The 60,948-nt window shown below is 47.0% G+C and overlaps 2 protein-coding genes and 1 pseudogene across 2 annotated transcripts; 1 reads left to right on the forward strand and 2 right to left on the reverse strand.

Moving 5' to 3' along the window:
- The first annotated feature begins 31,281 nt into the window (after positions 1–31,281).
- LOC103628011 (uncharacterized) lies at positions 31,282–32,358 on the forward strand (annotated as a pseudogene).
- Positions 32,359–42,514: 10,156 nt separating this feature from the next.
- Positions 42,515–43,976, reverse strand: LOC109939633 (protein FAR1-RELATED SEQUENCE 5-like). Its single transcript, XM_020537932.1, has 6 exons — positions 43,943–43,976; positions 43,803–43,837; positions 43,374–43,511; positions 43,032–43,299; positions 42,608–42,942; positions 42,515–42,532 (listed from the first exon to the last, which is right to left on the reverse strand). The coding sequence occupies exons 1-6, from the start codon at positions 43,974–43,976 to the stop codon at positions 42,515–42,517; spliced, it is 828 nt and encodes a 275-aa protein (XP_020393521.1).
- A 9,227-nt stretch (positions 43,977–53,203) lies between these two features.
- Positions 53,204–55,480, reverse strand: LOC109939634 (uncharacterized). Its single transcript, XM_020537933.1, has 10 exons — positions 55,255–55,480; positions 55,054–55,139; positions 54,925–54,948; positions 54,720–54,833; positions 54,555–54,635; positions 54,042–54,166; positions 53,777–53,957; positions 53,563–53,688; positions 53,265–53,451; positions 53,204–53,211 (listed from the first exon to the last, which is right to left on the reverse strand). The coding sequence occupies exons 1-10, from the start codon at positions 55,478–55,480 to the stop codon at positions 53,204–53,206; spliced, it is 1,158 nt and encodes a 385-aa protein (XP_020393522.1).
- Positions 55,481–60,948: the final 5,468 nt, after the last annotated feature.

Consider the following 60,948-nt stretch of genomic DNA (forward strand, 5'->3'; position numbering starts at 1 on the left):
GCCCCCCGGAGGTGCCAACCTCTTCGACAAGATGCTCAAGGAGTCGTGCCCCTATCATCAGGGGCCCGTCAAGCACACCCTTGAGGAGTGCGTCATGCTTCGGCGTCACTTCCACAGGGCCGGGCCACCCGCGGAGGGTGGCAGGGCCCGCGACGACGACAAGAAGGAAGATCACCAAGCAGGAGAGTTCCCCGAGGTCCGCGACTGCTTCATGATCTACGGTGGGCATGCGGCAAATGCCTCAGCTCGGCATCGCAAGCAAGAGCGCCGGGAGGTATGCTCGGTGAAGGTGGCGGCGCCAGTCTACCTGGACTGGTCCGACAAGCCCATCACCTTCGACCAAGCTGACCACCCCGACCACGTGCCGAGCCCAGGGAAATACCCGCTCGTCGTCGACCCCGTCATCGGCGACGTCAGGCTCACCAAGGTCCTTATGGACGGGGGCAGCAGCCTCAACATCATCTACGCCGAGACCCTCAGGCTCCTGCGTGTCGATCCATCCTCCGTCCGGGCAGGCGCTGCGCCCTTCCACGGGATCATTCCCGGGAAGCGCGTCCAGCCTCTCGGACGACTTGACCTTCCCGTCTGCTTCAGAACGCCCTCCAACTTCCGAAGAGAGACTCTGACGTTCGAGGTGGTCGGGTTCCGAGGAACCTACCACGCGGTACTGGGGAGGCCATGCTACGCGAAGTTCATGGCCGTCCCCAACTACACCTACCTGAAGCTCAAGATGTCGGGCCCCAACGGGGTCATCACCGTCGGCCCCACGTACAAACTGAAAGGGAAATGTGCCCTTGGGCCATTTCTAAGTATTTTGGTGATTGAGTGCCAACACAAGTGCTTAAATGTGAATTCATGCTTATGGATGGACAAAGTGCAAAACAAGAGCAAAGGTATGTTTCTAAGTCTTAGTACATTGGTTTTGTGTACTAATATACTTGTCTAAGTATTAGAAACAGAAAGAAGAAGAAAAGAGAAGAGTTGGCTGTGTACAGCCAAAAGGCTGTTTCGGTCTGGGGCACCGGACTGTCCGGTGGTGCACCGGACAGTGTCCGGTGCGCCAGGCTGCCTCGAGCGAAGTGGCCGCTCTCGGGAATTCGCCGACGGCGTACGGCTATAATTCACCGGACTGTCCGGTGTGCACCGGACTGTCCGGTGAGCCAACGGTCGGCCGGGCCAACGGTCGGCCGCGCGATCTGCGCGGGACACGTGGCCGAGCCAACGGCTAGAAGGGGGCACCGGACTGTCCGGTGTGCACCGGACATGTCCGGTGCGCCAACGGCTCCAAGTCTGCCAACGGTCGGCTTCGCTATTTAAGGAAGGAAATCGGGCACCGGACAGTGTCCGGTGTGCACCGGACTGTCCGGTGCACCCGACGACAGAAGGCAAGGTTGGCCTTCCAGATTTGCTCTCAACGGCTCCTAGCTGCCTTGGGGCTATAAAAGGGACCCCTAGGCGCATGGAGGAGACCACCAAGCAACCTTAGAGCATTCTTGATCATCCACACTCAGTCTTTGCGCATTCGTTTGTCATTCCCAGTGATTCGAGCTCCGTTCTAGTGAGAACTTTGAGATAGTCTTTTGAGCTCGATTCTTGGCCGTGTGTGTGCGCATTTTGCTGTGGATTTGTGTGTGTTGCTTCCCTCCCTTACTCCGTATTTCTTTGTGAATCTCAAGTGTAAGGGCGAGAGACTCCAAGTTGTGGAGATTCCTCGCAAACGGGATATTGAAAGGAAAAGCAAAACACTATGGTATTCAAGTTGGTCTTTGGACTGCTTGAGAGGGGTTGATTGCAACCCTCGTCCGTTGGGACGCCACAACGTGGAGTAGGCAAGCGTTGGTCTTGGCCGAACCACGGGATAAACCACTGTGTCACCTCTGTGTTTGATCTCTTGTGGTATTGTGTTTTGTTGAGACTCCTCTCTAGCCACTTGGCGATTATTGTGCTAACACTTAACAAGTTTTTGTGGCTATAAGTTTAAGTTTTCCAGGATCACCTATTCACCCCCCTCTAGGTGCTCTCAATTGGTATCGGAGCCGTTCTCTTCAAGAAAGGGACTAACCGCCCGAAGAGATGGATCCTAAAGGCAAGGGGATGGTGATCAACGACAAGGAGAAGGAGTCCTTCGTCAACGAGCCCAATGATGACAAACCCACCGACTCAGGCTCGGGCCACAAAAGAAAAGACGGGAGGAAGAAGAAGACAAGGCGCATCAAGGAAATTGTCTACTACGACAGCGACAAATCTTCCTCCTCCCAAAAGGACGACGACGACTACGATAGACGAAAGACGGTTAACTCAAACTTTTCTTTCGATTATTCGCGCATCCCGCATAGTTCAAATGCTAAATTGCTCCCCATTCCACTTGGCAAGCCCCCTCACTTTGATGGAGAGGATTACGGATTTTGGAGCCACAAAATGCGTACTCACCTGTTTTCTCTTCATCCAAGCATTTGGGAGATTGTGGAAAGTGGAATGAAATTTGATAGCTCAGATAGCCCTGTGTTTATTAATGAACAGATTCATAAAAATGCACAAGCTACTACTGTGTTGCTAGCTTCTTTGTGCAGGGACGAGTATCACAAGGTGAGCGGCTTGGACAATGCCAAGCAGATCTGGGACACCCTCAAGATCTCTCATGAGGGAAACGACGTCACCTTGCTCACCAAAATGGAGTTGGTGGAGGGCGAGCTTGGACGGTTCGCGATGATAAGGGGCGAGGAGCCGACACAAACATACAACCGGCTCAAGACCCTTATCAACAAAATAAGGAGCTACGGGAGCACGCGATGGACGGACCACGACGTCGTCCGCCTAATGCTAAGGTCATTTACCGTTCTTGATCCTCATTTGGTGAACAATATTCGTGAAAATCCCAGGTACACCAAGATGTCGCCCGAAGAAGTTCTTGGGAAATTCGTTAGCGGGCGAATGATGATCAAGGAGGCGAGGTACGTGGACGACGCCTTGAATGGTCCGATCAACGAGCCGCAACCCCTTGCTCTCAAGGCAACACGAAGCAAGGAGGCGCTACCTAGCAAGGTGGCACAGTTTGAGGCGGCCGGACTTAATGATGAAGAGATGGCTCTCATCATCAAAAGATTCAAGACGGTGCTTAAAGGTCGCAAGGGACAACCAAGCAAGACCAAAGCCAAGGGGAAGCACTCATGCTTCAAATGCGGTAAGCTTGGTCATTTTATTGCTAACTGTCCCGACAATGATAGTGATCAGGATCAAGGGAACAAGAGGGAGAAAAAGAAGAACTATAAGAAGGCAAAGGGCGAGGCTCATCTTGGCAAGGAGTGGGATTCGGACTGCTCTTCGTCCGACTCCGACAATGAAGGACTCGCCGCCACCGCCTTCAACAAGTCATCCCTCTTCCCCAACGAGCGTCACACTTGCCTCATGGCAAGGGAGAAGAAAGTAAGCACTCATAACACTAGTACTTATGCTTCTTCAAGTGAGGATGAGTCTAGTGATGATGATGAGATAGATTACTCATGCTTATTCAAGGGATTAGATAGAACCAAGGTAGACAAAATTAATGAATTAATTGATGCCTTGAACGATAGGAATATACTCTTAGAAAAGCAAGAGGATTTGTTGTATGAAGAGCATGATAAATTTGTTGAAGCTCAGAAATCTCTTGCTCTAGAAATTAAGAGGAATGAAATGCTCTCCAGTGAATTATCTTCTTGTCATGAAACTATTGCTAAGTTAAAAGGTTTTAATGATGATTTAAATGCTAAACTAGAAGTAGCCTGTAAATCTAATTCTTGTGTAGAGACTGTTGAAACTTGCAATAGGTGTAAAGATTTTGACATTGATGCTTGTAGTGAACACCTAGTTTCAATTTCCAAACTTAATGATGAATTGGCTAGTCTTAATGCCCAACTTAAGACTAGCAAAAGCGAATTTGATAAATTAAAATTTGCAAGGGATGCCTACACAAGTGGTAGACACCCCTCAATTAAGGATGGACTTGGCTACAAGAGGGAAGCCAAGAACTTGACAAGCCATAAGGCTCCTATCTCTGCCAAGGAGAAAGGGAAGGCTCCTATGGTTAGTAGTGCTAAAAAGAACCATGCTTTTATGTACCATGATAGGAGACAAACTAGAAATGCTTATAGGAGTTATAATGCTTTTGATGATTTTGATTCTCATGCTATGTTTGCTTCTAGTACTTCCTATGTGCATGATAGAAATATTGGTAGGAGAAATGTTGTTCATAATATGTCTAGGAAAAATGTTGTCAATGTTCCTAGAAAAGTTATGAATGGTCCCTCTACAATTTATCGTGCCTTAAATGCTTCCTTTGCTATTTGTAGAAAGGATAGGAAAATAGTTGCTAGAAAATTAGGGGCAAGATGCAAGGGAGACAAAACTTGCATTTGGGTCCCTAAGGATATTTGTGCTAACCTTGTAGGACCCAACATGAGTTGGGTACCTAAGACCCAAGCCTAAATTTGCCTTGCAGGTTTATGCATCCGGGGGTTCAAGCTGGATTATCGACAGCGGATGCACAAACCATATGACGGGGGAGAAGAAGATGTTCACCTCCTATGTCAAGAATAAAGATTCCCAAGATTCAATTATATTCGGTGATGGGAATCAAGGCAAGGTAAAAGGGTTAGGTAAAATTGCAATTTCTAATGAGCACTCTATCTCTAATGTGTTTTTAGTTGAGTCTCTTGGCTACAATTTGCTATCTGTTAGCCAACTATGCAATATGGGATATAATTGTCTTTTTACAAATGTAGATGTGTCTGTCTTTAGAAGAAGTGATGGTTCACTAGCATTTAAAGGTGTATTAGACGACAAACTTTATTTAGTTGATTTTGCAAAAGAAGAGGCCGGTCTAGATGCATGCTTAATTGCTAAGACTAGCATGGGCTGGCTGTGGCATCGCCGCTTAGCACATGTGGGGATGAAGAACCTTCACAAGCTTCTAAAGGGAGAACACGTGATAGGTTTGACTAACGTACAATTCGAAAAAGATAGACCTTGTGCAGCTTGTCAGGCAGGTAAACAGGTGGGAGGAGCGCATCACAGCAAGAATGTGATGACCACATCAAGACCCCTGGAGCTGCTACATATGGACCTCTTCGGACCCGTCGCCTATCTAAGCATAGGAGGAAGTAAGTATGGTTTAGTTATTGTTGATGACTTTTCCCGCTTCACTTGGGTGTTCTTTTTGCAGGATAAGTCTGAAACCCAAGGGACCCTCAAGCGCTTCCTCAGGAGAGCTCAAAATGAGTTTGAGCTCAAGGTGAAGAAGATAAGGAGCGACAACGGGTCCGAGTTCAAGAATCTTCAAGTGGAGGAGTTCCTTGAGGAGGAAGGGATCAAGCACGAGTTCTCCGCTCCCTACACACCACAGCAAAATGGTGTGGTAGAGAGGAAGAACAGGACGCTAATCGATATGGCGAGGACGATGCTTGGAGAATTCAAGACCCCCGAGCGTTTTTGGCCGGAAGCCGTGAACACGGCTTGCCACGCCATCAATAGGGTCTACCTTCATCACCTCCTCAAGAAGACTTCGTATGAGCTACTAACCGGTAACAAACCCAATGTATCTTACTTTCGTGTATTTGGGAGCAGGTGCTACATTCTAGTGAAGAAGGGTAGAAATTCTAAATTTGCTCCTAAAGCTGTAGAAGGGTTTTTGTTAGGATATGACTCAAATACAAAGGCGTATAGAGTCTTCAACAAATCATCGGGTTTGGTTGAAGTCTCTAGCGACGTTGTATTTGATGAGACTAATGGCTCTCCAAGAGAGCAAGTTGTTGATTGTGATGATGTAGATGAAGAAGATGTTCCGACGGCCGCTATACGAACCATGGCGATTGGAGAAGTGCGGCCACATGAACAAGATGAACGAGATCAACCTTCTTCCTCAACAACGGTGCATCCCCCAACTCAAGACGATGAACAGGTTCATCAACAGGAGGCGTGTGATCAAGGGGGAGCACAAGATGATCATGTGATGGAGGAAGAAGCGCAACCGGCACCTCCAACCCAAGTTCGAGCGATGATTCAAAGGAATCATCCCGTCGATCAAATTCTGGGTGATATTAGCAAGGGAGTAACAACTCGATCTCGATTAGTTAATTTTTGTGAGCATTACTCCTTTGTCTCTTCTATTGAGCCTTTCAGGGTAGAGGAGGCCTTGCTAGATCCGGACTGGGTGGTGGCCATGCAGGAGGAGCTCAACAATTTCAAGCGCAATGAAGTTTGGACACTGGTGCCTCGTCCCAAGCAAAATGTTGTGGGAACCAAGTGGGTGTTCCGCAACAAACAAGACGAGCACGGGGTGGTGACAAGGAACAAGGCTAGACTTGTGGCAAAAGGTTATGCCCAAGTCGCAGGTTTGGACTTGGAGGAGACTTTTGCTCCTGTGGCTAGGCTAGAATCAATTCGTATCTTGCTAGCATATGCTGCTCACCATTCTTTCAGGTTGTACCAAATGGATGTGAAGAGCGCTTTCCTCAACGGGCCGATCAAAGAGGAGGTGTACGTAGAGCAACCCCCTGGCTTCGAGGATGAACGGTACCCCGACCATGTGTGTAAGCTCGCTAAGGCGCTCTATGGACTTAAGCAAGCCCCAAGAGCATGGTATGAATGCCTTAGAGATTTTTTAATTGCTAATGCTTTCAATGTTGGGAAAGCCGATCCAACTCTTTTTACTAAGACTTGCAATGGTGATCTTTTTGTGTGCCAAATTTATGTCGATGACATAATATTTGGTTCTACTAATCAAAAGTCTTGTGAAGAGTTTAGCAGGGTGATGACGCAGAAATTTGAGATGTCGATGATGGGCGAGTTGAACTACTTCCTTGGGTTCCAAGTGAAGCAACTCAAGGACGGCACCTTCATCTCCCAAACGAAGTACACACAAGATCTGCTAAAGCGGTTTGGGATGAAGGACGCCAAGCCCGCAAAGACGCCGATGGGAACCGACGGACACACCGACCTCAACAAAGGAGGTAAGTCCATTGATCAAAAAGCATACCGGTCAATGATAGGGTCTTTACTTTATTTATGTGCTAGTAGACCGGATATTATGCTTAGCGTATGCATGTGTGCTAGATTTCAATCCGATCCTAAGGAGTGTCACTTAGTGGCGGTGAAGCGAATTCTAAGATATTTGGTTGCTACGCCTTGCTTCGGGCTCTGGTATCCAAAAGGGTCTACCTTTGACTTGGTTGGATACTCAGATTCTGAATATGCTGGATGTAAGGTCGATAGGAAGAGTACATCAGGGACGTGCCAATTCTTAGGAAGGTCCCTGGTGTCGTGGAACTCTAAGAAACAAACCTCCGTTGCCCTATCCACCGCTGAGGCCGAGTACGTTGCCGCAGGACAGTGTTGCGCGCAACTACTTTGGATGAGGCAAACCCTCCGGGACTTTGGCTACAATCTGAGCAAAGTCCCACTCCTATGTGATAATGAGAGTGCTATCCGCATGGCGGAAAATCCTGTTGAACACAGCCGCACAAAGCACATAGACATCCGGCATCACTTTTTGAGAGACCACCAGCAAAAGGGAGATATCGAAGTGTTTCATGTTAGCACCGAGAACCAGCTAGCCGATATCTTTACCAAGCCTCTAGATGAGAAGACCTTTTGCAGGTTGCGTAGTGAGCTAAATGTCTTAGATTCGCGGAACTTGGATTGAATTGTAGCATACATGTGTTTATGCCTTTGATCATGTTCATTCTGCATTTTGTTGCTTATTGTGGTGCTCAAGTTGTACAAACACTCCCTGGACCTCACAAGTCCGTTGCAAAGTGATGCACAGTTTTAGGGGGAGATGTGTTACAACTTGACCCTTTGAGACTAACCATATGCTTGAGTTAGCTTGTTTTAGTCTCAAAGGAGAATTAAAAGGGAAAAGGTGGACTTGGACCATGAAAGACTTCCACTGCACTCCGATGAGAGGGTAACTTATTCCAAGTTCATCTCATGAACTCTTATTGCCATTTGCTCTTAATTGAAGATTTTGGTGAGGCAATGGGGTTATAGGGCCAAGATTGATCCCGTTTTGGTGCTTGATGCCAAAGGGGGAGAAAATAAAGGCCAAAGCGATAAATGGATCAGCTACCACTTGAGAAATTTTGAAAATAGTAGAATAGAGCTTTTGGTTTGTCAAAACTCTTGCATTGTCTCTTTTGTCAGAATAGAGCTTTTGCATTGTCTCTTTTGTCAAAAGTTGGCCTTTTGTGGGGAGAAGTGTTGATTATGGGAAATAGGGGGAGTTTTTGAAATCTTTGATCAATCTCTTTTGGAATGACTCTCTTTATGCTTCAACATGTGTGTTTGACTTAGAGATAGAGATTTGAGTTTGATTTGCAAAAACAAACCAAGTGGTGGCAAAGGATGATCCATATATGCCAAAAATGAATCAAAATAAATTTGAGTTTTATTCGAAGTGATTTTGCACTTATTCTAGTTGCTTTATGTTGTGTTGGCATAAATCACCAAAAAGGGGGAGATTGAAAGGGAAATGTGCCCTTGGGCCATTTCTAAGTATTTTGGTGATTGAGTGCCAACACAAGTGCTTAAATGTGAATTCATGCTTATGGATGGACAAAGTGCAAAACAAGAGCAAAGGTATGTTTCTAAGTCTTAGTACATTGGTTTTGTGTACTAATATACTTGTCTAAGTATTAGAAACAGAAAGAAGAAGAAAAGAGAAGAGTTGGCTGTGTACAGCCAAAAGGCTGTTTCGGTCTGGGGCACCGGACTGTCCGGTGCGCCAGGCTGCCTCGAGCGAAGTGGCCGCTCTCGGGAATTCGCCGACGGCGTACGGCTATAATTCACCGGACTGTCCGGTGTGCACCGGACTGTCCGGTGAGCCAACGGTCGGCCGGGCCAACGGTCGGCCGCGCGATCTGCGCGGGACACGTGGCCGAGCCAACGGCTAGAAGGGGGCACCGGACTGTCCGGTGTGCACCAGACATGTCCGGTGCGCCAACGGCTCCAAGTCTGCCAACGGTCGGCTTCGCTATTTAAGGAAGGAAATCGGGCACCGGACAGTGTCCGGTGTGCACCGGACTGTCCGGTGCACCCGACGACAGAAGGCAAGGTTGGCCTTCCAGATTTGCTCTCAACGGCTCCTAGCTGCCTTGGGGCTATAAAAGGGACCCCTAGGCGCATGGAGGAGACCACCAAGCAACCTTAGAGCATTCTTGATCATCCACACTCAGTCTTTGCGCATTCGTTTGTCATTCCCAGTGATTCGAGCTCCGTTCTAGTGAGAACTTTGAGATAGTCTTTTGAGCTCGATTCTTGGCCGTGTGTGTGCGCATTTTGCTGTGGATTTGTGTGTGTTGCTTCCCTCCCTTACTCCGTATTTCTTTGTGAATCTCAAGTGTAAGGGCGAGAGACTCCAAGTTGTGGAGATTCCTCGCAAACGGGATATTGAAAGGAAAAGCAAAACACTATGGTATCCATTGGGGTCGGTCAGAACCTGCATCCATTGGGGTCGGTCAGAACCTGGCGGCGGCAGCGATGCTTCTCCGCGCGATGCCGGAGCCATCAACCACCGAGGGTCGGCGAATCCAGGGAGAACTCAAGAATCTCCTGGAAGGCGCTGCGGTCCGACGGGCCGAGAGCTCTGCCTCCCGAAGGCAGGGATACCCCTCGGAACCTCATGCCGCGACTTCCCGATTCATGCGGGAAGCCTCGGTCTACACCGGGCGCACGCGCAACACCGCGCCTGCGGCCCCGGGCCGCCTCGGCAACGAGCACCATCATCGCGACCGTCGAGCCCACCTCGACGAGAGGGTGCGCCGAGGCTATCACCCCAGGCGTGGGGGACGCTACGACAGCGGGGAGGATCGGAGTCCCTCGCCCGAACCACCCGGTCCGCAAGCCTTCAGCCGGGCCATCCGACGGGCGCAGTTCCCGACCCGGTTCCGACCCCCGACTACTATCACAAAGTACTCGGGGGAAACGAGACCGGAACTGTGGCTCGCGGACTACCGCCTGGCCTACCAACTGGGTGGAACGGACGACGACAACCTCATCATCCGCAACCTCCCCCTGTTCCTCTCCGACACCGCTCGCGCCTGGTTGGAGCACCTGCCTCCGGGGCAGATCTCCAACTGGGACGACCTGGTCCAAGCCTTCGCCGGAAATTTCCAGGGCACATACGTGCGCCCTGGGAACTCCTGGGACCTCCGAAGCTGCCGGCAGCAGCCGGGAGAGTCTCTCCGGGACTACATCCGGCGATTCTCGAAGCAGCGCACCGAGCTGCCCAACATCACCGATTCGGATGTCATCGGCGCGTTCCTCGCCGGCACCACCTGCCGCGACCTGGTGAGCAAGTTGGGTCGCAAGACCCCCACCAGGGCGAGCGAGCTGATGGACATCGCCACCAAGTTCGCCTCTGGCCAGGAGGCGGTCGAGGCCATCTTCCGAAAGGACAAGCAGCCCTAGGGCCACCCATCGGAAGAGGCTCCCGAGGCGTCTACTCAGCGCGGCGCCAAGAAGAAAGGCAAAAAGAAGCCGCATGTGAAACGCGACGCCGCCGACGCGGACCTTGTCGCCGCCGCCGAGTACAAGAACCCTCGAAAGCCCCCCGGAGGTGCCAACCTCTTCGACAAGATGCTCAAGGAGTCGTGCCCCTATCATCAGGGGCCCGTCAAGCACACCCTTGAGGAGTGCGTCATGCTTCGGCGTCACTTCCACAGGGCCGGGCCACCCGCGGAGGGTGGCAGGGCCCGCGACGATGACAAGAAGGAAGATCACCAAGCAGGAGAGTTCCCCGAGGTCCGCGACTGCTTCATGATCTACGGTGGGCATGCGGCAAATGCCTCGGCTCGGCATCGCAAGCAAGAGCGCCGGGAGGTATGCTCGGTGAAGGTGGCGGCGCCAGTCTACCTGGACTGGTCCGACAAGCCCATCACCTTCGACCAAGCTGACCACCCCGACCACATGCCGAGCCCAGGGAAATACCCGCTCGTCGTCGACCCCGTCATCGGCGACGTCAGGCTCACCAAGGTCCTTATGGACGGGGGCAGCAGCCTCAACATCATCTACGCCGAGACCCTCAGGCTCCTGCGTGTCGATCCATCCTCCGTCCGGGCAGGCGCTGCGCCCTTCCACGGGATCATTCCCGGGAAGCGCGTCCAGCCCCTCGGACGACTCGACCTTCCCGTCTGCTTCAGAACGCCCTCCAACTTCCGAAGAGAGACTCTGACGTTCGAGGTGGTCGGGTTCCGAGGAACCTACCACGCGGTACTGGGGAGGCCATGCTACGCGAAGTTCATGGCCGTCCCCAACTACACCTACCTGAAGCTCAAGATGCCGGGCCCCAACGGGGTCATCACCGTCGGCCCCACGTACAAACTGAAAGGGAAATGTGCCCTTGGGCCATTTCTAAGTATTTTGGTGATTGAGTGCCAACACAAGTGCTTAAATGTGAATTCATGCTTATGGATGGACAAAGTGCAAAACAAGAGCAAAGGTATGTTTCTAAGTCTTAGTACATTGGTTTTGTGTACTAATATACTTGTCTAAGTATTAGAAACAGAAAGAAGAAGAAAAGAGAAGAGTTGGCTGTGTACAGCCAAAAGGCTGTTTCGGTCTGGGGCACCGGACTGTCCGGTGGTGCACCGGACAGTGTCCGGTGCGCCAGGCTGCCTCGAGCGAAGTGGCCGCTCTCGGGAATTCGCCGACGGCGTACGGCTATAATTCACCGGACTGTCCGGTGTGCACCGGACTGTCCGGTGAGCCAACGGTCGGCCGGGCCAACGATCGGCCGCGCGATCTGCGCGGGACACGTGGCCGAGCCAACGGCTAGAAGGGGGCACCGGACTGTCCGGTGTGCACCGGACATGTCCGGTGCGCCAACGGCTCCAAGTCTGCCAACGGTCGGCTTCGCTATTTAAGGAAGGAAATCGGGCACCGGACAGTGTTCGGTGTGCACCGGACTGTCCGGTGCACCCGACGACAGAAGGCAAGGTTGGCCTTCCAGATTTGCTCTCAACGGCTCCTAGCTGCCTTGGGGCTATAAAAGGGACCCCTAGGCGCATGGAGGAGACCACCAAGCAACCTTAGAGCATTCTTGATCATCCACACTCAGTCTTTGCGCATTCGTTTGTCATTCCCAGTGATTCGAGCTCCGTTCTAGTGAGAACTTTGAGATAGTCTTTTGAGCTCGATTCTTGGCCGTGTGTGTGCGCATTTTGCTGTGGATTTGTGTGTGTTGCTTCCCTCCCTTACTCCGTATTTCTTTGTGAATCTCAAGTGTAAGGGCGAGAGACTCCAAGTTGTGGAGATTCCTCGCAAACGGGATATTGAAAGGAAAAGCAAAACACTATGGTATTCAAGTTGGTCTTTGGACTGCTTGAGAGGGGTTGATTGCAACCCTCGTCCGTTGGGACGCCACAACGTGGAGTAGGCAAGCGTTGGTCTTGGCCGAACCACGGGATAAACCACTGTGTCACCTCTGTGTTTGATCTCTTGTGGTATTGTGTTTTGTTGAGACTCCTCTCTAGCCACTTGGCGATTATTGTGCTAACACTTAACAAGTTTTTGTGGCTATAAGTTTAAGTTTTCCAGGATCACCTATTCACCCCCCCCTCTAGGTGCTCTCACAAACACGCGTTCGAATGCGACGTGGAGTGCGTGGAGTACGCCGAGGCCCTCGCCGAGTCCGAGGCCCTCATCGCCGACCTGGAGAACCTCTCCAAAGAGGTGCCAGACGTGAAGCGTCACACCGGCAACTTCGAGCCAGCGGAGACAGTTAAGGCCGTCCCCCTCGACCCCAGTGGCGACGTCTCCAAGCAGATCCGGATAGGTTCTGGGCTCGACCCCAAATAAGAAGCAGTGCTCGTCGACTTTCTCCGCGCGAACGCCGACGTCTTCGCGTGGAGTCCCTCGGACATGCCCGGCATACCGAGGGATGTCGCCGAGCACTCGCTGGATATTCGGGCCGGAGCCCGACCCGTCAAGCAGCCTCTGCGCCGATTCGACGAGGAGAAGCACAGAGCGATAGGCGAGGAGATCCACAAGCTAATGGCGGCAGGGTTCATCAAAGAGGTATTCCATCCCGAATGGCTTGCCAACCCTGTGCTTGTGAGAAAGAAAGGGGGGAAATTGAAAGTCGCCTAGAGGGGGGGTGAATAGGGCGAAACTGAAATTTTCAAATATAAACACAACTACAAGCCGGGTTAGCGTTAGAAATATAATCGAGTCCGGGAGAGAGGGCGCAAAACAAATCGCAAGCAAATGAAGAGTGTGACACGCGGATTTGTTTTACCGAGGTTCGGTTCTCGCAAACCTACTCCCCGTTGAGGAGGCCACAAAGGCCGAGTCTCTTTCAACCCTTCCCTCTCTCAAACGGTCCCTCGGACCGAGTGAGTTTCTCTTCTCAAATCAAAGTCGGGAACAAAACTTCCCCGCAAGGGCCACCACACAATTGGTACCTCTTGCCTTGATTACAATGGAGTTTTGATCTCAAGAACAAGTGAGAAAGAAAAGAAGCAATCCAAGCGCAAGAGCTCAAAAGAACACGGCAAATCTCTCTCGCTAATCACTAAAGCCTTGTGTGGAATTGGAGAGGATTTGATCTCTTTGTATGTGTCTAGAATTGAATGCCTAGCTCTTGTAAGTGGTTGAGAAGTGGGAAAACTTGGATGCCATGAATGGTGGGGTGGTTGGGGTATTTATAGCCCCAACCACCAACTTGACCGTTGGTGGAGGCTGTCTGTTCGATGGCGCACCGGACAGTCCGGTGCACACCGGACATGTCCGGTGCCCCAGCCACGTCACCAGTTCCGTTGGATTCCGACCGTTGGAGCTTCTGACTTGTGGGCCCGCCTGGATGTCCGGTGCACACCGGACATGTACTGTTTACTGTCCGGTGTGCCAGTATGGGCACGCCTGACCTCTGCGCGCTTCTGGCGCGCATTGAATGCGCCTGCAGGTGACCATTGGCGCGAAGTATCCGTTGCTCTGGAGTTGCACCGGACAGTCCGGTGCACACCGGACATGTCCGGTGAATTATAGCGTACTAGCCGTTGGCGATTCCCGAAGCTGGCGAGTTCCTGAGGCCGCTCTTCCTTGGCGCACCGGACACTGTCCGGTGTACACCGGACAGTCCGGTGAATTATAGCGTGAGTGCCTCTGGAAATTCCCGAAGGTAGCGAGTTCGAGTTGGAGTCCTCTGGTGCACCGGACATGTCCGGTGGTGCACCGGACACTGTCCGGTGGCACACCGGACAGTCCGGTGTGCCAGACCAGAGGTGCCTTCGGTTGGCCCTTTGCTCTTTTGTTGAACCCAACACATGGTCTTTTTTATTGGCTAAGTGTGAACCTTTAGCACCTGTATAACTTATACACTAGAACAAACTAGTTAGTCCAATTATTTGTGTTGGGCAATTCAACCACCAAAATTATTTAGGAACTAGGTGTAAGCCTAATTCCCTTTCAATCTCCCCCTTTTTGGTAATTGATGCCAACACAAACCAAAGCAAGTATAGAGATGCATAATTGAACTAGTTTGCATAATGTAAGTGCAAAGTTTGCTTGGAATTGAGCCAATATAAATACTTACAAGATATGCATGGATTGTTTCTTTCATTTTTAACATTTTGGACCACGCTTGCACCACATGATTTGTTTTTACAAAAATCTTTTGTAAATCTTTTCAAGGTTCTTTTGCAAATAGTCAAAGGCAAATGAATACGTTTTTAAGAAGCATTTTCAAGATTTGAAATTTACTCCCCCTGTTTCAAATGCTTTTCCTTTGACTAAACAAAACTCCCCCTAAAGGAGATCCTCCTCTTAGTGTTCAAGAGGGTTTTGATATATCATTTTTGAAATACTACTTTCTCCCCCTTTTGAACACAATAGGATACCAATTGATAAATACTCTTGGAAAACACTAAGTTTTTGAAATTGGTGGTGGTGCGGTCCTTTTGCTTTGGGCTCATACTTTCTCCCCCTTTGGCATGAATCGCCAAAAACGGAATCATTAGAGCCCTCGAAGTAATTTCTTCCCCTTTGGTCATAAACAAATGAGTTAAGATTATACCAAAGATGAAGTCCTTTTGCTCTCTCCCCCAAAGATGGAGAGTGGCTTGGAGCGACAGCGAAGGATGAGTTACGGAGTGGAAGCCTTTGTCTTTGCCGAAGACTCCAATTCCCTTTCAATATATACATATGACTTGGTTTGAAATAGACTTGAAAACACATTAGTCATAGCATATAAAAGAGATATGATCAAAAGTATATAAATGAGCTATGTGTGCAATCTAGCAAAAGAAGTTGCGTGAATCAAGAATATTGAGCTCATGCCTAAGTTTGGTAAAAGTTTGTTCATCAAGAGGCTTGGTAAAGATATCGGCTAATTGATCTTTAGTGTTAATGTAAGAAATCTCGATATCCCCCTTTTGTTGGTGATCCCTAAGAAAATGATACCGGATGGCTATGTGTTTAGTGCGGCTATGCTCGACAGGATTGTCGGCCATTTTGATTGCACTCTCATTATCACATAGCAAAGGGACTTTGGTTAATTTGTAACCGTAGTCCCGCAGGGTTTGCCTCATCCAAAGCAATTGCGCGCAACAATGGCCTGCGGCAATGTACTCGGCTTCGGCGGTGGAAAGAGCGACCGAATTTTGCTTCTTTGAAGCCCAAGACACCAAGGATCTTCCCAAGAACTGGCAAGTCCCCGATGTGCTCTTCCTATTAATCTTACACCCCGCCCAATCGGCATCTGAATAACCAATTAAATCAAAAGTGGATCCCCGAGGGTACCAAAGCCCAAACTTAGGAGTATAAGCCAAATATCTCAAGATTCGTTTTACGGCCGTAAGGTGGGATTCCTTAGGGTCGGATTGGAATCTTGCACACATGCAAACGGAAAGCATAATGTCCGGTCGAGATGCACATAAATAAAGCAATGAACCAATCATCGACCGGTATACCTTTTGATCCACGGACTTACCTCCCGTGTCGAGGTCGAGATGCCCATTTGTTCCCATGGGAGTCTTGATAGGCTTGGCATCCTTCATTCCAAACTTGATTAGAATGTCTTGAGTGTACTTCGTTTGACAAATGAAGGTGCCCTCTTGGAGTTGCTTGACTTGAAATCCTAGAAAATACTTCAACTCCCCCATCATAGACATCTCGAATTTTTGTGTCATGATCCTACTAAATTCTTCACAAGTAGATTCGTTAGTAGACCCAAATATGATATCATCAACATAAATTTGGCATACAAACAAATCATTGTTAAGAGTTTTAGTAAATAAAGTAGGATCGGCCTTGCCAACTTTGAAACCATTAGCGATAAGGAAATCTCTAAGGCATTCATACCATGCTCTTGGGGCTTGCTTGAGCCCATAAAGCGCCTTAGAGAGCCTATAGACATGGTCAGGGTACTCACTATCTTCAAAGCCGGGAGGTTGCTCAACATAGACCTCTTCCTTGATTGGTCCATTGAGGAAAGCACTCTTCACGTCCATTTGATAAAGCTTGAAGCCATGGTAAGTAGCATAGGCTAATAATATGCGAATTGATTCAAGCCTAGCTATGGGTGCATAGGTTTCACCAAAATCCAAACCTTCGACTTGTGAATAACCCTTGGCCACGAGTCGAGCCTTGTTCCTTGTCACCACACCATGCTCATCTTGTTTGTTGCGGAAGACCCATTTGGTTCCTACAACATTTTGGTTAGGACGTGGAACTAAATGCCATACCTCATTCCTAGTGAAGTTGTTGAGCTCCTCTTGCATCGCCACCACCCAATCCGAATCTTGTAGTGCTTCCTCTACCCTGTGTGGCTCAATAGAGGAAACAAACGAGTAATGCTCACAAAAATGTGCAACACGAGATCTAGTAGTTACCCCCTTATGAATGTCGCCGAGGATGGTGTCGACGGGGTGATCTCGTTGTATTGCTTGGTGGACTCTTGGGTGTGGCGGTCTTGGTTCTTGCTCATCCTCCTTTTCTTGATCATTTGTATCTCCCCCTTGATCGTTGCCGTCATTTTGAGGTGGCTCATCTTCTTGATCTTCTTGTTCAACATCTTGAGCTTCATCCTCATTTTGAGTTGGTGGAGATGCTTGAGTGGAGGAGGATGGTTGATCTTGTGCATTTGGAGGCTCTTCGGATTCCTTAGGACACACATCCCCAATGGACATGTTTCTTAGCGCGATGCACGGAGCCTCTTCAATACCTATCTCATCAAGATCAACTTGCTCTACTTGAGAGCCGTTAGTTTCATCAAACACAACGTCACATGAGACTTCAACTAGTCCAGTGGACTTGTTAAAGACCCTATATGCCCTTGTGTTTGAGTCATAACCAAGTAAAAAGCCTTCTACAGTTTTAGGAGCAAATTTAGATTTTCTACCTCTTTTGACAAGAATAAAGCATTTGCTACCAAAAACTCTAAAATATGAAATGTTGGGCTTTTTACCGGTTAGGAGTTCATAGGATGTCTTCTTGAGGATTCGGTGAAGATATAACCGGTTGATGGCGTAGCAGGCGGTGTTGACTGCCTCGGCCCAAAACCGATCCGAAGTCTTGTACTCATCAAGCATGGTCCTTGCCATGTCCAATAGAGTTCGATTCTTCCTCTCCACTACACCATTTTGTTGTGGGGTGTAGGGAGAAGAGAACTCATGCTTGATGCCCTCCTCCTCAAGAAAGCCTTCGATTTGAGAGTTCTTGAACTCCGTTCCGTTGTCGCTTCTTATTTTCTTGATCCTTAAGCTGAACTCATTTTGAGCCCGTCTCAAGAATCCTTTTAAGGTCTCTTGGGTTTGAGATTTTTCCTGTAGAAAGAATACCCAAGTGAAGCGAGAATAATCATCCACTATTACAAGACAATACTTACTCCCGCCGATGCTTATGTAAGTAATCGGGCCGAATAGATCCATGTGGAGTAGCTCAAGCGGCCTGTCGGTCGTCATGATGTTCTTGTGTGGATGATGGGCTCCAACTTGCTTCCCTGCCTGGCATGCGCTACAAGTCCTGTCTTTCTCAAAATGAACATTCGTTAATCCTAAAATGTGTTCTCCCTTTAGAAGCTTATGAAGATTCTTCATCCCAACATGGGCTAGTCGGCGGTGCCAGAGCCAACCCATGTTAGTCTTAGCAATTAAGCAAGTGTCGAGTTCAGCTTTATCAAAATCTACCAAGTATAGCTGACCCTCTAACACTCCCTTAAATGCTATTGAATCATCATTTCTTCTAAAGACAGTGACACCTACATCAGTGAATAGACAGTTGTAGCCCATTTGACATAATTGTGAAACGGAAAGCAAGTTGTAATCTAAAGAATCTACAAGAAAAACATTGGAAATAGAATGGTCAGGAGATATAGCTATTTTACCAAGACCTTTGACCAAACCTTGATTTCCCTCCCCGAATGTGATCGCTCGTTGGGGATCTTGGTTTTTCTCATATGAGGAGAACATCTTCTTCTCCCCTGTCATGTGGTTTGTGCACCCGCTGTCGAGTATCCAGCTTGAGCCCCCGGATGCATAAACCTGCAAAACAATTTTAGTTCTTGACTTTAGGTACCCAAATGGTTTTGGGTCCTTTGGCATTAGATACAAGAACTTTGGGTACCCAAACACAAGTCTTTGACCCCTTGTGTTTGCCCCCAACATACTTGGCAACTACTTTGCCGGATTTGTTAGTCAAAACATAAGATGCATCAAAAGTTTTAAATGAAATGCTATGTTCATTTGATGCACTAGGGGTTTTCCTTTTAGGCAACTTAGCACGGGTTGGTTGCCTAGAGCTAGATGTCTCACCCTTATACATAAATGCATGATTAGGGCCAGAGTGAGACTTCTTAGAATGAATTTTCCTAATTTTGCTCTCGGGATAACCGGCAGGGTATAAAATGTAACCCTCGTTATCCTGAGGCATGGGAGCCTTGCCCTTAACAAAGTTGGACAATCTTTTAGGAGGGGCACTAAGTTTGACATTGTCTCCCCTTTGGAAGCCAATGCCATCCTTGATGCCCGGGCGTCTCCCATTATAGAGCATACTTCTAGCAAATTTAAATTTTTCATTTTCTAAGTTATGCTCGGCAATTTTAGCATCTAATATTGTTATATGATCATTTTGTTGTTTAATTAAAGCCATGTGATCATGAATAGCATTAATATCAACATCTCTACATCTAGTACAAATAGAAGTGTGCTCAATGGTATATGTAGAGGGTTTGCAAGATTTTAGTTCTACAACCTTAGCATGCAATATTTCATTTTTACTTCTAAGGTCGGAAATAGTAGCATTGCAAACATCAAAATCTTTAGCCTTAGCAAGCAATCTTTCATTTTCATTTCTAAGGCTAGCAAGAGAAATGTTCAATTCTTCAATCCTAGCAAGCAAATCAACATTATCATCTCTAGGATTGGAAGTTGAAACGATACAAACATGAGAATCAACCTTAGCTAATAAATTAGCATTTTCATTTCTAAGGTTGTCTATTGTCTCATGGCAAGTGCTTAGCTCACTAGATAATTTTTCACATTTCTCAATTTCTAGAGCATAAGCATTTTTAACCTTAACATGCTTCTTATTTTCTTTAATAAGGAAGTCCTCTTGAGAGTCCAAGAGATCATCCTTTTCATGGATGGCACTAATTAGCTCATTTAGTTTTTCCTTTTGTTCCATGTTAAGGTTGGCAAAAAGAACGCGCAAGTTATCCTCCTCATTGCTAGCATCATCCTCATCACTAGAGGTTTCATATTTAGTGGAGGATCTTGATTTTACCTTCTCCCTTTTGCCGTCCTTTGCCATGAGGCACTTGTGGCCGACGTTGGGGAAGAGGAGTCCCTTGGTGACGGCGACGTTGGCGGAGTCCTCGTCGGAGGAGGAGTCGGTGGAGCTCTCGTTGGAGTCCCACTCGCGGCACACGTGGGCATCGCCGCCCCTCTTCTTGTGGTACCTCTTCTTTTCTTTCCTCTTTCCCTTCTTGTCGTTATCCCTGTCACTGTCACTTGATAATGGACATTTAGCGATAAAGTGACCGGGCTTACCACACTTGTAGCAAACCTTCTTCGAACGGGATTTGTAATCCTTCCCCTTCCGTTGCTTGAGGATTTGGCGAAAGCTTTTGATGATTAAAGCCATCTCCTCATTGTCTAGCTTGGAGGCGTCAATTGGTTGTCTACTTGGTGTAGACTCCTCCTTTTTCTCCTCCGTCGCCTTAAATGCCACCGGTTGTGCTTCGGACGTGGAGGGTTCATCAAGCTCGTTGATCTTCTTGGAGCCCTTGATCATACATTCAAAGCTCACAAAATTCCCGATAACTTCCTCGGGGGTCATTTGAGTATATCTAGGATTACCACGAATTAATTGAACTTGAGTGGGGTTAAGGAAAATGAGTGATCTAAGAATAACCTTAACCACCTCGTGGTCATCCCATTTCTTGCTCCCGAGGTTGCGCACTTGGTTCACCAAAGTCTTGAGCCGGTTGTACATGTCTTGTGGCTCTTCCCCTTGGCGAAGTCGAAAGCGACCGAGCTCCCCCTCGATCGTTTCTCGCTTGGTGATCTTTGTTAGTTCATCGCCCTCGTGCGCGGTCTTGAGGAGGTCCCAAATTTCCTTTGCATTCTTCAACCCTTGCACTTTGTTGTATTCCTCTCTATTTAGAGAGGCCAAGAGTATGGTTGTGTCTTGGGAGTTGAAGTGCTCGATTTGGGCCACCTCGTCCTCATCATAATCCTCATCCCCTACGGATGGTACCTGTGCTCCAAACTCAACAACATTCCATATACTTTTGTGGAGTGAGGTTAGATGAAATTTCATTAAATCACTCCACCTAGCATAATCTTCACCGTCAAAGGTTGGTGGTTTGCCTAATGGAACGGAAAGTAATGGAGTATGTCTAGATGTACGAGGATAGTGTAAGGGGATCTTACTAAACTTCTTACGCTCTTGGCGTTTAGAAGTTACAGAGGGCGCATCGGAGTCGGAGGTCGATGTTGATGAAGTGTCGGTCTCGTAGTAGACCACTTTCCTCATCCTCTTGTGCTTGTCCTTACTCCTATGCGGCTTGTGGGAAGAAGATTTTTCCTTCCTCTCTTTGTGGTGAGAAGAAGATTTCTTGTCCTTCCCTTTGTTGGAGGAGCTCTTCTTTTTCTCCCTCCTCTTGGTGCGGGACTCTTCCGATGAAGTGCTCCCGTGGCTTGTAGTGGGCTTTTCGCCGGTCTCCATCTCCTTCTTGGCGTGATCTCCCGACATCACTTCGAGCGGTTAGGCTCTAATGAAGCACCGGGCTCCGATACCAATTGAAAGTCGCCTAGAGGGGGGTGAATAGGGCAAAACTGAAATTTTCAAATATAAACACAACTACAAGCCGGGTTAGCGTTAGAATATAATCGAGTCCGGGAGAGAAGGCGCAAAACAAATCGCAAGCAAATGAAGAGTGTGACACGCGGATTTGTTTTACCGAGGTTCGGTTCTCGCAAACCTACTCCCCGTTGAGGAGGCCACAAAGGCCGGGTCTCTTTCAACCCTTCCCTCTCTCAAACGGTCCCTCGGACCGAGTGAGTTTCTCTTCTCAAATCAAAGTCGGGAACAAAACTTCCCCGCAAGGGCCACCACACAATTGGTACCTCTTGCCTTGATTACAATGGAGTTTTGATCTCAAGAAGAAGTGAGAAAGAAAAGAAGCAATCCAAGCGCAAGAGCTCAAAAGAACACGGCAAATCTCTCTCGCTAATCACTAAAGCCTTGTGTGGAATTGGAGAGGATTTGATCTCTTTGTATGTGTCTAGAATTGAATGCCTAGCTCTTGTAAGTGGTTGAGAAGTGGGAAAACTTGGATGCCATGAATGGTGGGGTGGTTGGGGTATTTATAGCCCCAACCACCAACTTGACCGTTGGTGGAGGCTGTCTGTTCGATGGCGCACCGGACAGTCCGGTGCACACCGGACATGTCCGGTGCCCCAGCCACGTCACCAGTTCCGTTGGATTCCGACCGTTGGAGATTCTGACTTGTGGGCCCGCCTGGATGTCCGGTGCACACCGGACATGTACTGTTTACTGTCCGGTGTGCCAGTATGGGCACGCCTGACCTCTGCGCGCTTCTGGCGCGCATTGAATGCGCCTGCAGGTGACCGTTGGCGCGAAGTATCCGTTGCTCTGGAGTTGCACCGGACAGTCCGGTGCACACCGGACATGTCCGGTGAATTATAGCGGACTAGCCGTTGGCGATTCCCGAAGCTGGCGAGTTCCTGAGGCCGCTCTTCCTTGGCGCACCGGACACTGTCCGGTGTACACCGGACAGTCCGGTGAATTATAGCGTGAGTGCCTCTGGAAATTCCCGAAGGTAGCGAGTTCGAGTTGGAGTCCTCTAGTGCACCGGACATGTCCGGTGGTGCACCGGACACTGTCCGGTGGCACACCGGACACTGTCCGGTGGCACACCGGACAGTCCGGTGTGCCAGACTAGAGGTGCCTTCGGTTGGCCCTTTGCTCTTTTGTTGAACCCAACACATGGTCTTTTTTATTGGCTAAGTGTGAACCTTTAGCACCTGTATAACTTATACACTAGAACAAACTAGTTAGTCCAATTATTTGTGTTGGGCAATTCAACCACCAAAATTATTTAGGAACTAGGTGTAAGCCTAATTCCCTTGCAGAAATGGCGGATGTGTGTAGACTACACTGGTCTCAACAAAGCATGTCCGAAGGTTCCCTACCCTCTGCCTCGCATCGATCAAATCGTGGATTCCACTGCTGGGTGCGAAACCCTGTCTTTCCTCGATGCCTACTCAGGGTATCATCAGATCAAGATGAAAGAGTCCGACCAGCTCGCGACTTCTTTCATCACGCCCTTCGGCATGTACTGCTATGTCACCATGCCGTTCGGTTTGAGGAATGCGGGTGCGACGTACCAGCGGTGCATGAACCATGTGTTCGGCGAACACATCGGCCGCACGGTCGAGGCCTACGTCGATGACATCGTAGTCAAGACGAGGAAGGCCTCCGGCCTCCTTTCCGACCTTGAAGTGACATTCCGGTGTCTCAAGGCGAAAGGCGTCAAGCTCAATCCCGAGAAATGTGTCTTCGGGGTGCCCCGAGGCATGCTCTTGGGGTTCATCGTCTCCGAGCGGGGCATCGAAGCCAACCCGGAGAAGATCGCAGCCATCACCAGCATGGGGCCCATCAAGGACTTAAAAGGCGTACAGAGGGTCATGGGGTGTCTTGCGGCTCTGAGCCGCTTCATCTCACGCCTCGGCGAAAGAGGTCTGCCTCTGTACCGCCTCTTAAGGAAGGCCGAGTGCTTCACTTGGACCCCTGAGGCCGAGGAAGCCCTCGGGAACCTGAAGGCGCTCCTCACAAAGGCGCCTATCCTGGTGCCTCCAGCTGACGGAGAATCCCTTTTGGTCTACGTCGCCGCGACCACTCAGGTGGTTAGCGCCGCGATTGTGGTCGAGAGGCAAGAAAAGGGGCATGCATTACCCGTTCAGAGGCCAGTCTACTTCGTCAGCGAGGTACTGTCCGAAACCAAGATCCGCTACCCACAAATTCAGAAGCTGCTGTATGCAGTGATCCTGACGAGACGGAAGTTGCGACACTACTTCGAGTCTCATCCGGTAACTGTGGTGTCATCCTTCCCCCTGGGGGAGATCATCCAGTGCCGAGAGGCCTCGGGCAGGATTGCAAAGTGGGCGGTGGAAATCATGGGCGAGACAATCTCGTTCGCCCCTCGGAAGGCCATCAAGTCCCAGGTCTTGGCGGACTTCGTAGCCGAATGGGTCGACACTCAGCTACCGACGGCTCCGATCCAACCGGAGCTCTGGACCATGTTTTTCGACGGATCGCTGATGAAGATAGGAGTCGGCGCGGGCCTGCTCTTCATCTCGCCCCTCGGGAAGCACCTACGCTACGTGCTGCGCCTCCATTTTCCGGCGTCCAACAACGTGACTGAATACGAGGCTCTGGTCAATGGGTTGCGGATCGCCATCGAGCTAGGGGTCCGACGCCTCGACGCTCGCGGTGACTCGCAGCTCGTCATCGACCAAGTCATGAAGAACTCCCACTGCCGCGACCCGAAGATGGAGGCCTACTGCGATGAGGTTTGGCGCCTGGAAGACAAGTTCTACGGGCTCGAGCTCAACCACATCGCTCGGCGCTACAACGAGACTGCGGACGAGCTGGCTAAAATAGCCTCGGGGCGAACAATGGTTCCCCCCGACGTCTTCTCCCGGGATCTGCATCAACCCTCCGTCAAGATCGACGACTCGGCCGAGCCAGAGGCGACCTCGGTCCAGCCCGAGGTACCCTCGGCACAACCCGAGGCACCCTCGGCTCGGCCCGAGGCACCCTCGGCTCGGCCCGAGGCACCCTCAGATCAGCCCGGGGAACCCTCGGCCACCGAGGGCGAGGCATTGCGCATCGAGGGAGAGCAGAGCGGGGTCACGCCTGATCGAAACTGGCAGACCCCGTACCTGCAATATCTCCGCCAAGGAGAGCTGCCCCTCGACCGAGCCGAGGCTCGGCGAGTAGCGCGACGCGCCAAGTCGTTCGTCTTGCTGGGCGATGAGAAGGAGCTCTACCACCGTAGTCCCTCAGGCATCCTCCAGCGATGCATCTCCGTCGCCGAAGGTCAGGAACTCCTCCAAGAGATACACTCAGGGGCTTGTGGCCATCACGCAGCGCCTCGAGCCCTCGTCGGGAATGCTTTCCGGCAAGGCTTCTACTGGCCAACGGTGGTGGCTGACGCCACTAGAATTGTCCGCACCTGCGAAGGGTGTCAATTCTATGCGAAGCAGACCCACCTGCCTGCTCAGGCTCTGCAGACGATACCCATCACCTGGCCCTTTGCTGTGTGGGGTCTGGACCTCGTCGGCCCCTTACAGAAGGCGCCCGGGGGCTACACGCACCTGCTGGTCGCCATCGACAAATTCTCCAAGTGGGTCGAGGTCCGACCTCTGAACAGCATCAAGTCCGAGCAGGCGGTGGCATTTTTCACCAACATCATCCATCGCTTCGGGGTCCCGAACTCCATCATCACCGACAACGGCACCCAGTTCACCGGCAGAAAATTCTTGGACTTCTGCGAGGACCACCACATCCGGGTGGACTGGGCCACCGTGGCTCATCCCATGTCGAATGGGCAAGTAGAGCGTGCCAACGGCATGATTCTACAGGGGCTCAAGCCTCGGATTTACAACGACCTCAACAAGTTCGGCAAGCGATGGATGAAGGAACTCCCCTCGGTGGTCTGGAGCCTGAGGACAACACCGAGCCGAGCCACGGGTTTCACGCCGTTCTTCTTGGTCTACGGGGCCGAGGCTGTCTTGCCCACTGACCTGGAATACGGCTCCTCGAGGACGAGGGCCTACAGCGATCAAAGCAACCAAGCTAGCCGAGAAGACTCGCTGGACCAGCTGGAAGAGGCTCGGGACAAGGCCTTACTACACTCGGCGAGGTACCAGCAGTCCCTGCGACGCTACCACGCCCGAGGGGTCCGGCCCCGAGACCTCCAGGTGGGCGACCTGGTGCTTCGGCTGCGGCACGACGCCCGAGGGAGGCACAAGCTCACGCCCCCCTGGGAGGGGCCATTCGTCATCGCCAAAGTTCTGAAGCCCGGAACGTACAAGCTGGCCAACAGCCAAGGCGAGGTCTACGGCAACGCTTGGAACATCCAACAGCTACGTCGCTTCTACCCTTAAGATGTTTTCAAGTCGTTCATATACCTCGCACCCACGCAAAGTTTAGTCATCAAGGAAGGGTCGGCCTCGCCTCGGCAAAGCCCGACCCTCCCTCGGGGGCTAAAAGGGGGAGCACCCCCTCTGCGTCGAAATTTTCCTCGAAAAAAGATTTCTTCTGTCAGAATATCTTTCGTGCTTTCTGACTACTTCGAAAGGTGGATCCTGAAAACGACGGAGTACACGTAAGCAGCCAAGGCTGACCGAGCCGAGGGACTCCTACGCCTCTGGGATACGGATACCTCACTCATCACCTTCTGCGATAAGTAACTCGCGTTCGGATAAAGTGACTTCGCGGATCGAACAAGTCTTTACGTTCGGAAGCTCTTCTGCCGAAGCGGTCCTTCGGGCCTTCTAGACTGAGTCGGTGACAGGGCCTCATGGACGGGTGAAAGTACGCGTAAGCGGGAAGGCCGACCGAGCCGAGGGACTCCCACGCCTCTGGGATACGAATACCTCACTCATCACCTTCCGCGAGAAGCAATTCTCGCTCGCACAAACATCCCTGTTACCGACAAAAAAGTCCAGATACCCGAAACAAGAGGAAAGGAGACGCAGCTTTACAACACAGAGAGGGTGTGTTCTCTGGCCTCGGCGGTCGCAGAAGACACACACTACAAGACATTCTGATCCTGCAGGCTCAGGTCTTGACGCTGGAAGGGGGCAGCAGCACCCTCGGCATCGACGACACCTTCGGCGAGGTTCGACCTAGCCTCGGACGGCGACGCGGTCCGAAGGCCTCCGCTCCGAAGGACGACGTCATCACCACGCCCGGGCCATCGCCGCCAGGGTCCTCTCCGGGAATCCGGCCCGAGCAGGCGGCTCAGCCGGATACCCCTGGGGCCTCGGCCGACTATCTTCCAGGGGCGCCAGCCCGACCCGAGGCCTCGGCTGATCAACTCCGGCGTCGGTCCCGCTAACGGACAACCCGGCTCGGCTCCGGCCAACCAGGTTTCATTTTCGAGCCAACTCCGCCTCTGTTCATGCTGATATCGCTACCCCTGGCCTCGGCTCGTCGAAGAGCGGCCAAGGGGTCCCTTTAACTAAGCTAGAAGAGCCTCGGACAACAAGGCCGACCGAGCCGAGGGACTCCTACGCCCCCGGGCTACGGATACCTCACTCGTCACCTTAACACGGGGCGACTCATGCTTGGTGAAGCGATTCAGATAATCAACAGGCGAGTCTTAGTGCTCGAAAATGAGGAAAAAACACGGCTCCGCGCCAAAAATTACATACATGTTCAGGCCCCGAAAGCCGTAATGAACAAAAGCATTGGCATTCGAAGTGCCATTACAAACGGAACTCCGGTTCCTCCTCCGCAGGTACGAACAACCCCACTCGATGGGGGCTGGCTTGCGGAGCAACAGAAGACCGACGAACGGCGCGCCGTCACCCGCTCCAGCAGCGGCGACGACGACGACTTCTGCTCCGGGGGGCCGAACAGCGGCAGTGCTGACCTCCGGGCGGATGCTGCTGCCAGGAGGCCCCCGCCCATGCCCAAACTCGTGAGGCAAGGACGGGCAGAAGGCCGTAGAGTTGGAGGTCGGTCCGTGGCCGGCTCTGGCTATCTCGCCGGCGGAAGAACCTCTTCCAGCTGCCGTGGCGGACGCCGGCACCGCGAGCGGCTCCGAAGCCACTCGCGTCCGAGAGCCAGGCACGGTGCAGCCGCCGGTGCCACAGACGACGACCGCCCTTCCCTCCGATCACTGAGTGAAGGAGCGGGTCGCCGCCCACGCAGGGACCGACCCCAACTCGGCACACTCCCCTCCCCAGCCTTGGTGATGAAAATCCTTGAGGCTGAGGGAGGGGCAGAGGCCGCAGCCCGGCTCGCTTTCCCCCACCATCAAGCTGGAGGTCACCATCTTGGGTGACCGCCGGTGGAGGGGTGCGGCCGGGCTGCATGATGAAAATCCTTGAAGCCGAACGATGGCTGAAAGGTACCAACTCCCACGGAGTTGCGTTCCTCCAACGATGAGGCGAAAAGGCGGCGGGCATCCCCCATCTGGGGGCTTGGAAGATGGAAAGACGCGGTGCATGAAGAAGGGAGAAGACATGGTTGCCTTCCGAAAGGGGTCGCCCTCCTTTTAAAGGCCACTCTCCCTACTTGCGCCTCCAACCGTCACGGGCTGAGTCTTCTCCAACACACTCCAAGGCCCTCCCCTGCGGCGCGGGAGCTGGGTCCCGCATGTCATGAAAACCGGCTCAGAGCGGAAGAAGCCAAACCGCCGCGCACGGCGCACACGACCGCCCGGCAGTTACAAGCGACCCTCCAATTTTGCCCAGACCAACGGGCGAAAGAGGCGGGCAGCCGTGCAGGCGGCATGCAACCGCGCCAAGTGGACGCGCTTCTCCGACTCCTGACACGCCAGCATGGAGGCCCAGGCCCACGCGTCACGCAACCGGCGCGCCGGATGCTGCATGCAAGCAACTGCACCGCCACTTGCGCCATCACCGCGCCTCCTCGATTGCGGAACCAACACCGCGACTCGAGGCAACCCAGCGCATGACCCAACAGCGCCAGCCTGGCGCGACGGTCAATATGGCCAAAGGTGGATCGGCAGTAATAGCGGTGGCAGGCGGGCGGGAGCAGCGGTCACATCGTCAGCCAAGCTCACGTCCCATCCGGGAGCAGCAAGAGAACCCCCTCTCACGGCGTGAAGACGACGCGCCCGTGATCCGTCCCTCGAACGGCTCGCGCACGCGCAACGGCCGCCCCGCCAACCACTCGCCCCGTCGCATCAACTCCGCGGCAGGACAGGCGGCGCTCCCGGCAGGAAAGGCGGGCGACGTTTCGCCTTCGCCGAAACAACCGCACCAAAAGAGGTACGCCGCGTCGTTCGATTTCGTATCCTTTTCGTTTTTTCCTCTTTCTCTCTCTTGCAACAGGGACCGGGAAAGGGGGATACTCCGAAAAGGATCCTTCCCCGTGAAGGAACCAGGCTCCGAGCCTCCTTACTGATCAGAGGTTCGAAGGCTGGCCCCCCGAAGGGTTCAACAGCCGCCTCAGATCGCGTGGGCCCTACACCCACTACTGGTCAGAGGTTCGAAGGCCGGCCCCCCGAAGGGTTCCACGGCCGCCTCAGGCTACTCGGGCTCCACGCCCATTACTGATCAGGGGTTCGAAGGCTGGCCCCCGAAGGGTTCACAGTCGCCTCAGACACCGAGCGAGGGATGACCAGGGGTACGTTCGATACATAACCGAGGCTCGGGCTGCGCTCCCGAGGTACCCTAGGACATTTCTGAGACCAGCGGGAGCGATCTTGTAACAGAATCCCATCGGAGGGAGGCATCGAGCCCTCGGACCCCGTCGCCAGGGGACCGGGTCTGGCAGATCACCCGCAGGTACTTTTGGGCGTGTCTCTGGGCCCCTAGCCGACCCCTAACGAACGGGGCACGGACGTCCACTCGGATTACCCGCTTGTAGCTCACCGGAGACACCATGTTCGGTGCCCATCGAGGGTAACATGGCGCTTTCCCCCCGTCCTCCTTGCGGAAAGGCGACGTAGGGGCGTATGTAAAAAAGCCGAGTCTGTCCCTGATCGTCCTCTCGCCCTGTGCAGAGGCTCGGGGGCTGCTCTCGCAAACCCGGCTCCGGCCAAATCGTTGACAGCGTCAACATACCAGCCCGAGAGCTTGGGCCCCGACCGTACACCCGGACTACGGCCGGTTCGCATGAGGGAACGACCAGACCAGCCGAAGCGCTACGCAAGGCATTAAGACCTCGAAGGAGTGAAACGACTCCTCCGAGGCCTCGGGGGCTACACCCGGCGGGTGCGCTCGCGCGCACCCACCGGAACAAAATGCAACCGAGAAAGGCTGGTCCCCTTGCAAAAAAGTGCGACGAAAGCCTCCAAGCGAGTGCTAACACTCCCTTCGAGGCTCGGGGGCTACTGTCGGGGACCATAATTAGGGGTACCCTCAAGACTCCTAATTCTCAGCTGGTAACCCCCATCAGCATTAAGCTGCTAAGGCCTGATGGGTGCGATTAAGTCAGGGATCGGTCCATTCGAGCGACTCGATCACGCCTCGCCCGAGCCTAGCCTCGGACAAGGGCAGCCGACCCCGGATGGTTTCCGTCTCGCCCGAGGCCCCCCTCCAACGGCAGACACATCTCCGGCTCGCCCGAGGCCCTGCCTTCGCTAAGAAGCAACCCTGACTAAATCGCCGCACCGACCGACCAAATCGCAGGAGCATTTAATGCAAAGGTGACCTGACACCTTATCCTGACGCGCGCCCTCCGGCAGAGCCGAAGTGACCGCCGTCACTTCGCCGCTCCACTGACCGGTCTGACAGAAGGACAGCGCCGCCTGCGCCACTCCGACTACAGCGCCACTTGATAGAGTGAGACTGACAGGCAGTCAGGTCCTGCCAAAGGTGCCATAGGAAGCTCCGCCCGACCCAGGGCTCGGACTCGGGCTAAGTCCCGGAAGACGGCGAATTCCGCTCCGCCCGACCCAGGGCTCGAACTCGGGCTAAGTCTCGGAAGACGGCGAACTCCGCTCCACCCGACCCAGGGCTCGGACTCGGGCTAAGTCCCGGAAGACGGCGAACTCCGCTCCGTCCGACCCAGGGCTCGGACTCGGGCTAAGTCCCGGAAGACGGCGAACTCCGCTCCGCCCGACCCAGGGCTCGGACTCGGGCTCGGCCCCGGAAGATGACGAACTCCGCTCCGCCCGACCCAGGGCTCGGACTCGGGCTCGGCCCCAGAAGACGACGAACTCCGCTTTGTCCGACCCCAGGGCTCAGACTCCGCCCTGGCCTCCGCCGAACGACCTCCGCCTCGCCCGACCCAGGGGCTCGGCCTCGGCCACGGAAGACAGACTCGACCTCGGCTTCGGAGGAGCCTCCACGTCGCCCAACCTAGGGCGCAGGCCAGCCACGTCAACAGGAAGCACCATCATCACCCTACCCCGAGTCGCCTCGGGCCGTAGGGAACAAGACCGGTGTCCCATCTGGCCAGCTCCGCCAGATAGGCAATGATGGCGCCCCCGCACGCTCTGTGACGGCGGCGGCTCCCAGCTCTCTTACGGAAGCAGGCGGACGTCAGCAAGGACTCAACCGCTCCAACAGTTGTCCCTCCGCCAAGCACCATCGCTCCTCCGACGGCCACGACATCACACCAGCAGGGTGCCAAGATCTCTCCGGCTGCCACATTGGCATGTACTTAGGGCGTCAGCTCTCCCCTGCTAGACACGTAGCACCACGCTACACCCCCATTGTACACATGGATCCTCTCCTTACGCCTATAAAAGGAAGGACCAGGGCCCTCTTAGAGGGGGTTGGCCGCGCGAGGACGAGGACGAGACAGGCGCTCCCTTGGGGCCGCTCGCTTCCCTCACCCGCGTGGACGCTTGTAACCCCCTACTGCAAGCGCACCCGACCTGGGCGCGGGACGAACACGAAGGCCGCGGGATTCCCACCACTCTCACGCCGGACTCCGGCCGCCTCGCTCCTCTCCCCCCTTTGTGCTCGCCCACGCGCTCGACCTATCTGGGCTGGGGCACGCGGCACTCACTCGTCGGCCTGAGGGACCCCCGGTCTCGAAACGCCGACACATAGTGTAGGCGTCCACAATAGAATGGCGCACGGTTCTTCCAAACCCGGACGCGCCCATCCCCGCCCCGACTGTCGCGCCGCGAATCGCGGCCGCCGCATCCTCCGTCCGCACGATAAACCTGGTGGCCTCTTCCTCGCCCTGCCCGCCTGCCTCTTCCCCACCTCGACGCCGCCCCCGCCCCTGCATCCAGCGTGCTCCCCGCCCCTCCCCCGCGCCACCGAGACAACGCCGTCCTCACCGTCGCACGGTTCAGCGACAAGATGAGCGAGCTCGCCGCGCCCACCGACCCACCCTTCCCCCAACATTGCCGCACACCATGGCCAGAGTTCAGTGACCCTCGCCCCCCGAGATTACCGCCATCTCCTACCCGCCATTGTCGCGCTCCACCACCAGGGCCACGACTTCACCGAGGGTCGCCAGGGCCACCTCCTTGACATCAACCCCGTGCTCAATGACTACGACACCACCTTTGCGCCCTTCCACGTCGACTACCCGCCCACGCTCCCCTGCTTCCTCTATTGGGAGTCGCTTGGCGACGCCATCGTGTTGTTGCTCCACCTCCAGAATAGGGACCTATGGCGGTACAGGGCCATGCTCAATGACACCATGTGCGGGGTCAGTCCGAGGATCAAGCCGCCCTGGCCGCTCGAGCACCTGCTCGGCACCGTCGTCCCCACCTGGCATGTCGCCTTCACGCGGGGCAACATCCTCGAGAGCTTCTTCAAGGTGGACTAGAAGCGGGCACTCATGCTCGCCTCCTCACGCCGCACCACGGCTCCGCCTAGGGCGGCCACGGTGCTCGAGCGCCTCCTCATCTGCTGTGAGCTGCAGCATCGATTCGAGGAGGTGCAGCTGTCGTTCCTCGGCGTGCACGGCGCCGAGGACACCGTCTGCAACCCGGCCTGCGTCGAGGAGCTCTGCAGGCACGCCGGGAGCAAGGACAAGACACTTCGCGTCTACCTCGGGATGTAGCACCAGATTGTCGGCGAGCCCGAGGAGAACGTGGAGAAGGTGTTCGACGAAATGATAGACTGGCTCAAGGCACGGGCCATCACCTCCACCGCTACAGCCATGGGCGCGCACCACGACGAGCAGTAGTTTGGGCACGCCTCCTGCATGCGTGCGTGCCTTAGCCAGGCGCCCAGCCTTGCCTTCAACCACGTGTGGTCCATCCATCATCACAAATTCTATCCTAGGTTCCTTCCAGCTACTATGGAGTATTCGAGTACAGATGCAACAATAAACTTGTGCTGTCTGCTGATTAAAGAATTTGTTTTTGCTTCAGTACTATGAGATCTCGTCTGATGGTCCCGATCCACCATCTGCAACCGCTCCAGATGCCTCCATGCCTGCGGATGATGAATCTTGCAGCTTTCATTCATTAATTAATGAACCAAAGATATTATTTCTGCCAACAGGTGTACAGTACAAAAGTGTTTGGGAGTTGCCAGTTGGGACTTGGGAGAGTAAAATCACAATGTGCCTTCTTTTATCTCTACCAAAATTCCCATGTTCATAATGTCAAAGAAAGATATCAATCTTAATGGATCGCATCCAACTTTGCTATATGCATGGTTATGGACGATTCAACATAAGCATAACACCTTCATTCAGTGTTGGTGGTGTTGTGCTATGCAAAACACAGGCTTCGTTGTTTGTATAGTAAACATTCGGGGTGGTGGAGAGTAGGTGGAGGAGTGGCACAAAGCTGGAGCACTTGCAATGAAACAAAATTGTTTTGATGACTTTGCTTCATGTGCTGAATTCCTCATTTCTAATGGTTACACCAGTTCCAGACGTTTAAGTATTGAATGCACAAGCAATGGTGGTCTTCTGGTTGCTGCTTCTATTAATCAGGTAATATAGTAAACTTTTATTTTACATACAATGTATTGTGACGGTTGCGGTATGATTTGAATTATGATGTGAGTCTTGTGGGTATGCCTGGAGGGCCTGCGGTTTGTCGTTATTTACTTAGTAGATGCAACCATGAGATGTACTACGATTTTAGATACAATCATCATATGTACTGCAACCCTGCGATGCAGGACACTATCAATGGTCAGGTGTTGGTACAAGGTGCCTCTAATGTTGCCAAAATCCAATGCATTGGAAGCACCAAGTCTGCATCCACTACGTTACCTTTCTATGGGGGTCTGCTTACAGTACCTACTATGTGCTTGCCAAATGTTGAAAACAAGTGATGGTAAATAACTTGCCTTTCCTTGCTATACTTATAAAACCTGCTGTGTAGCTGTTAGATATATTAGTTTAAGTTATCATTTTGTTAGCATCCCGCAAATGCCTGTGAACTCATGATTATATCGCTTTAGTAGCCCTTTGTTATGTATAGGGTATTAGGATTAACAGAAAAGGCGCATAACCGGACTCCATATCATGGAGCTATTGTTACCTAGATCTATTGATTTGCTGTGCAATTTTTTAGTGAATTTACACCTTATTGTGAATGGTGAAGATCAGATTTTCTTTTGTTCCATCTTGTCTATTTATAGGTAGAGTTGCACTGGTCTATTCTTCAGTTAGATGTCTTCTACTATTAACCTTTATAATCTGGCTATAATTAATATATTTCTTTTTACCATTACACTATCATTTACACTCAGTTCGGTAATTGTTTGAAACTGACGAAACTAGCCAAATAACCCAACACATTTTTTCCCTTTTTTCTTGCCCATGTTCAGGGTGGCTAAGTGGGTATTGTGATATTGTTCTCTGTCTTCTTTTTTGTATAGCAGGTTGTCTCTCTCAAAGGATTTCGGCAGTTCAATACTTTCTATGGTCTTCAATTGAATAACTATCATAAATAGGGTATTACAACAGTAACATGTTTTTCTTAAATTTTAGTTGTTAGTTTGTTGTGATAAATTGAGAAATGGTAACCAACATTGAACAATCAAGGGATTCCATCACCCACTTGTATTGGGGCTTATAGATTCAGCATTTGTGGTTGCCAGTTTCGTTATATTTCATCTTGCTACATATGCTTCCTGCTAAAATACTAATACTCTTTTTTAGGCATCCTGCCTACTACATGCAAACCATATTATGCGTGAATTATATTCTAGCACATAGGAAATTAGGACGCTACATTTTGTTTGCTAAAATAAAGAGATGGGACATCTACACAAGGATCCTGATTCAAGGTCTCCTGGTACTACTGAAGAGCAGTGACCACGACATAGATAAGTATACACCTGGTATCCACTCCGCTCTCTATAAACAATACCATTGTAATATATCATTTAGATTGCTCATGCTCTACATTTGTATACTGAGATCTTCTACTACTATAACTGTTTGGCTAATTTTCTTGACATTTGTATAATGAGATCTTCTACCACTATAGTTGTTCAACTAATTTTATCATCTTATATATATCTCTACTATATTAAACCACCAATTTCAATGGTCATTCTGCATCAATAAATTTAAAAAACCCCTTGCATTTCTTCGAAAACAACCTGCACTCCTACGAGTATATACGGTCTCTGTTCATAACCGTAGCAACGTACTGGCACATAACTATAATAGATAGTAGAGAAAAGATATATCTATCTCTTACCTAAAAGGGACTATTGTAGACCATGGGTGCTACTGTGCCACCCCTCGGCATCTGGCGCACCCGCTGTCCCTCTCTCGCCTCCCCCTCTGCGCACGCGCCTACCAGCTTCCCGTCAACCATGGGTATCTATAGGGAAGCATATAATAGTGATATTTATCGTTTTGTATATATGTTTTATACTAATTTTTAACTGTCGTAGCAACGCACGGGCACATACCTAGTATGTATATATATATAGTATTAGGAGCCCTGGGCTTCCATCAATGCAGGGAGCCCCTGCCAGTCTAGTTGTGCCGGGCGCGGGTCGACGTGGCAGGTGGTCCGAGTACCGCGCACATGCACCGATTGAAGGTGGGCCGTACGTGCGCACCCTCTATTACCATTTATGCATCCGTTTCATTCAAATTACGTATGCATAAACACGTAACTGACACGGTGAGTGCGTATGCTCCGCGCGGGTTTTCCGGCGTCGTGGTCACGACCCGCGTTGGAGTTGGCCGCGTTTATACTTGCATATTATGACTCCAACCGTTTCATAAATTGACACGTCGATGCGGCTTGGTCGGTGTGGTGTAGTATTTGGGATTTATGATTGTATACTTCGATGTTAACAACTACATATCATTTTGGGATTTTTTATATTACGTACCTTGGCGTGGGTCTTGATTAATTATTTTTTGTAAACTGTTTACGATACTTTGCACAGCTATTTATGCTTATTATGATCACGCAGTTACCAAACCTTCACCCTGACTGTGCGCTGACTAGTGGACCCACAGTCCCTCGCCGCTCCCCCGCGGGCCGACCGAGCTAATATGGTCAACGAGCCACACACAACAGACACCTTTCAATTAATTTAGCTCGGGTCCACCCAAACCCTAAAAAAATCAGTTCCTCCCCGTCGCCGTCATTCGCTCCTGCGATCGCCATCGACGACCGCCCCCACCTCTTCCACCGCCGTAATCTCCGCTGTTCATCGATTCACCGCCGTCGTTCTCCTTCCCTGGTTCGTTTCCCCTCTCAGTTTTTCGAGTTCCCCCCATTCTTTTACATAGTTCAGCCGCTAATGTCCATCAGGTTCGCCCCGCCCCTTCTACATCCCTTCAATTGATTCGAAATTAATTGAATCGCCTCATTATATGTAGTATCCGATAATGCCTTCCAATTTTTTCAATTGCATATTTGTTACATTCTGTTCATTTTTATATAGGTACTGAGTGTTGTTTATAAACACAATATATTTTTTTACAATAGCAATCAATAGATTAGTGATGTTATTGTACTGTGTTATTATTGTTGTTTCTGATAGTTATACTACATATACTGTTATGAATTATATTGCATAATTTATTTATGCACACTATGTACTGTTTTATTTAAATGTGAGTTTTCACATATCTGTTGTTATGCATTCCTTCTTCTCATTTACGTTGTCTACATCTGTTGTTATGCACAATACACACACTATACATACCCCAACAGTTTCATAATGTTATATTTGTTCAATTATTATGTATGGTATAGTATTATTTCCTGATGTTCTTTTTCATTTACTTAGTTTGTTCTACCCCAAAAAATGAAGTCAGTTGATCGTCCTCCCGCTAATCCCAAACGCATAACCATTGAGTCAAGCCAAGAGTTCTTTAGTGTTGAGATACCACGGCCGGCCTCTATTGGAGTTCCTCCAAACACAAAGCATTCTGATCAGTGTCCTGCACCTGTCGAGAAACCATCTGTTATTTATGAAGCCAATGAACAAACTGGATCTGGCAATGACGACGATGACTTCATGACACCTACAAAGAAGCGTAATGCTGCTGGAAGTCATATGAATATCTTACGGAAGACATGTACAAAGAGGCCGAAAGTAGTAGAAACTCCACGGCAGGTTATATGTTATACTTATGATTTCATATATATTAAATACTAATTAGTATTCAATAATTATGACCCGATACAACATATTAGATATTATTTAGTAGTATACAGTAAGGATGAATCTAGTCGAATTTTTACGTTAGGTTCCAAGTTCTGAATTGCATTTACAATATCATATTTATTTTACAACACTTAGACACTTTTTTATTGTCTACAGATAATGCAGTTTAGTTTATTTAACTAGGTATTATGTTATTTTAGTTGCATCCCTTACATTATGAGTGCTAATTTTATAGCTCATGCCACATTTATTTCATTGTTTTCATAACATTTAACATACATTATTTCAGAAACTCAATGTTAGATGCAACCCTCAGGATGTGATTATAACTATTAAGATATTGAATGAGAGGCAACGACAAGCCGTTGCTAGAAAAGGATTTTCCAATATTCTTGACATGACACTTGATGCACTGGGTAGCCGTTCTCATCTTCGTTGGTTGATGGATAAGTTGGACCACAAGGATATGACTATTCGCCCTGGAGTTGGCAAGGAACTAAAGATTACGAAAGAAACTGTCCACCTTATACTAGGCCTTCCGAATGCTGGCGGTGGTAAGCCACTAGGAATCGATGAAGCAGTGGCGGGCAATAACTTGAGGGCTGAACTTGGATTGTCCAAGGATGAGTTTGTTGTTGCATCTCTTCAGGACCGATTGAGAAAAGGAAATGATGATGACCTCTCTATCAGATGCTTCTTTTTGATATTGTTCAATAGATTGTTGTTCCCCACTTCCAGCTGGGGCATATCTAACCATGAAGTGTTATTGACGGAAGAAATGGACCGTTTCCATGAAATAGACTGGTGCCACTTAATTTTTAACGACCTATGTGAAGCTGCACAAAAGTGGTATACAAGAAGCACTTCTAATGTGTCCACGACGATATATGGATGCTCAGTTGTCATACTAGTAAGTAAATAACATTGGACTGTTCATTTTTTTCATATCGAATTGAATCTATTTTACTTGCTCAATTACCATCCATGATAGTATAAATTAGTTATTGTTTTTTTGTAGTTGTATTATTTGGACCACTTGCATGATGCTGCAGCCCCCCCCAATAAACGTGGCACACCCCGCATAAAATTCTTTGATAAAAACATTATCCAAGCTCTGACAAAAGCTGATAAGAGGAAGCCACGCCAAAGCGGTGAACCTTTTGGCCATTGTGAGGTATGTCATCTGTACATAAAACAATAGGAATGCATTACCCTGCATAAATATGCATTTGCTGTTATTAGGTGAATGTTTATGCATGTAGTATCTCTATTAGTTTTCGTACCATTCTGAATAAACTCGTAATAGACACCATATACTTCATTTTTCAGTGGGTAACACACTTTATTTATGGTTATCTTTCATGTATTTAATTATATTACAAATGTTTTTTTCAGTTCCGAAGCTTTTCTGAAACTTGCTATTCTGCTGTCCCTAGTGTGCAGTTTCAATCAGAGGTCAGTTTATGGCAAAACATACATCCCATATGTGTCCATAAATACCATATGTACATTACAGGTGTTTTATGTAATATTATATCCTTATGTTTCTAATAATTAATTATGATGCATTATCATTCATTACATCACAGCATAGGGACAGGACAAACATTTTTGATGTCCCTCGTCCCGATCCTTGTGGTCATCATACTATTCATATCCAGCTCCCATTGATCAAGGATATGCTTTCAAGTAAGATAAAGCAGCTCCAACCACGTGACCGACCAAAATTCATTGAAAAGTTTGTTGAGTATGATTCTGAAGTTGGCAAAGCGTGTTCCATCATAAAAAGTACTCTTACCAAGATGGTTGTGAAGCAGTATGAACTAGCGGACACATTTGCTGAGTTAATTGATGATGTCCTTCGCGCGGAGTCTGGCGACCCAGACAATGTTGCGGAAGCGCCTCAAACAGATAAACCTCCAGATATATCTCAGCATATGTCGTCAGGTTACCTTCCCTCATTGTCATTTATTCAATTCATGTTCTTAACTCTATGCATTTATCAGTTCTTGCTGTTTGAATACTACAACTTTTTAATTACAGAGGAATAGATCCATGAGGGTACCCAGAATACCCAGGACATGACTATGCCATATTCACAACCGAATACGGAGTTGACAGGTACCCAGTTTGAAGAAATACATGAAAAGCAACAACAAATGCGTCGTGCATTTGAGGGCTGCCCTGACGATTTGGAGACGAACATAACCCCAAATGTGGAAAACCAGGTATTTTATGCAGTCTGATTATGGTTACATTACATGTTAATTTCCAATTTTCATCCAAAATATTAGACAAAACCATAATAATGTATACATGATTTCTGTTTTAATGTTGGCAATAATATGCCGAGCGACACAAACATGTCTCATCGACATGTACCAGACTGCAATCCTATGAGCTCATATCCGTCTTCCCACTTGCCGATGTTTGACGCCACACCGCAAAAACATGTATATGTTTCAGCTTTGTTTTATCCATTGTAATCTCAATTATGGATTAAATTTAATTGACACATGATTGAGGCTTAAAACATAGTATCATTGTTTCTTTGGGTCAGGGAGGAGACATTGGTGCATCTCATGACACTCCAACTTACACGGGCCCCCTTTTTGATCAGACACCTAGTGGTCATGTAAGTAATCCAGTTATACATTTATTGCATGCTTGCTTCTCATAACTCATTCATAATTTACTATACTCTCTACCTGCATTGTGTTTCAGGTTGCAGATGGTGAGGAAACACATAGCTTGCACACTACACATGACCACTCTCTGCCACGTTTAACAGAATTGGACTGTGCTCGGTCGCTTCGTGATTTTTTGTGCTCCTCAAAAACTGACCCAAACAGGTTTTTCTTTAACTTTTAAGTCAAAATAACATGTATGTTGTTGCTTACATATATAATGAATAACATATCCTTTTTCATTATTATATAGGAAGATCATAGAATTCGATGAATGTATTGGAAATTGTCTCGATATACAACAATCATTTGCAGATGGGATGTGTCTGGATAATGTGTTCATGCAGTGTTTCATCATGGGGTTTCGCCATGACAAAAACAATAATTGCTCGTCCATCAACAAAGACAGACTTGTACTGGATGTCAATGTTGGTGTATGTACAATTCATTAATACCTACCTGTTTTTGCAATTGTGTACATACAGTTTTATATGACACAGTAATTATGATTATGCAGATTCTCCTCAACTTTGAGGAGCATGAACGATACAGTAAGTCTCCTCAGATTTTTGATCAAACTGTCCTTGATGCTTATCTGGACAAGACCCTGCCCCAACTGGACAATTTTGGTGACTACAAAACGGTATACTTATTTATCTTTGTATCAACGCTCTCCTGTTATGCAATTATATTCATCGCTCAGCTACACACTAATGTTATCATTCTGTTTATATAACTCCTGATATTTGACAGATTATGGTCCCTATTCTTCATATGGGACATTGGACATTGTATGTCATAAATATCCAGTTTCGATGTATTCACATTTTAGATTCAAATCCATATGGTCCGGAGTTGGGTGGTACTTCATGGAAGATGTTTCATTACTCCCAAAAGGACATAGGCACCAGGAAACTACCATGGGCTAGGGTTATAATGAACAGATTGAACAAATCTTTGCAACAAGTCCGGCCCAATTCACGCATCCCAAAATTTGGAAATTTCCCAATTGACATGTCACCTATGTGTCCCACCATGATAGCTGGATCTAATGACTGTGGCTTTTTTGTCATGAGATACATCCAGTACTATGACTATATGGATGGTTCTATCAAGCAATTTATACAACGAGTGAGTCATTTTATGATTATGCAGTTTGTATTTATACATTCAACATTTCAGATATAACTTATTCTCCTCGCGATAATGTGTATTATGCAGGAAAACTCTGGTGACCTACGATCTCTGGCTCTATATTACCTCACCTTCCATAGCAAGAACAAGTGCCTCCCGTTGCCTCCAGATATTCAAAGATTCAAGTTTGGACGCTAGCTGTGTCGCTGGATCAACATTTTGTGAATCGCAACTGTTTGATATGGAACAAACATTTTGTGGCTTCCTTGTTACGGAACAAGATGTTGTGAAGCCAAACCTCCTTGTTGCATGTCTATGTAACCGTATTGAAACTTTCTATGTTTTTCACCCAAGCTATCAAGACACTCATGTCTAATGCAGTTTTTAGATAAAAATTTGGCCTATGTGTATTAAACAAGTTATGAAACATCTTCAGTTCAAACTTCGACTGTTTGCTCATATTTCTATCAGTGATGTACTCACTAGTTATTGTTATTCTCTGATTTCTTCACAAATCTATTATTTACCAGTATGTGTCACAAATTCTTATGTCTAATAAGAATTACGCTGTTTTGTTAGTTCATTTACGCAAATTTGTACCCAGTTTACAATAATTTTAATTACAGACGAATTACGTTGTTTTGTTAGCTCAATTACGCAAATCTGTACAGCCTTATTCTTTTGTCAATAACTACTGGTATCAGATTTGTCTACTCGCACACATGTGTAATAAAAATTATGTTACTACATTAAATCACAATTTATTGTGTCGTTTGTTTTCTTCACAAAGACATTTTTAGCCAGTTTTTGCCACCAAATTTTGTATAGCGTCGAATTACGCTGTTTTCATAACACATTTACGCATATTTCTTATACAGTTTACACAACATTTCAATACATGCAGTAAATCATTATTACTTATACTTTGTGAATATCGACTGGTTCCAGCATTTATAAATTCACCCATAGTTGTAATAACAAGTATGGCACTACATTACATTTGTCATAAAATATGAAATCATCTACTCCCCACTAGATGAATCATTGTCTGTGACACCTCCTTGATGTTTTTTTGAAGTGCATGCCTCATTCCAGTTTGGAGCACTAGATGAACCCTTGTTCCTAGAACCTATGGGCCGCCCTCTCTTTCGACCAGTAAGGCTGGCCAACCGAAGCCTATTCTCCTCCACAGATAGACAAGTGCGACTATTGTGACCATCAGCAATTCCACACCTTTGACACTTTCTGTTCTTTTTTTTGTCTCCTTTTGCCCCCAACTTAATAACTCTTTTTTCGGTATCACTGATTGTTCTGCCCTTTGGCTTCGCGTTATCCGGTCTTCTCAAGCTTACTCCACTCACATTAAAATCTAGCTTCTACAATTAAGAAAAAAATATGATATTTTTAAATATTAGTACTTAAATCCAATTATTTGTATGTAATTTTAAATAATATCCATGCACATGCGTTTTTAATAGCACCATTACCTTTTTAATCGTCAAATCTGTACCACTCACATCAATCAGTGGTGTGCTAGTGGTCAATTGTCCATAATCGTGCTGCACACATATACCATTCTTAATCATTCATAATCAGCAACAAGGTCCAATCGTTACTATTTTGTATTACAACAACTTTTTCCTCTTTTATAATCATGTATTACCTGTTCCAATATTTGTTGTGGCATAACACATTGGGTATCGCTCACACCACCTTCTTGTAAAGTAGGCACCAATTGAATTACCTGTCAAATAATACGATTGACAGTAAATAGGTGTGTTTATGACAAACAGTACACACCATTATGCATAGTAAACATCATATAACATATTACACATACACCAGCCTGCGCCATTCTTGTCGTTATATTATCTTCCATCATGTCTCTTACATCATTCCTGTCGCCCTGTATCAGGCAAGTTTCTCATACTTTCCATTCACCAAAACTTATAACTCAGTATATCAATTAAAATACACGGCTATTACAATTAATATATTAAATACCTGTATTCCTTCGCCATCACTAGTACTATCATCACCTTCAATATCTGGCTCCAACCGTGAAAGTAGCAAAAGCAGTTCATCCATCATCTCCAGGGCTCTATCATATCCAGCCTTTGAAAGACTTGCATGATGTACTACTTTCATTGACTTTTTAAGCAACATCTTCTGCCTATATGATTTAGTCTCACCGTCTTTACCCTTCAAATTCTTATCATCCCTTGAAAAAGTCACATCTTGTATAGCAGAGTAGGTGTATCTCTGAAGGATGTATTCCGAAGGTATTCGATCAATTTGAAGATGCATAAATGTTCGTAAAAGATGCACACAAAGCAGACCTACAACAAAGCATGTAAAAAATGTCTTCGTTTATGTTCACTCATTATAATTAAACATTTTTATTCAACAATTACGCAATATGACATACCTGTATGCTCCCAATGCTTGCATTCACATTCATACTTTCCAGCATCTACATCAGCCATTACTTTGAATTGGTGTTGCCCCCACACAATCTTATTTGACCTTGAAGTATGCTGAACCACCCATTCATTCACACCACCATCTGGATCATGTGATATCTTGTATGCAGTAGCATATTTCAAAGACTCGTGAAACTTATTCATTACAGCCCTTGTGTATGTCCTCGCTACACGTATCTCAAACATATACAATGTATTTGTTTCCTTTTGGCCCTACAGTAGACAAAATTATACGTTATAATACGATACGTTAAATATTATGATATAATAATATTCTATGTACTCACCATGCATCCTAGTGCCTCTTTTGCCTCTTTCATCTTCCTACTGTGTAGAAGCTTCAACATTTGCTTGGCGAATTGATGTAGTGGCGTGTTTGCATCGACATGAGCACTTTTGACGAGTTTGTTCGTGCTCTCGCTACGCTGTGTAGAGACCATCAACCCACAATAATCATGTTTAAAAAAAGCTGGTATCCAATCTTTACGAATTTCATACATTCTGGAAAGACTGATGTTATCATGTAGATGGAAATCATCAATCAGCATTGCCCAGGCAGTCTCAAACTCAGTTACAGTTAAAGGATGATGTATTATAGATTGGAACCTTGTTTTGAAATCCTCTTCCTCAAATCTAGCGTACAACTCGTTTAAATACGGCATATACCTGTTCTGAACATGCCACAAACACAAACGATGGATTGTGTTTGGAAATACCCTGCCTAGTGCAACTGGCATTGCTGGATCTTGATCTGAAATCATATATTTTCACAACATTATGCAACACATTACCAACTATAATTACATTCAATACAATCATAGTAGAACGTAATAATTGTTAAGCTTATTAATCATACCTGTAAGCATTACTCGTGGTCCTTCATCTCCCATGCATGTTTTGAATGCATTGAAAACCCACTCGAATGTGTCTACAGTTTCGTCACCCAACAATGTGAAACCAAATACGGTGCACTGCAGATGGTGGTTACAACCAACAAACATTCCCAGGGGTTTGTCGTATAGATTTGTCTTATGAGTTGTATCAAAGGTAACTGCATCTCCAAAGTCAATGTAATCTGCTTGCTGGCTAGCATGGGACCAAAAAATGCTCAAAATCTTTCCTTCTTGGTCTAGTTGGAAGTCAGAGAAAAACTGTGGGTTATCTTTTTTACACAATGCAAAAAAAGATAGGAGCTTAGACACATCATTGGCATTTCTTTCTCTTTGTTGCGCTTTCTTCCTGTGAACATTAAACAATATGCCATAGTCAATACGTACACAACGTCATTATGTCATTATATCAGTGTAAATAACAAAATGACTTACAGGTTGATCATGTCTTGTGTAGTTAACGGTACATTCTCTGGTCCACCATGCATTTCTGAAACAAAATCCATAATACAGTGTTGCGGAATCCTGCTTTCTTGCATCGCACTAAGGAACTCCATGTATTCTGGATCATGTGTCTTGTTGCACTGTAACTGATTCTTTTCTGTATCCTTTCTGAAGAACTCATGATTATGTTCCAAATGAATAAGATCAATCCGCACTGAAATGATATTCTCTTTGGCATCGTCATAGATTTTTTTAAGTTTCATTCCAGCTCTGCATTGTGTTCGCTTGGAAATTGTATTTCGCACTTTTGGAGTACCATTTCCTCTTTCGGCACGCTTGCCTTCCATTGAACAATTCAACCACTTGCAATTTTTTCTCTCCCTATATCTCTTCAATGGAAATCCAACTTCATATGCATACCGGCTATAGAATTTGTACGCCTCGTCCACATTACTAAATGTCATACCCACCTTCGGTACCAATCGTTGATCTATACTATCATCCTATTCAATTAATGGAGTCGTCATGCAGTGCACATATATAAAAAATAAGCTTCTAGCATGGCGAATTTCTAGGACTTCATAAATTGCACGGACTGTATAACTAATACATGTGTATTCGGTGAAATCATAACTTGCACGGAAATTGTATAACAAATACATGGGTATTCCTTTGAACTTACATGGCTTTGGAGAATGTGTGGTGTGTCCTGCTCATGTTCGCCAATTGTCCGCATGGGTATCCGCTGACTTGTTCCCAGCAAACTTGGATGAACTGTGTTGCCGTCTTCAAGGATTCCTGGCGCCGGTAACGCAGCCGGTGGAGTTACAGCATTCCGGCCATCGGTCGTACAGGGTGTCGTCATCGTCGTATCTTCTCCACACTGCTCCGATCCCCTGGCCGTCTCCATTGTGTATGCCCTAACTCTTCGAGAGCTCTGAACAAAAGCTGCGGCGGCTGTGTGTAGCCCGTTTTTTTTTCAACTCCTATACTCGCCTAAACCGTCCTGGCCTATATTCATGGCATGATCCAATATCCTGCGCAATTTGCTGCGCAGTTTGCATGTCGCGAGATTTACGTGAACTATTCGTTACGATTACATGACCATTGTGTTACATTACCATAAACATGCATCACCCCATCGTGCGACCGCCCCACGTTCCCGAACGACGCGCGCGTCACCCCACTACCCGATCTAACCACTCACGTCGTGTCAGATGCGAATTTACGCAACCAATAACGGCAAAATACGCAAGCATAACGCGCGTCCCACGTCTCCACACCCGACCCCCGGCCCCACGTTACCATTTATGCATCTTTTTCATTCAAATTCCGTATGCATAAACGCCCACCTTGAATCGGTGCATGCGCGAGTAGTCCCACCACCTGCCACGTCGACCCGCGCCGAATTTACGCAGCCAATAACGGCAAAATACGCAAGCATAACGCGCGACCCACGTCTCCCCACCCGAGCCCCGGCCCCACGTTACCATTTATGCATCTTTTTCATTCAAATTCCGTATGCATAAACGCCCCACCTTGAATCGGTACATGCGCACGGTAGTCCCACCACCTGCCATGTCGACCCGCGCCCCGCACACCTAGCCAGGCCGGGGGCCGGGGCTCTCTCTAGTAATGGAAGCCCTGTGCTTCCATTACCTCGTCCCTATATATATATATATATATATATATATATATATATATATATATATATATATATATATATATATATATATATAACGGGAGTCCTGGGCTTCCAATAGTTAAAGGAAGCCCAGGCCGACGACCCCTGCAAACTGGTTCAACCCAGCGCGCCCAACCAGGCTGTCGGGTGCGCCACCTGCCCCACGTCTGTTAGCGCAAAAAAAAGAAATGCATGCATGAGTCAAACACGATCCAATGCATGCACATAAATTTAGGAAAGATATGTGCGGCGGTTTCTATTTTTAAATCATTTATTTCCTCCATAAATTTAGGATCGCTGCAACAGCCATGCAGCTAGACGCGTAAGGACCATTTTATGATATATACTGAGACTAAATATGCTACACTGTGTAAATAATTATGCAATTCGATATACTGCGTAAAAATCTGTTACCAGCTGCATGCACACGAATTTATGATGAAAATAATGTGCAATGAAAGGAAATGAATTACACGCATAGAAACAAAAAATCGTATTTAATGTTTTATTTCCTTCATAAATATAAGATACCTCCAACAGTCATGCAGCTAAACACATTAAATCTAGTTTATGCTATATACTGATACAAATTATACTACATGGTGTAGGTATTTATGCAATTCGTTACACTGCGTAAAAAATCTGGCATGTTGTTCACTTGTGGACGCATCTCCGGGTTGGAGCGTAATAACCTTAAGTTTTGAGCATAAAATCCCTCGATTATAAGCATATATACCGAGCTAATGTGAGAGATTGATAGCTCTAGTAGGTTGTTATTACGATCTTATTTTTATGTCAGATCCGAAAAACATGGCAGCCGCATGCATGCGGTTATACATATCCAAAAATTATGGCAAAATGCATGCATGAGTCAAACACGTTCCCTTGCATGCGCGTAAATTTAGGAAAGATATGTGTGACGGTTTTTATTTTAAATGTTTTATTTCCTCCATAAATTTAGGATCGTTGCAACAGCAATGCAGCTAGACTCGTAATTATGATTTTATGATATATAGTGATACTAAATATGCTACACAATGTAGGTATTTATGCAATTCCTTACACTGCGTAAAATATCTGGCATGTTGTTCACTGGTGGACGCATATCCGGGTGAAGCGTAAAAACCTTAAGTTTTGAGCATAAAATCCCTCAATTATAAGCGTAAATACCGAGTCAATGAGAGGTTGATAGCTCTGGTAAGTTGTTATTACGATCCTATTTTTATGACAGGTCCGAAAAACATGGCAGCCGCATGCATGCGGTTTCTATTTTTATACAGATCCAAAAATTATGGCAAAATCGTGGGAGTTTCCATTGCATGCGTAAATTACGAACAACATAAATTAAAGAATTGCCTTTCTAATGTGCATGCAGTAAACTGATATACGAACTCCGTGTTCAAGCATAAAATCGTACAGTTTTTAGCGTAAATAGTACATGTGGTAGGCATAAAACACAATAATCGAAAAAGAAAACTGCGCCGGATCGGAGGATGTCACGCGTGATCATCGCTGCGCATCTCGCGCCTTCCGTGATGTCGCTCGCTCGAACATCGCGCCTCATGTGTCGCCGTCGCTACTCGCACGTCGACGGGCGTCGCTTGCTCGCCGGCCTTGGAAGTGTCGCCTCCTCGGGGCTTCGGGGACGCCGCCGCTTGCCCGCACAAGGGCCCCGCTGCGGATCGAGGAACCTCCGCCACCACGCGTCGAGGTAATGGAGTTGCGGCCACCGGCCTGGGAACCGCCGCCACCGCACAAGGGCGCTGCCGCTGCTCGCCATCTGGATCGGGGGCCGCCACCACCGGCCTGGGAACCACCGCCACCGCATGTCGAGGTCGGGGAGCCGCGGCCACCGCAGCCACTGGCCGGGGTCCACCGCCGCGCGCGCTATCGGGCAACCGCCGTCGCTAATGAATCGAGATGGGGCGTGAAAAACTGATCGTAGCACTATGGATTTTCTTTTATAGACATCTGGACCTGGTCCGGCTCGACCGGATTGCACTGTCTGGCCTGGGCTTCCTTTAGTTATTGGAAGCCCAGGGCTCCTAATATACAATATATATATATATATATAGGGAAGAGGTAATGGAAGCCCTGGGCTTCCGTTAGTGGGCGAAGCCCCAGCCAGGGAGACCGAACGGGTCGCGTTAGGCCCACTGGACGCCAGCCTGCGCCATTTATGCAAAGGATAACCACGTATCCCGCTTTACACGCGACATGCAATTACGCAAGCATAAATTTGTGTACAAATGTGCATAACTCATGCATAAATGGAATCTTTGCATGCCAGGAATCGCGCGCACGAATATCTGCATGTGCTAGACGCTTACGACTGCATAACGTTGTGATACAAGATAGCGTAAACCATGCAAACGTTCACGGCAGGTTTTGGGATAAGGCAAGACGTGATTTTCGTGCGCGAAAATAAAGGCGCAGTTACGGCAGGAAACTAATACAACTTTACAGCCGCGTCCACGTTCGCTCGTCCATCTGAATTATTGGCGGCGGTTAGCGGCGGCGGAAGTGAGAGGTCCGGCCGGCGAAGAATATGTCGACCACCGGCGCTGGCGATGACATCCTGCCTGTACCCTCTGTGCATAAGCCAGCAGGTACGTCAGTTTCAATGGACATGCAACCTGTTTTGTCTGCAATCGCCCCATACACAGAGGGTGTATCTGTTACTCCTCCGGCTGCATTGAGGGCACCTGGACATATCGAAGAGCACACAAAAACAGCAGACGTGGTCGGCGCAGAGAATCACATCCCCATGAGACATATTGGGCCACATGAACAGGACACACCTCATATTCTTCAAAGCCACGTAAGTTCTCCCGTATTACGTTAAATTTAGTCGCTATTGAATCGTAAATGTTAAATTTCTGTGCGCAGCCGGACAATATTGATATAAGATTGATACCTAAAGTCGGTATGACATTTAGTAACGTGGATGAGGCGTATAATTTTTATAGTCAATATGCGTACGAGGTAGGATTTCCGTTGAAGAAATATAGGGAGCGGAAGAATTGTAAATGGTTGAACTGTTCAATGGAAGGAAAGAATGCTGAAAGGGTACCTGGAAATCTAAGGATACGTAACACATGTTCGAAACGAACACAGTGCAAGGCTGGGATGAAACTTAAAAAATCTACGATGATGCTAAAGAGAATGTTATTTCTGTTCGGATTGATCTGGTAAACTATGAGCATAATCATGAATTTTTGAAGAAAGATACAGAAAAAGGGCAATTGCAATGCAACAAAACACATGATCGTGAATATATGGAGTTCCTTAGTGCGATGCAAGAAAGCAGGATTCCACCACATTGCATTATGGATTTTGTTACAGAAATGCATGGTGGCCCAGAAAACGTTCCAATAACCGTGCAGGACATGAGTAACCTGTAAGTGTATTATGCATTGACAATAATTGTATTTTATATTACATAAACAATCGTAATGTGTTGAGTTAGATATAGTGCATAATCATTACATTTTTTGACAGGAAAAAAGCATGGCAAAGGGAGAGAAATGCAAATGATGTGTCAAAGTTGTTATCTTTTTTTTCATTATGCAAGAAAGATAATCCACAGTTTTTTTCAGACTTTCAACTGGACAAAGAAGGGAAAATTTTAAGCATATTTTGGTCCCATGCTAGCCAGCAAGCCGAGTACATTGATTTTGGTGATGCAGTGACTTTTGATACTACACATAAGACTAATATGTATGATAAGCCATTAGGCATGTTTGTTGGCTCGAACCACCACCTACAATGCACAATATTTGGGTTTGCTTTACTAGGAGACGAGACAGTTGATACATTCGAGTGGGTATTCAATACGTTCAAAACATGCATGGGATGTGACGGACCACGAGTGATGCTGACAGGTATGTTGTTATAAAATGGCTCGTAATTATTATGTATTGTACTATATGATATCATATTGTCTTGCATGATGTTATGTAAATTTATATATTTCAGATCAAGACCCTGCCATGCCAATTGCACTTGGCAGAGTATTCCCAAACACAATACATCGATTGTGTTTGTGGCATGTGCAAAACAGGTATATGCCTCACTTGAATGAATTATATGCAAGATTTGAGGACATGGATTTCAAAACAAGGTTCCAATCTATAATACATCATCCATTGAATGAAATGGAGTTCGAGGCTGCCTGGCAAATGATGCTTGATGATTTCCACCTACACGAGAACAACACCCTTGCCAGATTATATGAAATACGCAAAGATTGGGTACCTGCATTTTTTAAAGGAGATTATTGTGGTCTTATGGTCTCTACACAACGAAGCGAGAGCATGAACAAGTTGGTGAAGAGTGCCCACGTGGATGCAAACACACCGCTTCATCAATTTGCAAAGCAAATGATGAAGCTCCTGCATAGTAGGAAGATGAAAGAGGCCAAAGAGGCACTAGGATGCATTGTAAGTGAAAAAAATTAATAAACATATGTTTTATGCTATTAGAAACAAAACAGTATTAATACTATATTGTGTAATTTGCAGGGTCAAAAGGATACAACTACATTGTATATGTTTGAAATAAGAGTTGCAAGGGCATACACTAGAGCTGTGATGACAAGGTTTCAGGAGACAGTAAAATATGCAACTGCATACCGAATAGACCGTGATACAGAGGGTGAGGAACATGATTGGGTGGTGAAACATACTACAAGATCAAATAAAATTGTTTGGGGTCAACACCAATTCAAGATAAGGGCTGATGTAGATGCCGGAAAGTATTCATGTGAGTGCAAGCATTGGGAGCATACATGTATGTTATACTATATAAAATTATAAAATATTACGAATACATAGCTGTTTACGATTAATATATGACATAATGTATGTTTAATCAATTATAGGTCTATTTTGTGTTCATCTTGTACGCGCTTTCATGCATCTACAAATTGAAAGGATCCCAAGTGAGTATATTTTGCAACGATACACATACTCCGCGCATCAAGATGTGGCTTTTTCAAGAGACGATAGAAATTTGAAAGGAAAAGATGGAGAAACTAGATCATATAGACAGAAGATGTTGCTTAAAAAAGCAATGAAAGTAGTACACCATGCGAGTATGTCTAAAGCTGGGAATGATAAAGCCCTAGAGATGATGGACGAATTATTAGGGTTATTGATGCGTGTGGAGCCTGATATAGGTACTGGTGAGAGTTGTGGCACAAGTGTTTGCGATGACATCCAGGTACGCACCTCGTGATGTTATGAATTTTGCATAATTACTTGTCGAATATGATCCATGATTGTAATGATGATATAGGTCGAAGCGTATGAAACAGAAGAAATGGCTATAGACAACTTAGGCAAATTAGATGATGGGAACGAGGTATGGAACAGATCTTTATAATGTATTACATATACAGCACTATAAAATTTGTGTCTTCACTGGAGTTTGTTTTATTTCACAGGAAATTTTAATGGGCTCTAATACAACTGAATGCAATACTAAGGATGATCAATGTAATATGCAGATATTAACATTGGAACATAACACTGATATTCGGCTGGTTGAGAGTAGTTCTATGGATGTGGAAGCTAGAAAGGTGAAAACATTGCTACAATATATGATGACATACGATAATGTAAAATCTGACTTGATATCTTTGTTTTGTAGAAACTGGAATTTCATATGGAAGGTGTAAACTTAACAAGACCAGATAAGGCCAAGCCTAAGGGAAGAACAATCAAAAGTAGTGAGCAACAAGTTTTAAAATTGGGTGCGAAAGGAGCTAAGAAGATGAGCAGGAAATGCCAGAAATGTGGCATAGCTGATGGTCACAACAGCCGTACGTGTTTAACTGTCGAGGATAATAGGGTTCGATTGGCTAACCTATATGGACGTAAGCGAGGACGGCCTCCTGGTTCAAGGAACAAACTCATAGCTGCAGCCCCGCAATGGAATGAGACATCAACGTCGAAAAAACGAACGGTGGATGTCGGAGATGATGATTCATCTGGTAGAGAGTAGAAGACCATAAGATACAAATATTTCCTTGTGTAAATGTGATTCCTGTGTTCATTTGACAACTTCCATAAAGAATCATAAATATACTTGCAAACTGGCATAAATGGATGTGTAATTTATCATAAGCTTTAACAGTTATGCAGCAGTCTGACTGTACATATACTTAGCATACATGTATGTGAAAACCTGCGTAACTCTGTGTTGTGTAATGCATAAGATGGTAAGCCTGTGAACCATGACTGTACAAAAAATGACTCTGCGTTGTGTAATGCAAACTGGCATAAATGTCTGTGTAATTTGTCATAAGCTTTAACAGTTATGCAGCAAACTGACTGTACATATACTCCGGTCAATAATTATATCGTAAACATGCATACTTCCAGATAGGTTATGCAGTTATGCAGCAATCTGACTGTACAGTTATGCAGCAATCTGACTGAACATATGCAGCAATCTGACTGTACAAACATGCATAATACTGTCACTAATTATATCGTAAACTCCGGTCAAGAAACATGCATACTTCGAGGTTATTGACATAACAATATTGTACAGGAACCTGGAAGAATCAAATGCAAGAAACACACATTACATTTCAAACACAGTTTGGAACAACATTCCAGTTTAGAAAAAAGCTGATCCCAAAGTTGTCAATGACATAACTAAGAAACGTCTACGGACTTTGGCCATAATATACAGTTATGACTGATCTGAAGTTTAGGGAACCATTGTATACAAAATATATTACATGACCAAACTAAACTACATCCTTTAGACCTTGAATCTTTGGATGTCTTGGAGCAGCGATAATGCTTTGTTCTTCGGGTGGAATGTGATGTAATGCAGCGCAAGAGACCGTATCTCACTGGTGTTGCCCTGCAATACAAAAACACTGAGTTAGTTATACCTTTATTCCATGTGTTGCCATGGGCCAACTATAGAATTAAATGGTAAATTTGTACGTACTGCTTCTATGTCTGACCGCAAAGATCCTTCGTCGCATTGATAAAATAGAATGTAACCCATGACATAAAACCCACAGTCATTTGATCCAGCTGCCATGTTAGGACAATTTTGGCACAAGTCAATCGTGAAGTTACCAAACTTGGGAAAGCATGTACTGGGCCGCACATGTTGTATTGCTTTGTTTAATCTGCTCATAATAACCTTAGCCCATGGTAACTTTCTGCCACCTGAGCCCAAATGTGCAAAATGATAGTCCTTCCATGTAGTTCCACCAAGTGTTGGTCCATATGGGTTGGAATCTAAAATATGAATGCACTTCTTGACCTTGTTGACAACATACAATGTCCAATGCCCCCTGCTTACCATGGGGACCATGATCTGACCGTGTAAAAAAAGCATAAAATTAACAGGGTAACTTACAAAAGCATAACAATGTGATATGTTCCATTTAAAAGGAATTGTGTTTGGATTATGAAATACGATTGTTACCGCTTTGCATTGGTCCAACTCATCTGTCTCAGGCAATGAATTGTCTAGAAGTGTGTGGAGTACAGATTCATCAAAAGGTTGAGGGTTGCGACTGTGTCGTTCCTGTTCCTCAAAGTTGAGTATTGACTGCAATAAACAATATAAATGGAGTGAGTGTACTTGGGTTGATCTAATTTGTATATGAAAATGGTGTATGTAAGTTACAATAGTTTACCCCAACATTAACATCAAGAACCAAACTGTTCGAACTCATGGAAGTGTGCTGATTTTTTGCATCATCAATAACACATTGGATGAAACACTGCATGAATCCATTGTCGAGACACTTCCCATCGGCAAAAGATTCATATATGTCAGAACATGTCGCTGAATATTCACCATAATCTATTATGGTCCTGGTGAATTTTTTATATCAATTAGAGAGGTGGCGTAAATGTACAAGCATATAAACAAATTTAGATTAAGTATGAACTTCGTACCTGCCGGTGTCAGATTGCAGACCACACAAATATTCGCGTAGAGCTAACACAGTTTGCATCTCCGAATCAAGAGAAGCCTGGCCAACCTGTGGAGTGTTTGTAGCTGGATCGGTTTCAACATAAACCTAAAATATATATGAAAATATACATAAAACTCTGTGAACAATTTTGACAACTATAAAGAAAATGAAAATTACTGAGCTGACATAAAGTGGAATATACGTATGTGGAATGAAGTGTCATAAACTGGCATAAAATTAATGAGCTGCCATTACTGATACATATCAAGAGAAAGAAATATTCTTGCAAACTGCATAAATGAATGTGTAATTTATCATAGGCAGCTAGCAGTTATGTAAAAACTGCATGCACATCTACTCAGCATATATGTATATGTAAATGGGCATAACACTGATTTGTAAGATGCATAACCTATTTAGACTGTGAAGCATGGCTGTACAAAATCTGTGAACAGTTGAACACTACAAAGAAAATGTAAATTACTGAGCTGACATGTTCAGATGGAGTCTGATCAAAGCATGGACCACTGTCAGGCAAGTCTGTTTCTGCCACTTGTTGTACGCCGCCAGTAGACTAACAATGATGGTATAAATGGATTACAAATTTATTAAACTGCTAATGAGAATATAGAAAAACCACGAGGGGGTTTAGACATACCTTGATTTGCGGAGTCGCATCAAATATCGGCGCGTCAGGATCCATGTGTGGTGTTGCTTTAGGAGTGACGTTTGTATTGGTCGGCATGTTCTTGCCACCGTCACCATGTTTACCCTGAAAGAATTGTAATGGTTATATGCTATTTACATAAAACGATTAATAGAACCCTAGAATGAAAAAATACAAATAATAATAAAAACATTACCACTGAGGTTGTAGGTGTTTTGTTCTGTTTCGTTATATTTGTATGAACCAGTGGATCAATATCAGCTTCATCGGGACAACTTTCTAATAGTACACGAATATGTTGTTGCCTTAACAGTAATTCATGTACCTGTGTGTCTGTAAACTGCGTATCCAGCTGAGAAACTGGAGTAGACATATCGGGTACAGTTGGGGGGGCCGGACACGTACATCCTTCTGTACGTGTCATGAAAACAAATAAAACATTGTTAAAAATAATGGCATCAAAACCATATCGATAAATGATTGCATAACTTTTTTATATTGACGTAAATACTTTAAACAGACTAACCAGCTGTCTGGGGAAGAATATCATCTGATTTTGATGTGGTTTTCTGCACATCATAAGCATCTTCGTTGTCACCCGCCTCGGCACGGAGGACCTCATCAATTAACTCGCCAAAAACATCAGATAGATTGAATTGTTTCTCAACAATCTGCTGAAGAGTCTGTTTAATAACTGAACACGCCTTACCAACCTCCGCATCAAAATGTGACAGCTTCTCTATGAAACCCATGCAGTGGCGGGATGGAAGCTGATTCAGCTTGCTTGATATCAAATCCCTGATGAGCGGGAGTTCGATGTGAATTGAGTGCTGTCCAGATGGGTCAGGACGAGGAACATCAAAAGTGTTGGTCCTGGTCTTATGCTGTTGTAAATTGAAAATTATTAAGTAAATGTATAGCATATCACTGAATATTATGTTGAAATTCTATGACAAACAAATATATAAATAGAATCATGCCTTGAATTGTGCATGAACGGGTGGTACATCTGTGTAGCAGGTCTCTGAGGAGCTTCGGAACTAAAAAAAATGTGTGAAAGATGGAGTAAAACTTATACAAACATATTAAATTGATAAATGAGATTCATATGTTTAATGGAAAATGCAAAACATCATCACAAATATGCTTACAAACGGGCATAAAGGTATGTGAACGTTATCATATGCATGTAAATAAATGATTGACACATAAAAAAATACTGAGCAATGTCCAAATGCTTCTTCTCCTTTGCGTATCTTGCCCTTGTCAGCTCTTGTCAGGGCTTGAATAATATTCCTATCAAAGTATTTGATTCGTGGTGTTCCACGTTTGTCCTGGGGTGCCGCTGAGTCATGCAAATGATCCAAATAATACAGCTGCAAAAGGCATAACATGAGTCATTATAAGACATAGCAAAAGCATAAACTACGTGTATATGGATTTTGCATACAAGATTATGGGTACATGTAACAGACAAAAAAAGGATATGCTTACAAGAATAACGATGGAACATCCATAGATGGTTGTAGAAACGTTCGTAACGCTCCTATTATGCCACTTCTTGGCAGCTTGGCATAAATCATTGAAAATAAGCTGGCACCAGTCAATCTGGTGGAAACGATCCATCTGCTCGGTTAAAAGAACCTCATGGTTCGTTATTCCCCAGCTGGCAGTAGGGAACAACAACCTATTGAACAATATCAAGAAAAAGCATCTGATGCTTAAATCATCGTCAGAACCTTTCCTCAAACGATCTTGTAGAGATGTAATCCCAAAGTCTTCTTTCGATAGACCAAGTTCAGCTCTCAAATTGTTGGCAACAACAGCTTCATCGATGCCCAATGCAGTTCCTCCCCCAGCATTCGGTAAACCCAAAATTAGGTGCACCGTACCCTTTGTAATTTTCAGCTCCTTTCCAGGGCCAGCTCGAATTGTCATGTCATTGTGGTCGAGCTTTTCCATCAGCCAAGCTAAGTGTGATCTGCTGCCGAGTGCGTCCAGTCTCATATCAAGAATACTAGAAAATCCCCTACGTGCAATTGCTTGTTGCTGTCTGTCATTTAATATCTGTATGCTTACTAACACATCTTGGGGGTTGCATCTGACGTTCAGCCTCTGCTGGGAAAAATATATAAAATGAATATTGTAAACATTTACATGTGCATAATCGCAACACAATGTTTAACTCAGACATCAAGACAACATGATTTCACGCATAAAAATGATATATTGCCATAGACATAAATATCTAACCTGTCGGGGTGGGGGCACTGCTTTCCTCCGCTTAGTGACTACCTTCTTCAAAACTTTCCCAGGGCTGTCGTCCAAGTTACGCTTCTTGGATAATGGCATAAAGTCATCATCCTCATCAGCAGCATGCCTTGTTTCGGGTCTAACAGTCCCCGCCGGAGCACGGGGTATGTCAACGCTGAAGCACTCCTGAGTAGACTGGATTATGATCCGTTTTGGATTGGAAGGTGGTCGGTCTACGTTCTTCATCACTGATGTTCCTGCCAAATGAAACAACACATATACATAAAATACGTAAAGGATCAAAAAAAAGATAAGCACAAAGTCAATTCAGATCAGTTCATGACCATACATTGCATAAATGTATCAACAAAGCAGCATAACACAATATTGTAAATTGCATAAACTTGTGAGACTAACTTGATAAAAAAATCTGCTCATATGCGACATCCAATTAATGTATAACCTGGTTATTTCGTTTGAGCTGGCCCAATTTGAACAGCAATAGGTTTTATGGCATAATGTATTGATGTATGGATCATACTTCTGTCAACAAAATCAGCATAACACAATATTGTAAATTGCATAAACTTGTGAGACTAGCTTGATCAAAAAAATTCTGCTCATATGCGACATCTAATTAAAGTATAACCTGGTTATTTCGTGTGAGCTGGCCCAATTTGAACAGCAATAGGTTTTATGGCATAATGTATTGGTGTATGGATCATACTTCTGTCAACAAATCAGCATAAACAAAGTATTGTAAACTGCATAAAGGTGTGATAGATTGCATAGTATACATTTGTGTCTCCAATTAACTATAAATTTATAATGAATTGGTATTTGATAAATCAAGCAATTGGCAAAATAATAATGTGAACTCTATCTACGATTCAGATTGTAAGAGTTAAAGGTTGATGGCTTACCGGAATGTGGATGGGCCTGGAGGGCGGCTGAATCCGAGACACCTGTGCAGGGGACAACCCAACGCGACGCGGGGCTGTGTCAAATGCGTTGGGGACTCGACGTTGGGGACGGACCTCGCGACGGGGTAGGGGACTCGGCGTTCGGCCGCCACGGTGGAGAAGATCGAGGTCTCGGTCTCTGACGAGTAGGAGAACGCAGGGGCGGCACAACCGCCTCCTCGATTCCGGGGCCCTTGCCGGAGACGAAGAACAAGGACACGGCCTGTGTGCGGCGGAGAAGGCGAGGGCGAGCGGCGGAGAAGGCGAGGGCGGGTCTCTGCGGTGGTGAAGGAGAATGCGACGGCGGGGGAACTGCGGGGGAGAATCTTAATGCGACGGCGGCGGTTAGTCTAGGGTTCGGCGGGAGCGATAGTTACGGGAGAGCTGAGCTGAGAAAACGAAAGCTCAGTTTCTTGATTCGTGGGCCCGGTATACGTAAACTGCCCAGATTGCGGGAACACAATCTTTTCGTGGGCCCGGATGCCGCGAGACGTGCGCACACCAAAAGAGTGTAAACGGTAACACAAAAGAGCATAACTCGTATTTATAATTGACGTAACAGTGTATTACATTAAACCAGTAAAGCGTGCGCGCCGGTCAGAGCACCTGGTCGGTTTCTGGTCGGGGCTTCCTGTAGTTAGAGAGAGCCCAGGGCTCTAAATACTATATCTATCTATCTATATATATATATATATATATATATATATATATATATATATATATATATATAATGAAGAACATATCACGTGGGCCACAAACACAAGAGTTGTTTTTTTACTATCCGTCATTAAATGCAAAATGAAGAAATAATCGGCATTTGCAAAAGAGGGGAATCAACTTTGTTTCTGTGTGCTTCATCCCAATTCTCCGTCAAGTGGTAACTATGGAGTACAACCTCGCGGAACAACAGCGACTCTAATTTGCTAAGTGAGCAGCCTCGTACCTAATCGACTCTAAATTTTACACTATAAATTTTAAGCATCGAATTGGGCTCTAGTAGTATTCATTTTTAAGTAAAATTAATTAAATGCCCTACTTATTCATTTTAGAAACTCTCATCGTCGGTTTCACCTTTTTAGCTACACCACGAGCTACCTGTTTGATTTTTTCCGTGCCCATAAATCAAGTGGTGATCTGCCATGGTAGGAACTAGGAAGTACTTTAGTCTTGCAATACGTAGTGAAGTCATCAAATGATAATTATGAGTCGATTGAGGTTGTATCCATGATCCCTGATGAGACCATTTGGCCTTTGCCTTTGCCGCTCTATATGCCAATTAAGCACAGTAGCTGATAATTAAATTTTACACTGAATGCTTTGATGTACCAAGTATTTTGGCTTTTGCTGACTTCTTTTGTCATGTTTTCCTTTCCTGTTCCCCTTGTTCCAGAACCTATGTTGTTTTAACTTTGTCACGTGACAAAATTTCTTTTCATTTTGACCAAGTCTCACTACCGGAAACGGGCGCTTTACCGAGTGCCCGAAGCGCTCGGCAAAGGCTTTGCCGAGTGTGACACTCGGCAAAGAATGCTCGACAAACAGTGCATCGGCAAAGCCTTCTTTGCCGAGTACTTTTTCTCGGGCACTCGACAAAGAGGTTTGCCGAGTGCCAGGGAGCACTCGGCAAAGAAAAGCGGCCGTTACGGCGACGGGGTGACGGAGACGGCTTCTTTGCCGAGTGTCAAGGATGACACTCGGCAAAGGAGTTAACTTTGCTGAGTGTCTGCCCAGTAGCACTCGGCAAAGGTTCAACCTTTGCCGAGTGCCCCCTGGGACACTCGGCAAAGAGCCCGCCAGGGAGGGTCCCCATGTCAGGTTCTTTGCCGAGTGCTCTGTGCGGCACTCGGCAAAGCGTGCCTCTTTGCCGAGTGCCAGCGACATAACACTCGGTAAAGTCCCTAAACCGGTGCCCAGGTCTTTGCTCTTTGCCGAGTGTTATGACCCTGACACTCGGCAAACCACCTCTTTGCCGAGTGTTACACTCGGCAAAGTGACCAGTATATACCTTTTTTATTTGTTTTTTGTATTCCATCCACACAAACAAAAGATTTCACATATATACATCACATATATCATCACAAACATAAATAACCAACACAAACATAAAACCGTCAGCACAAACATAAATATCCATCACAAACATAAGTGTTCAACACAAGTATCAAACACAAACATAAGTCTCAAACGTCTCAAGCTCTCACATAAGTATCAAACACAAACATAAGTATTGTACACAAGTTCTGAAGTCTAAACAATGAAAACACAACACTCATGGAGGTGGGCGGTTTGACCGGGGCTGCGTTGGGCTGAACCCTTCCGGAGGGTTGTTGGATGCCGCCCCAGATTGGCCCTGCACAGAGAAGAGATTGCATGTGTTATACCATATGCATTACAAACATCTAACTACAATTTTGATACTCACAGGAGTGTGGAAGGGAGCAGGGTCGACTGGAGGGAACAATGGAGGTGGCGGAGCGATGCCCTGTCCGGCGCCAAGGCTCTGCATGTACTGGAACATCTCTGCCATCCTCTGATGATCTGCCCGGCGCTCCGCCTCCCGCTCCGCCATCATCCTCGCCTCCATCTCGTGACGTTCCCTCCTCTCTTCTTCTAGTTGGGTCTGTAATATTACAAGCCAACATTATAGTAACTCAAAGAGAAGGTATATAACTCAAGGAAGGACGAGTTACAGAAGCACTAACCTCGAGTTGTTGTATGCGATGCTGTGAGCTGTCGTGCCGAGGTTGTATGGATGGACTCGAGCTCGTGCTCCTTGCTCTCACCTGAGACAGAGTGGGAGTGGAGGACGAGTCGATTGCCCCGTCGGCAATCCAGTACCGCCCATGTCTCTTGCCTCCTCCGACCCTCATGAGCACATCGGGATTGATCGGCTCGGTGCTCGGATCATAGTCTGGGCCATGGACCTCCTGCGCCATGGCGGTGTAGTCATGGAGGCGGCTGTAGACGGCGGGGTTGGTGTAGGCCTCGGGCCCATCATCCGGGTT

This window comes from Zea mays, chromosome 5, assembly GCF_902167145.1.
Source record: "Zea mays cultivar B73 chromosome 5, Zm-B73-REFERENCE-NAM-5.0, whole genome shotgun sequence".
NCBI lineage: Eukaryota > Viridiplantae > Streptophyta > Magnoliopsida > Poales > Poaceae > Zea > Zea mays.

What these genes read in the sequence shown, in the direction of transcription:
- LOC109939633 (XM_020537932.1), bottom strand. Translation starts at nt 43,976, where the DNA reads ATGGGAGATGAAGGACCACGAGTAATGCTTACAG. An exon ending in TGCCAGTTGCACTAGGCAGG is followed by an intron (nt 43,512 to 43,802) that starts GTATTTCCAAAC and finishes GTCTCTACACAG; the next exon opens with CGTAGCGAGAGCACGAACAA. An exon ending in AAGAGGCACTAGGATGCATG is followed by an intron (nt 43,300 to 43,373) that starts GTGAGTACATAG and finishes TGTCTACTGTAG; the next exon opens with GGCCAAAAGGAAACAAATAC.
- LOC109939634 (XM_020537933.1), bottom strand. Translation starts at nt 55,480, where the DNA reads ATGGGTTTCATAGAGAAGCTGTCACATTTTGATGCGGAGGTTGGTAAG. An exon ending in CGCAGTTTACAGACACACAG is followed by an intron (nt 54,949 to 55,053) that starts GTACATGAATTA and finishes ATAACGAAACAG; the next exon opens with AACAAAACACCTACAACCTC. An exon ending in ATGCGACTCCGCAAATCAAG is followed by an intron (nt 54,636 to 54,719) that starts GTATGTCTAAAC and finishes CATCATTGTTAG; the next exon opens with TCTACTGGCGGCGTACAACA.